This window comes from Amblyomma americanum, chromosome 1, assembly GCF_052857255.1.
Source record: "Amblyomma americanum isolate KBUSLIRL-KWMA chromosome 1, ASM5285725v1, whole genome shotgun sequence".
NCBI classification, from domain to species: domain Eukaryota; kingdom Metazoa; phylum Arthropoda; class Arachnida; order Ixodida; family Ixodidae; genus Amblyomma; species Amblyomma americanum.
The window spans coordinates 375,682,126-375,754,214 of NC_135497.1; the positions used below are offsets into that span (position 1 = coordinate 375,682,126).

The following is a 72,089-nucleotide window of genomic DNA, read 5'->3' on the forward strand; positions in this document are numbered from 1 at the left end:
TGTTCTTCCTTTCAAATTGGTTACACACCTGCGCTCTGTTTTTCTTCCGCCTGGCTGGCAAGGAACATGCGGCTCCAGGTGCGCGCACTGATTGTTTCCAAGTGGCAGGCCATCCGCTGACTTGTGCGAGTGTTGTTCCTGCTTGACTTGCTAGCGATAAACGGAAATATACCGTCGCAGTAACTTTGTTCGCGAACAATTGCATGGATTTGTGTATGCAGCTAGCGGGTTACCATTCGAACTTACGTTTACGTTAACACTTTTTACGACCTATTTTTCTTTCGGCCCACATGAGCGAGTCCGTGATTCTATGCATCCCGTTCCACCTTTGAAATAGGGGCTTATTCTTAGGCTTAGCCACTTTAAGCACCTATTGGAATGAAGTGATTAGAACGCGAAATTAAAGGTGAAGTAACCTCAAGCCATTGTTCGTGCTGAAGTTGAGAGTTGTGCACAAAGTGAAACCGATTCGCATTGGCCTTTGCGATTTCGTTAGGGCACGTGACCTACTAGTGAAAAAAAAAATGATATAATTGAGTTTCCTCCCCTTATTTTCCCGCGATAAAAGCTTTGAATTCTAGTTATCCGCGCCGAATAACTTTGTAACATTGCAAAAAGAGAAGCGTCCCGAGAATGTGAAGAAAACTGAGGTGGGATGCGTGAGGACGACTAAAATTGATGAGTGTTTCAGGGGCACAAAATTTGGAGCACTCCAAAAGCGCGTGCTTGTTCTTTCAGAGCCTTACATTGAGGGTGAATCACTAGCACGCGGCATATCATAGTGGGCGCCTTCGGTTGTTTGCTCTCACCAGCTCTCACACTTTCGACAGAGAGCAAGTTCTTCGCTAGCGCTTAGGGTGGGGATAACTATTTCTCGATTGCGAGACATCATTTTTCCCGAAGGCTTCTGGTATAGGCACGAACCTTCTAAATTTCTACCCGAAGTAGGAATTCTGCCTCGCAGCTGTATAGGATGATCTCGTGTCCTTGACAGCCGAAAATGCGACCTTTTTTTTTTGTATGGCGGCATTGCTAAACTGAGTCTGTGAAATAAAATGGCGTAGTTGTCATCACACTAAACAGGCAAATTGAACGCCGAGGCACCCTGGACGCATCATGCTCCATAGGCGAGTGTATGCGCAGTTGAATTCTTTTTTCGTGCTTCTCTGCTTCTGAGCACGCTGGAAAGTGATCCGGCAAAGTCCTCAGACTGCCTGATCACACTTCAGCGCGCTCAGAAGCACAGAGACATTACTTCGAGCGAGGGGAACAAACTACCTGCACGATTTGCAGGCATTAAGAACCCCATTCTTTCGCAATATAGTGATCTGTACAACGTGATATTCGTTCCTTGTTCTTGCTGTTCTATACTGCTATGATTCCTGATCGATTTACCATGTTGCCGTGTTATTTTATTACTTTGTTCTCTTCTTTTTGTTTTGCAACGAGACCTTTGCACTCGCCACTCGGCCGCCACACAATATATGGTTCTCCGCAAAACCAACTACCAGCCTATAAATTTTGCAATGAGACACCCCACCCTTAACATATTTAATGGGATGGCCCGGAATCAAAGTGATTGCCAAAACTAGGTAGAAAAGATTCTTCCCCATGACTTCGGACCTTTCTGGCTGGCTCTAGCGACAGCTTTAGAGACCAGTTAATTCTAGTCAAACATACTGAGTTGAAGTTAATATTTCAGAAAAGGAAGGCATTATGATATAGGCATTGAAACTACACCATAACTCCCGGAAAAGGACCCTGGACATTGGGTCTCTCATAACGCCAATTATCTTATAAAGTTTTATTCTCCTTCAACGATGACCGTCCTAGGTTGAAGTTGAAATTGTTATTGGCTACATGTTGCATTAACCTGATGGAGTCAGCCTGATTGGAACGTCTGAATGCTCGAAGCCGGGTTGGAGCCTAATGGCCAACAGGCCCCCAATCTCGTCATCCTGCAGCTTTCTGGCCGCTTTATTTAGGTACGAGAAAAAAAAAGATTTTGAGACAACAGAATCATTATCGTGAATATGCGGCACATTTCAACATCCTGCGCATTCCGTTCGATATCCTTCGCTGTTGTGCCTTAGGCCAGAGCTTTAAACACGCGCACTATGCCCCTGAATGATCACTCGCAGACGGAAATAGCTGTATTAGAGGAGTTTGTATAACCGGCAACAACCTTGGCTTTCGTTTTCACACAGTGCGTTAGGTTTATTTTTCTAGACCTCCATGCAAAATACCTCAATCCCCTGAGAATTGATGGGGGCTCCTTGCACATGTCGAGCGATATCGCCGCCGAAGGCTCCTGCCCGAGACATTCTCCATACAACAGATCAACTGAACATAGTGCAGTTGAACAACCTAACGGAACCCGGTTCCTGTGCTTCGCAGAATTGGAAGACAATCCTTCAAGCTTATTAAGCGCCGCTAGACCCTTTTTCTTTTTTTCCGGTATGTATTTACTTCAATATAAGAATTCAGTCTACATTCGGCACGTTTTTTGCTATCTAGGCGTCGATGTGGGAATTCGACTGCCAGGCATTCGGGCGTTATTGGCACCACGCAGAGAAAAACAAATACTGCGCTGTGCCAGCTGCCATTGTCTTTTCTTTTTCTTTCACCTTTTATGCATGCACACACTAATGCGATTCATAAGTTGTCTGGTAAGTATTCTGCATAATATTTTGCGCAATTAGGTGGGTGGATTAGTTAGAAAGTTAGGTGCGCGGATGAGATTAAGAAGTTTGCGGGGATACGGTGGCCACAGCTGGCACAAAGGACAGGGTTAATTGGAGAGACATGGGAGAGGCCTTCGCCCTGCTGTAGGCGTAGTCGGGCTGATGATGATGATGGTAATAATATTTTGATCATCTTCGCTGTTAACTGCTGGACAGAGATAGGGTGTTATTTCTGCATTACAGACAGCAGACAAGGTACTGTTAATAAATATCTTCTCTTGCAATCGCTAACTTGTGAGCGAAACAAAATGAGATTTTTGCATGCCTTTCTTAGGGTATATTTCTGTGTTGCCTGCGATAGCGGTAAACAGGGGGTGTGTGCGGGAGGGGTGAGGAAGAATTGAACTTGTAGAGTGTTTTTTTTTTTTCACGCTGGCATTTCTTTCCGTGCTGTTGTCACTTCATAGAGGGAGCTGCGGGCCTTTGTTGAGCTTGGAGTCCTCGCGCAGGTTGTACTCACAGCCTGCTCTATCGCTTCGATCCAGTTAAAAGATATCGTAATTCACAGTAATAGACTGATGACGGATGGAAATATGCGTCGACATGGGACACATATCGACAGTACACTGATGCAACTTCTAACTTTATTGACAGATAGCGGCATGCGTTCCTCGTTCTATGCCCATGTTTATTGTAAGCGCAGTCCATATTTCTGAAGATCACGAACCAAATAGGCCGCGAGAAAGCTCTAATATTTAATACGTAAAAAACAATAGGAAAACGCCATTTGTATGCAGGGAACGGGCTGGGCGATAAAAGTGAGGGGGTCGATAATGCAGCAACAGCGCACAGCAAGACAACGAACATGCGTTCAACGCCAGCGGTATGTTTCAACCGGCATTCACGATTCATTTCCGCAAGCGAGGGGCGAGGAGGAAAGCTGTCGCTCCAACCACAACTGCGTTGCTGTGGCGAATGCGTGACTGGCGCCCTCCCCCTCCACGCTTCCCTCTCGCGGCCGGCTCGCTGTCCGTCTGCGGCGGTGCCAGAGCCTCATCGAAGCTCATCGCGACCAACGTGCGGTTATGAACGGCGGCGTCGGTGCAGCGGCGGTGTTCGCGGCGCCCTGTGCCTCGGCAGAGGCGGCGGCCGCGACGAGCGCCTTGCGGCCCCCGATGCCGAGCGGGCGGCAGCCCAAATGCGCCCGGTGCCGCAACCACGGCCGCCGGCGCCTGGTGCGGGGACACAAGAAGCAGTGCCCTTTCCGGGACTGCACCTGCGAGAGGTGCGAGCTCATTGCGGAGCGCCAGCGGGTCATGGCCAAGCAGGTGGCCCTCAGAAGGTGATTGCCCCACTTTCGTGATTCGCGCACAGGGACTCCGAGGAGCGTGATGTGCAGGGTTTGTCTCATGCATGGGCTGCGAGGAGACGTTGCTTTCGCACCACTTGGAACGGAGGAGCAAGGTTGGACTTAATGGGAGAGAGATAAAGAAAAAAAAAGGCTTTTATTTATCCAGTAGAAGAATTTGCAGGAGCTGGGTGGTCGGTGCTCCTAGCGACAGCGGCAGCGGCAGCATGCAATTGCGGCTGTTTGTGTGTTGAATGCCATCTGGAAACCGTCATTTGCTCTGATTCGGTTCAGGGGAAACTATCGCGCCTCTTGCGAGGCAAAGAGCCGTCCTATTAGCACAACGCATTTATTGAGCGTTCGTCGTCAAAAGATGTGAAGCCCATTTTGACTTAGCCATGAAAAGACAACATTAAGGTAGTAATGTTTTCCCATGACTGCCTTCTTAAAGCTGCTCCTGTTTCAGTGCCCATTTTGCTGATAGCGCGTGCCGTTTCAAGCATTGCCGATATTCGCCTCAGGCCAAGAAACATAAATTTAAGTCGCATGTGTATTTGCGTACAAGGAGGGTGATGATGCATACAGTCGGTAGCACCCAATTCCGGCGGCTGAATTCCGCGTATCTTTTCATTTTGTTTGTACGCCGTTTCTTTCGTGCAACAAATGAAAATATATCTAATGGAGGAAATTTATTCCGAAAATATGTTTTTGCTAGAAGGTCCTAGTGTGAATGCTCTGACTGTTTCCATGACGTCACTGAGCTCATTATATACTATAGTTAATTTTTCACCGGTTCAGAGCATGTAACCCAGCTTTACCTTACTCATTGGTGGCGTCAGCGTGCACTCCATGCATATGAATAATTCAACAAGAATGCTGTTAAAACAAAACCTCAACCGCGCCGTGAGAGCAAGACACGAACGCTAGCCGGAAACAAGCTTTCAGTCGGCGTTCTTTCCCTTCGCTCATGGCGCGACTGAGGTGTCCTGCGGCAAAATGAGCCAGTTATGCGTTTTCCTTTCCTCAAAGCGGAGGGTCTAGGCTGCGAATAAGGCTAGTCTAAGAACTACACTGCCTAATTTTACTCGCGGTCTGAACACTGCCTTGGCTTTGAGGGAAGAAAAGGGTCATAAATGGCTCGTTTTGTGGGTGGGCACCTGAACCGCGCTGTGGGAAAAACTCTGCGCTGTCGCCGTGCTAGTCTTTCCTCCTTTGCACAGTGTAACGCGCGATGCTGCGTGGTGTGACACTGGCTCCGCTGTTTTGCCTCCTATGTTTGGCTTTTTGACTAAGCTATTACAGCTTTCGCTGTAAAACGACATATACAGTCTGTAAAACGTAAGGAACCCGAGAGGTTTGTTTCTAAGTCACGTGCCGTAGGCTTCTTGTAGTATACGTCTGAGTTCTAAGAAGCGGAGAGGTGAGGATGAGGGTCCCTCTCCCCTACAAGAGATCTGGAATGTTGAAGATGCACAAACCCAGGCTGTACATTATATGTAGCGCACGCTAATGCTGCTGTTCGCAGCACGTCTTTGTTTCCGCATAATGGAAGGAACGCGGGGGGCCTTTCACAGAACGTGCCTCGTAGCCGCAAAAGGCTGCGTCATGGGTCTAGCGATGAGCGCACAGGTTCCCCAATTTCGTGGATGCAGAGCCCAGGCAGCCGCCGAATCTATGGGGGACCGGCCGGTGACTGATGACGAAGACTTGGACCCACTGTTCGCTGACCCCACTGTCGGCCCTCCGAGCTCCAGGGATTCGCAGTGGAACCCCAGCGGCGTGCTTGCGCCGGACCCGCCTTCTCGGCTCGCGCGAGAACCACCGTCGGCGTTCGGCGCTGGAGGTGAGAACGTACTCTCAGTGTTAGCGTGACCATTAGTATCGTCCTCGGCTGAAGCGGTGCGACGGCTTTCGTCATGGTCAAGTGGCTGCAGTTGTACGCGCATAGCTTCATCGAGCTTAACTATATTATCGGTCCAAGCGGCCGTCCACGCTGTCTGGGCAGCTCTGGGGCCACTCCCAATCAATCAATCAATCAATCAATCAATCAATCAATCAATCAATCAATCAATCAATCAATCAATCAACGGTGTTGATGTTGAAAATAGTCCATTGCAAGTCCATTGCATTTGCAATGTAGCAAATGAATGATAATGGCGCGCACAACCGACAGTCAGAGCAAAGAACTGCTTCATTCATCTGCTAAGCATACGCCCGGAGTCAAGAACTTATACAACTGAATAATAGCGAAAACAATTAATATACAGTATATAAATTACACGATGCATCATTGATTTTCAAGCACTGAGGCATTAAATGTAAAAGAGTTGAATTTACTCGTCCAAGTCGCGTTCCAGAAACATGTGACGCCGCCAGTGCACCACTGGAGACAAACCACATGTACGTAAATATTTTTATCATCCTACTACTGTATGTGAAATGCAAAGACTTGGGTAATTAATTCACGTTCGCAAGGAATGAGCAGCCTGTGTAGACAAACTTGTAGTTCAGGCGAAGGTGGTCTGAAATGTTTATTTCGTACGACCTATGTACCTTGCCATTTCGTTACGTAGGAAAAAAATGTAAAATGAAGTGGCACCGGTTTATTTCTCAACACACGTTACATTGCCGTCGTCCTATAGGACAGAATGCTCGGGAAATAGCCTGACAAGTCTATAGGAAACCTGCAGTAGGCAACAAGCGCTTCTGGGGAGAACGAACTAGCAGTAGAAACAGTGGATGCGCTATGAATGCATTCCGCGCATATTGGACCTCCTAAATACTCTCTCATAGGGGTTGTAAGGTTGCTTCGTCAAGGTACACCTTTTAGTACGCGCAATGTAAAACAAATTCTGCACTTCAGGTGCAGGGTTTTCAAAGTTATTCTAGTCCTCTAGCGTTTGTCCAGAACAGCAGTTCACTCGTATGGCGACGCTACTGTGGCGCCCCTATAGCGCTTCATAAGGGCACTGACCAAGCCATGGTAGCACCAGGAGTGAGACTGGAGCACTGTGCCACCTATACCTGTTAGGATACTTCATATAGGGCATTCTACGTAACCTGAGCATTGGTTTAAACAAAAAATGACACCAATTTATCTGGTTCAGCTAAAGGTGATTTAGGTACGCTAGCCCGTTTACCCTTGTTTAGCTTTGCTTATCTTTTAATGCGAAGCATTTGCTAAAAGCAACCGATTTCTGCGTAACGAAATTCCTTGATCGGTCAGTTGGCAGATTACGTCATCAGGGTCACGTGAATCCGCAGGAACCAATCGGACAGCAACGTCAAATTTAAAATTCCGAAGGACACCCAAAATTTGGGACTTGTCAGAGAGCCATTTCAAATTTGAAATTCCGAACAACCCCCAAAATATGGCAGTTGGCGATCCTCCAAAAAATTTGGCCCTTGGCCCGCCCACAGAATTTGGCACTTGGATCACCCAAAAATTTTGGCACGTGGCAAACTCCCAAAATTTGACAGTTGGCCCACCTCCGAAATTTGGCAGTAGGCCAACCCCCAAATTTTCCATTTGGACCGCACCCAAAATTTGACAGTTGGCCAAACCCCAAATTTGGCGTCTTTCCCACCACCCAAAATTTGGTAGTTGGTTCACGTCACATGGGTTAAGTGGCATGGTCTATCTGACATGGGTTAAGGGCGTGGCAAAGGGTACACAATTTGATCGCCGGAATGACAGTGGAATTACAACGCAGACGGCAAAACCGAGCACCTAAATGCCATCGCATTTCCTTCGTTAAGGAATCGTCAGGAAGATCCCTAATTTGTTTAGCTTTTTGTAAGCTCCGAATTGCACCCAAATATTGTTGCAGTGGTTTCACGTGCGACGCACTATGGTGCAAGTAACCCGTGCCCCACTCGCGTTGCGGTTCTCCCCGCTCCTCGCCACTTTGCTGCTTCAGCACAGGCGGGGCAAAGATTTACACGTGGTACGTGCTCCGCAGAGTGACGCGATTTGATGGAACATCTCGTTGAGCTCTTCGCAGGAGCGCGGTTCTCGAATGGAACGAAAAATGGCCCGCACTTTTTTAGCTGCAGCGGCGAAGGTAATCACGTTTTCGAAATTCTAAAAACTGATATGGCTATTGCAAATGGCCAACTGCAAATGTCTAATTGCAATCAGGGGCCCATCGGTAACACTCCAAAGGTTAACTATTAGGGTTTAGTTAATCACTTAACTAGTTAACATGATTCGCCTGTTACTGACGTCCACCAACATTAGTATCAATATTGTCACGCGCCTTCGTAGAACATCGACGGAAGAAGAAGATCAACGGTCGGACGGATCGGTAGAGGTAGAAGAAGAGAAAGGGTAAAAGGACGCTTGTAGGCTTCGTCGCGGTCCTGCTTCGATCGATGCTTCTGCAAATAATCCCCCGTGTGTGCTAAGTACGTAACAATATGGCGCAAAAAGCGTCGCTTCACCTCAGAAAACCTATTCTTAAAAATAAATGGCGGGCTTCCCTGTAGCACCTGAGGTATTCATGTGCTGTAATAACTATGTGTCTTGGCGTCTCTCATCGAAGGTTGAAGGTTCAATGCATTAAGTTAAGCCTACGTCGCCTAGGCTTAATTCCAGACTTAAGGGGGCGGCAGTCATGTAGAAGGCGCAAATGGGGTTTCAGCTTTACACCCTAAGTGTCACTGACAATCTTAGGCGCAGAACTGGAGCACTTCGACAATGATACAATAATTTTGGAGTTAATTTTCCTTTACCCTTGCTGTAACTACGATAATATGTGAGTGACGAAAAAAAAAAAACGACCGGGGGATTGCGCTATCTCAAGAAACACAGACTGGTGGCTGCGCCGTACAATTCATTTCCTGCACATTTTTGATAACTCCTTCGCCCATTTGGACTAGTCGCTCAAGCAATGGTCTAAAATGTAAGTCTAGAAGTTAGCAGGGGCGATGAAGGATTGTTATTGACACTTTCTCCCCTGTTTTCTTGATACCAGCTTCACCGTTTTGATGCCCCTAAACACGGCGAACACCGTTCCTTCTCTGAATCAGTGATCAATTTGGCCTCGCACTGCCAACTGCCAGTCGTTACTGGTTAGCTTACTCGTTAGAGCCACATGCCTGATAAAGTAGTGCTCCTGGATTTGAGGCACGAACCATGATTGATTTTCTTCAACTACGAAGGCTTAACAGGCTGTATTGTTTTCCTTTCTAGATACGTGGCTGCGCTGAAGTGCATGTGAACGGTTTTGTTTGAAATCCCCTCAACCGCGGCGAATTCCCTTAAAGCGCGTGTCGGGAGGACTAATAGCGATCGATGTTTTCCAGTGTCACTCTTATCGCCTGCCGTGACATCTCGACATCAGCCTGCCAAGTTTCCGAGCCTATCGCTGTATTTAACATGAGTGACTGGAAGGAACGCACGAATACCGTTCTTTCTTGGGATACGCTGAGCGTTGACTCGGGACATATTTATCAGCTCAAGTGCTGCCTCCGGGTATAACGTTGAGTCCATGTTTCATAGATCTAACCTGTACTTAGTTGTTATCAATAAACATAATATATTTGGAGAAAAATGACTGCGCGACAGACTGCCTAAAAATCCGCACGTTCTAGGAACGCTGTGTCAGGACTTTGCGCTAAAGGGAGAGGGGGGAACATGCATAACAGGCATAAACCATTAAATCTGCTGAGGTGCAATGTTTGCAGAAATGATCCGGCAAAGAAGTTTCCTTCTTGGCAGCGTAGGAGCATCTGCTAAGATTCAGAGATAGGAACGGTCTGGCACTCATTACCGGTATGTTTGTCAACGAGAGCTCTGCGCGTCGCCATTCCACCGTTCTAGTGATGGGTCACTTGCGCTAACCTCACTTGCTCGCCACTGTATAACCATGTACATTATTATTTTCTTGGTGAAAGGCGGTGATGTTGAATGCAAACAGGCTATACTAGCAAAAAGCTCCCAGTGTTTTCGCCGGTCATTAGAATCTAACAAGTGAGAACTAGCAAGAAAAAAAAAGAAAGCAAATATGTTCGAGCCCTCTTTTGAGGAAATAGGTAAGAACAAAGGACGGGAACAGCGTTGATGCATCGCATGCCCCACGATGCCGAAATTTCTGACAGCGTTGCCTACACATAAACGTCTTATCTTTAAGTCGGGGTACCACATAGGCCAATCGTACGCCTAACAGTCGAAAAAACAACAACAACGAAAAATGTCCTTAAAGCGAGCAAAACCTGTTTACAAAAGGAACGCTGCCAAGTCTGTGCGACTAAACACATTGTCATTATGGCGAACGTGGAAAAAAAAAATCTGCTTCTAAAATATCGGCGAGTGGTCACGGCCTAAATTACACGCGTGCCTTTAGGGGGTACCAGTACGCTATGTTATGCGGAACTCGTGAACACGCGTGGAAGGAACGCTCCGGTTACTCCGAGCAGCTGCCGACACGTTCGCGCCTCTACTCGAAGTCCGAAACTGCCTTCTTGTGTTCCCTTCGCATCACACGACAGACATACCAGTCGCTGTCTTGAGCCTGGCACTTTGTATGTATTCATCTGCGCTGGAGGAACACTCCTCTTGCATTCGAGGAATGTCACGTCTGCGACGAAAGCGTAACGTGACACCGAGGCTACGAGGCATGCTGAACATTTACGCGTATTATTTTCACCCTCCGCGCGGTGGAGAACTGGAGAAGCAGATGGTATCGCTTTGCACCTACTGCCACTGAGAAGACGCGCTAACTCACCGAATCGGCCGTTGCATGAGTCATCTTTGTTTACCACGACAAACGAGTGTCTAGAATGGGGCGCCACTTTCGGGAAAATTCGCGACGTACGCATACGCACAGCTCACGCACACAAGAAAAGCAAAGGTTAAGAGCTAAATAGGCAAACAAAAAATGCCGGCCCTAAATCAACGAGGCGGGGGGTTCGATTCCTGGTGCACTCAAGGGTGCCTGGTTTTATCCTATTTATTACACCTGGGAGCCTGAACAGGCCGTATTTTGGCGAGACGCTGCTGGACGGCATGACACTCTGCATACTATTTAAGCTTGGGAAAGACTGCGCAATCTTTGAGAATAAGCGGCGCTGTGCGAGAGGTTGGCATGAAGCTTGATCGACTTCACTTGTAAATATTTCATGCTTGCACGGAGAGAGACGACAGTCATTGGATCTCCTGGACAATTTTTCGAAAAATGGTGAACAAGAATAGTGTACTTCGATAACTTTTCTGAATCGAAAAAACGTGTTCAATCCAGCGCTCCAGACTGAGATTCTATCACGCACCGTCATTGCGCTGACCCACTGGCTTACCTAAGGACCAGCAACGCTAAACCAGCAAGTTCGCCACGTCACAAGAGGCTGAAACATGAGAGCATCAATTTACCCCCGTGCAGCAGTCGATACTGAAGACGAAGCAAACTGAATGAAGTTCCTTGGGTCTGTCGTCGTGTTCCGACCTGCCACTATTGGCTACGACTGTTGGTCTGTCATTCTTTTGCGTTCTTCATTCTCATCACGAATACACGCCGACTCGCCCATATCTGCATTCAACTATCCTATTTGCCAAAATTATTTTTTATACGCCAACTTCTATTTGCAACTTGCGGTACTCGTGCGAAGCATGTGAGGAACACTGCCGAGCTTACAGCAGTGAGTGGAAGTTCAGAATTTAAATCGGCAGTTTTGTTTACCTCGAAAGAGACAGCAGCGGCAGAAAGCGGCGAAAATAACTGCTCCGGGCACCATGGCCTCTGTTTAAATGCGTTCGCCTCGAAACGTTCGTCACGACGAGTACAGGCGTTGTAAAGACCACACATCGGCGCTGCGGTACGCTCTAGTAGACTGCCACACCGGCAGAACACAAGCTGGAAGCCCGAAGCATCACGATAGATCCTCCAGAGCGAAGGTTCGTCAGTGAGGGTGGAGATGATGCGTCTTCTTCGGCGCTGCCGCCTGCTCCTCGGACTTGCATCGGAAGGCAGCCGGAAGTGTCTCATAAATCAACCGTCGCTAACTAGAGGCGTCAGGCCACGATGCAGCGGGGTCGCAGATTAGCGCCCGCGAAAATGATCGGCCGGCAAAGACAACAGCGAATACGTTCCTTGCCCTCACACCGATCTCTTTCGTTGTCTGTCGCTCGGACACTATATGGCAGTCAACCCGATGGCGGTCAGCGTGCGCCAAGAGCCCTCGGGATAGTGGCCTACGTGCTTAAGGACGTGACTGCAAGTTCGCACACAGCCTTTGAGTACGCGAGCGGGCGTCACGATCTGGACTGGCCTCGCAGGAGTGCCCTCCTCCCGGGCTTTTTCGTTGTTTCAGTCCTTAGCTTGCACACCGAGCCAAGGGCAACCACGTAATGTCGAGGAGATGCTCACTTGGCGTGATGACTGAACACTTACTCACGTCCACGTTTACTTTTCGAGCCTGAAGTAGGACAATTACATCGTCATGTAGACATGACAAGCTGTGCAGAACAGGTTAGGGCACTCTTTATTAAGCCTCTGAGAGTGTAATAACTGCTGAACTGAGAAGAATCTTCGCAATGCCAACCCAATTTGTAGGGTAAGGTATGCAGAGTTTAACGTCCCAAAGCGACACGTGGGCTATGAGGGAAGGTGCACTGGAGACACCCAGCTTAGTTTCCACCGCGTGGGGTACTTTACCGTGCACTAACATCGCGCAGCACACGGGCAATTTCGTACGTTCCCACAAGAAAACGCATTTAGAGACATCCATCTATACCATCGCCGCCGGTCACCTCATCAACCAGGCCTCGATTTATTTAACGTGAGGACCATTGGCGTTTACTTTTTGAAGTTTCTAAGTTAGTTGGCTGACAGATTAGCCGCTGTCAATGCCGCCTTCTCGTAATGGATTGGTTCACGCGCGGTATTAATATGCCACCACCTTACGTCTACGCTGAGTCAGCTGGTTATGTAAACTGAGACGAATCAATGGAGGCCAATTTGGACTGTGTTGTGAGATTCACAGCACCAAGGAAACATCTCTAAGTCATCAAGTGGAACAGATATATACTCATCGGGTTGTCAGCGCACTTAATCTGTTTGTTTAAATGTTTTTTTTTTATTTTTCGCTTTCCACTTTAAACGGTGTACTAAGTTTACTCACATCAACATTATTCGTTGCAAGGTTTCAACATGAATGAGCGTTGGATATTCGCACTCTGCAGCATAACAACCGAGGAAGAACTGAACTAAAGTATTGGCAGTATATTTACCAGAAATACTACGCACGCTTATTACTGCTTGTTTCACAACCTACCAACTGTCATGCCGGTTTACGCCACTGTCTGCGTCAATAAAAAGAAATCAATTAGCAAATGAATGAATGAATGAATTACCGATAACCTAAATTTTTTCTCAATGTCAGAAATCTGGGTGCCACACACACACACACACACACACACACACACACACACACACACACACACACACACACACACACACACGCACGCGCACGCGCACGCGCACGCACACGCACACGCACACGCACACGCACACGCACACACAGACACATTCCACGCGCATGGGGGCGTCTGCAGCTTGCAGACGTTGGTGAGTGGCGACACCACTGGTTCCTGAGCATCCGCAGACACATTCCGCAAGGGGATGATGGTGAACAGGGCATCATCACGGGCCCGAGCATCCGCGCTTAGCCGTGCGCGGCATCGCCGTGCCCGGGGAAAATAGGATCCTGGTGGTTGAGCTGATGCCGAGTGTTTGGACCTTTAAGGTCCCTCGGCGGAGCAACACACCACATTGGCCCCAGCTTTTTGTAGACGGCACCTCCGGCCTGACCCGACCGGGGGAAATCGGCAGTCGCCTTTTCCTATCCTTCCCTCGAATTTTCATTTTCCTATGATCTTTCATACAACTCTCCTATCTCTTACTCACTTCTTGGGTTTTCCTTTTTTTCCTGGCGGCGAGGGTTAACCTTGTGTGGCCAACCACCTTGAGTTGCGTCATATTGGGTTATAGTTGGGGTGTACAGCTGGCGAGGGTAGGACTTGCTTGCAAGTTCCTGCCTCGTCTTCTCGTTGGGCTTCGTGGTGGGTGGCTGGCACCGTGGCCGAACATAAAATAATATTCTATGGCTTCACCTCCTGCACATAATGATCGCACTCTAAAAAGGGTGCGGACCGATGACATCATTGCCCAATGCTTCAGGAAAACGAAAGTATCATTTCCTAAATATCATGTCCTTCATAGTGAGGGAAGAGAAAAAACCGCAAGAACTATGTCCCCGTTCCTAGTCTCAAAATGCCTGACTCATGCTATTGGCCCAGGATACAAACTGTCGAAAGTGCCCAATGGTGACATATTACTCGATCTAAAAGACATTGTTCAATACTCCAAGCTTTCTAACCAAGTGTTCATTGGGGACAACGTTGTGTCTATCACTGCACGCCGATCCCTGAACTCCGTCCGTGGTGTGATTTCTGAAACAGATTTTATCCACCTCACTGAGGAAGAGATGCTGGAAAGCCTCAGGGATCAAAATGTCATAAACGTACACCGTGCAATTATCAGGAAAAATGACAAAGAAATCCCGACGAAACTTATATTCCTGACATTCAAGTGCAGCACACTTTCAGAGTCCATAGAGGCAGGGTACTTGAAAATAAATGTACGCCATTACATCAAACATCCACGAAGGTGTTTCAATTGTCGAAGATATGGACATTGGTCACGGAGCTGTCGTGGCCACAAAACGTGCGCTAAATGCGCCTCAAAAGACCATGCTTCCGATAACTGTGAAGGAGCAGCAGTTTGCTGCGCGAACTGCGGAGGTGATCAGCCCGCATATTCAAGGTCATGTCCCTCATGGAAGAATGAGAAAGAGATAATTACAATGAAGACAAAGCAAAACAATGATTTCAAGGAAGCGAGACATCTCTTCCATCTGAAGAACAGTTTCACCTTTTCCGAAAAAAAAACAAACCTTTCTGATGTGGTGGCGGGGGCGGTGCGCCACACAGCCCTCCGGCATCTGTCAAGGCCACGTTCACCGAGCCCATGGCAGGGGCAGCGAAAGCTGCTCTGCCATCTCCAAAAAAGGATGTTCGAGCCGACGGGTCGGCCTCGCGCAGGACTTCCCCCCAACGGGGGAGTCCTAAAACACTCAAATATTCGCGGCTTCGTGGTCCTCCAGCAGCTGCTGCGGAACAGCTCTCTCGAGCGAAAAAAAGACAGGGCCCTGATAACGGGCCCAGAAAAGTAAATTTCTTCCGTTCTATTCCACCCAAAAACACAAACATGACTACTGTGGTTCAATGGAACTGTCGAGGACTGTTGAGGAATTAGTGACATAATACATGTTTCAGGGTCAATGATGCCCATTGCTTTGATTGTGCCTTCAGGAGACCAATCTTTGTCTGCAATAAGCGAATATCTTAAAACATTATAAAACTTATCGACGCGATCGCCAGCAGGCAAATAGACTCTCGGGAGGCGTCGCAATTGTCATTCAAAGCGGCGTCCCTGCTCAAGAAATCAAACTGAACACAAAACTTAAGGCAGTCGCGGCAAGCGTCGTCACCTACAGAAGAATAACATTATGTTCTGTATATCTTCCACCACACATAACATTAACAATCCAAGATTTAGAAGGCCTGATCAATGAACTGCTGGAGTCATATCTGGTAATTGGCGATTTTAACGCTCACTCCCCATTTTGGGGAAGCGAACGATGTGGCTCAAGGGGACAAATAATCGAAGAGAATGTCTGTCTTTTAAATACGGGAAAAGCCACATATTGGTGCCCAAGCTCAGCAGAAATGAGTTTCCTCGATTTAGCTTTCGCATCACCATCTTTTTTAACGATTTTAAATGGGATGTTTTAAATGACCCCCTGGGAAGTGATCACCTACCTATTATCATCAACCTCTCATCGTCTACTTCAGTCATCCCCACTAGACTACGGCGCTGGAAACTTCACCTCGCCGGCTGGTCACTTTTTACAGCAAGTGCCTCTCTAGAAAAATAATTTTGTCAAGACCTCAGCATAGGTGAAATTAATGAAAAGTTTACTACATGCATAATATCGGCCGCTACACTAGCCATACCACAAACAACAGGACTTGTACACAAGAAACACAAAGTATGGTGGACACAAGAATGCACATTGGCAAAAAAACAACAAAATAAAGCTTGGGGCCCTCTGCCTCGGTATCCCACTGCGGAGAACTTGCTTGCCTTTAAGAGGGCCAAGGGCAGAGCGCGATTCGTTCGAAAAAATGCCGAGAAGTCCTCGTGGCAGAAATATGTGTCCTCAATAAACAGCTCAATAACCTCAAAGAAAATCTGGGAAAAGGTTCGCAAATTCACTGGGGACTTTCACACTTCCTCTATTGACAACACCCGGGACACAAACGTCATTAGAAGAACAGGCCAACATACTGGGTGAGCATTTTACTGTAGTTTCAAGTTCGTCCAGTTACACAAACACGTTCCAGAAGCACAAAGCAATAGCAGATAAGCAAAATATTCCATCTGGAGCAGGCATGCATGAGGACTATAACCAGCCTATCACAATGCAAGAAGCAAAAAAGAGTATTGTCTTCTGGAAAAAAACAAAACAGCACCAGGCCTAGACAATGTACATTGCACTATGCTTGCCCATCTCTCTGATGCTGCTATAAAGGCACTGTTGAAATTCTTTAATAAAATATGGATAACTGGCAGAATACCTGACGAGTCATAGTGGAGTCATAGTACCTTTTTTTAAACCCGGAAAACCACCAACAAGTCCTAGCAGTTACAGACCGGTAGCCCTCACCAGTTGCATTGCTAGATCTTTCGAAAATATAGTAAACATTAGACTAACCTTCGTACTTGAATCCCGACAACTTTTCGGCATACATCAATGTGGATTTAAAAAAGCATGCTCGACCACTGATTAACTTGTCCGACTACAAAACACAATCCGGGAGGCGTTCATCCACAAGCAGCACTGTATCGGGGTGTTCTTCGACCAAGAGAAGGCCACCGATACCACGGGGAAGTTCGACATCCTCCATGACCTAGCAGAGCTAGGTATCCGCGGCAGGATGCTGAACTGCTTGAACGACTTCCTTGCAAACCACTCATTCCGAGTCCGCCTGGGAGCAGCTCTTTCCATGACTTTCATCTAAGAGAACGACGTTCCCCAGGGGTGCATTCTAAGCACAGCACTCTTCATGGTAAAAACAAATTCCTTAGCTAAAGTAATACCCAAGCCCATAATGCACTCGGTTTATGTAGATGACCTACAGATAGCTTACACTTCCTGCAGCATATCGACCTTTGAGATACAAATACAAATCACCCTACATAAGCTGGCTTCTTGGGCAGACAGAAATGGATTCAAATTTTCGCCCCAAAAACAGGAGCTGTTTTGTTTTCATTGAAACGGGGCCTACAGGCCGATCCTAATCTATCCTTGAACCAAACAGCACTACCAGTTAAACAAGAACATACAATTTTAGGCTTCATTTTCGACAATAAATATATATATATATATATATATATATATATATATATATATATATATATATATATATATATATATATATATATATATATATATATATATATATATATATATATATACCAAAATAATAGCGCTTGCGTTTACCAGGATGGCCACGAAGGGTTTTGAACGCGTAGCGCAAGCTAGTCGCGCGGGGACTTGGCGCGCTCGTGCGTCAAACACAGCGTTATAAATGTTTTGTCAATGTAGGCTGTGGAACCTATAGCCTAAAGACAGCGCCGTTTCGCCGATGCACATCCCCTACGCCGACGCGCGGAGCGTTTCAAAATGTTCCTCTCCAGGCGCAGGTCACGCTTTAGCCGTCTCATGGGGCGCGCCTGGGTGCCCAGGTGTTCTCGATGAAGACGTGCGGAAACGCCGGCATGTCCAGGACGCCCTCGCCTGCCTCGTCAACGCTCTCCAAGTGTCTGGTGCCGACGCGCCACCGCTCGTCTACCTGTACGCCCTGCTGCGAGAGGCGAACTTCAGCGTACACCGCGCCTTCTCCATGCTACTGGAAGGTAAAGGCCCGCCTCCTTTCCCAACTGTTTCTCAAGCACCCCACGGACTCCTGCCGCTCTCCTCTCTTTTGCACCGCAGTGTCCTCATTTTTGTTTGCAGATGCAATTCTTTAATGCAGAAATGCATTCTATAGGAGTTCGACGCAAGATTTTATTCCCGCTTTTTAAGTCCGCACCCCAGAGTTGGATAAAAGTCCAGGTACCACCTCATCTGGGTATCAGTGAAGTCTACCAACGTAGTTAAAAGCGTACACTGTACGCACGGCCACATATAGCGTGCGAGGAATACACAGCCGTGTTTATATTATCCAGCTGAGCTTGGAAAAATGGGCAGAATAAGAAGACGAAGAAGCAATAGACGAAGAAGATAGAATGCAGCGCCTTATGCGGGCAGTCGGTGAGGATGAATTTCTCCAGGTGCTGCACTGAACGTTTCGTTCGTTCGTTTTTATTTATTTATTTTTTGACGTTCTGTGCCAGTTACGCACCTCAGACTGATGCGGTGAGAGAACACCAGATAGAGACCACTGTGTGCGCCTTCGTAGTATCTGTGGTTGCAATCATTATTATTGTTTATTTTAAACGTTTATTTAGGAAATCAATATGTGCGCCAAGCAACATTCTGCGATTTAAGTTTCCGCTTAGCAATGCGCGCTCTGATTGCTACACCTGGCTGGAGATCACCAAAAGCTCTCGCGTAATTATGTTCTCGCAGCAGTTGGCAGCCTTTGCAGGCTCTCGTATGATAGCGCGCATCCCGCTCACGACTGCGAACGGCAGCGAAATGGATCGATCTGGTAGGGGAATAAAAAAGATGTCGGTGCTGCGGGGACCGACACATGGTCGCGCGTTTTAGTGTTGTTCGGCGAGGAACCGAGGGGGGCTATTTCACTTATGACTGCCCAGACATGAAGCGAACGATTCGACTTGCTCTTGCAAGCTCCCATAAAGGTAAAGGGCCGGCTAATAATCTTGCTTTTCTCTCAGAGTAATGACTCTTTGGGGGAAAACTGGTGTTGAATTATAAATAAGAAATTGACGTCTCTTTTTGAAAGCTGGTGACAACATCGACCAGCGAAAGCGCGCCCACTTTCGTATCCTCCATATTCCTTCTTTCATATTCCTGGGCGTAATCACTCCTTTGCTAGGATATTTGGACAGTCTGTTCCTGCGACTTTAGCGGTTGCCCGGTCTCGCTACTCTCAGCAAAAGAAAAAAAAGAGGGTGTGCGTGTAATAAGCGTTCTCTTAAGCGGAGATGTCAAAACAAGATTGCTCCCTGTGCGCTTGCTCTCCGCGTTCTGTTTGGCCGAATCACTTACGTTGTTTTCCTATGCAAGGTTCACATCTCCCACCATGTGTGACCGCGAGCGATGGGGGCAGTTATTTTCATGACTGCAGAGAATTTTCACTGCTTTCGTGGTACAAGGGAACAAGAAAAACTAGCACAGAAAAACCTGTAAAGGTACCGCCCGTTCTTATTCGGTTTACGTCTCGTGTAACAATTAGATGCGTGGCTCGAGAAAAAGGCTAAACTGAAAGAATCACAGAAAAAGACTGATTTCAATAAAAACCTCGCTGAACAAAAAAAAAAGCTCTTCTGGAACAAAAATGGTAAACTGTTCATGTGCCGTGGTCCTCGGCCTCGAGTTATTAGGGTGGTCACAATGGATGACCTCAACAAATTAAGATAGAGGAAGTCAACAGTTTTAGTCATTTGCTTACTCATCCCTCAAATTGACAACCTTTTTTCAAGGATGCAATTACTGCGATAAGCATTCTTTTAGAGAGAGCAGAGCCTTGCGTCACAGCAACCAGTTGTCCTTGTTCCGATTGAATGCACAAAGTTTAAAAAGTAGCACAATTCTGTTTGCATGCTCCTAGGTGAATTAGATAAATTTGATATTTTAGCTTCCTCTGAGACTTTGTTTAGAGATAATTACTATGCAGTGCACTTCTCAGGGTACATGTGCTCTTCACTGTCCGGGAAAAAAAAGAGGGTGGTGTAACCTTGTAGGGTCAATTGCAACTTAAGCCTTGATGTCATTCCTGATGTCTCTCTTATATATGAAGACTACGAGCCTCTCATTATCGAATGTGGCAACGTTATGCTTGTAGTCATTGAAAGGCCACCTTCGGGTGTTATATATGTTATTATGTTTCATTGAACGCAGGTTATTTTTCACAGATTGGTAAACCTCTCGTTGCTACATGTGATTTACAGGTAGCTGAAGGAAGCCAGGAAGTGCTGGCTTGCTGATGATATTTAAAGCGGAGTCTCTGTACTGAGACAAGTCTAAAGAGTAAGAGAAGTAAGGAATTGTTCTTCTTAGTTCGCATCGTCCCTGCGCCACTTCCTCGTTTCAAATATAAATCCGCTTGAAGTAATAAAACCCGAAAAGGCCGCGAATCAAATTTGAGAACAAGTAACGATAATCAGATCTCACGCAATAACATGAAAGCAAACTATACCGTCGATTTCGTCAGGAACCAAAATATTGTAATTATTCTCGTCGCATGTATATCGCCGCATTCTTGTTTCACTCAGCCGCGAACGGATTTTGAAGACGGCACAAAAGGGGACATGATGGCGCATGGAAACGACAGGACCGGCGCCTTCGAGCATCCTTTGTTCCACTCCCTCTTGCGTGCAGCGCCTTCAAAATCCGTTAAAAATATGAACCAGCTATAGCCAGAACCACAGTATGACTTTATCACTTAGTTGCGGTATTAACTCAGTGTTTCCACAGGGAAGAACTTTTTTGCCTAGACAGGCAAATACCCGCCTTAGCTCTTTGTGGCTCGGCGTCTACGATTGTGCAGGTGATTTTTAATTTTTTTTTTCTAAGCGCCTAGCGCTGTTTTCACGAAGTAATTGATGCCGGTTACATTTGAAATCCATACTGGACAGAAGAGCAGGGACATCTCGTGTCTGAAAAAAGAACCGCTTTTGCAAACAAGGAATAGAGATGGACGTCGCGAAGTTCTACGGCGCGCCGAGGACGTGCCGTCTGGTCCTCTCGCTTATTTCTTCTCTGACGAGGTGGAATATTTTAGTAAAGGACACTAGCTGAGTTTTAGTTCCGGAAGCAGCTTTGGATGATAAGGAAAACAATTTTTGGACATGAATATGTTCCATAGAAGAAAAAGCCCGGAATTCCGCTAGCGTGCAAGTGTGCGGCGTCCGTGAATTCCTACAGTGCTAGAGCCATTCATGTCTGTTTTCTGAAACATAAGGTTCTAAACATGCGCGTAAGTTTTCAGCTGTTTGTCAATAATAGGAAATAATGCGTGTCTGAAAGGGGTAGAATGAACGCTGCCAAGTGGTTTCTTCAAAGAACATTTTTATGAAGGGCCACCTGTCTCTTCAGACAGTGGACGGTTTACAAAAATGTTGTTTGACATTTAGTGGAGTATTTTATAGTGATGTGTCGGGTTTAACGCCCCGAACCTACACATGGGGCCTATGACGGACTCCATGGTGTATGGTTTCTGGTTAACTTCGACCACCTGAGGTTTGACTGACATCGCACAATGCACGGGCGTCCTTGCATTTCGCCTACATCGAAATGAGGCCGACCAGGAGGAGTATTAATACTCTCTTTAGACACACTGTTCAGAAAGTTGACAAATGGTTCACGAAGTTTGGGCGACCCCCATTGGCTCTTTTTGGTGCAGCTCGACTTGAGGTCCAGTCCCTGGCCATCCAGGAGGCACTGCAGAAGGACGCGGCGGGACCAGCAGTTCATCTGTGGCCGCAGGTGCCCTGCCACCCCAGTTCAGCTCCAGGCATGCTGGCAGTGCCCGGTTTGCCCTCACTTCTGGCGCCTGCGTTCTCGACGCCCCTGCCTCAAGCCTTGCCCGTCTCCATCGGGGCGCGGTCTAGCGCCGCCATCAGCCACGCCTCCGCCCTTGTCGGGGCCGTTTCCCCGGCCGAAAGACGCCCACCGAACCACGGGGTTCGTAGTCCCTGCTGCAGCGGTGGCGGCTCTTCGGACGAAGACCTATTGCTGGACGTGGAACGCGAGCGGGACCGGTCTTTCGGACTCAGCGGCTCACCCAACGCGTCACAAGAACGGAGCAGGCTGTGTGCCTCGCACAGATCTAAGCTTGATCCGAAGTCTGTCCTCAAGTGATGCTCCCGTTGTGACGAATGTGTATTCCTCGATGCGGTGTCGTAAGATATGGTGTGCGAATAAGTGCACTCTTCCGGCTCGTCCCAACGACGGTGGCAGAACCCGTGGAGGGCAACACGCGGAAAATGCCTCATTTGTGTAACCTATGCATGCATTCTCACGCTTTATTTCCCTGAACCATCTTAACTGCTTTCTCACAAGGAGGGATTGTGCAAGCCACTACACAACAGCTGTGTCAGACTAGGGAGTAGTTTCGACGTCGATCGTCACCACCATGAATGCATGCGTAATTACGCATGTTGAGTTGAAACCTTGGAGGCGATTATCTCGAAACGCACACGTATTAGGAGAATCCTAGCAAATGAAGTGGTTTGGGAACAAGACCGCCTCTAAGTTTAAAATATAAACATGCACACTAGCTGCATTGGTTAAGAAATTTATTAACTTGTTTAGTTAATAGGCTGATAACAACTATCCCCTCACTTTATGTCCACTTGGTCACATAACTTGCGTGCGAAAAACAGCGTTCGTGTACATGAGCGTCGTTTATGTAAAATAAGAACCCTGGAAATTCTAATTCTGAACGCCCTGTGTAATTGATTCGAATCGAACGCGGAGGGAAAAACATGATTTACGAGCGATTTTTCCAGCCAAGAATCCGCCATGCAGGGTGTTGAGGCCGTGTTCGAAGCTCTTGCGATTTCTCTTTTTTTTTTGTTGCGCGAGTACAGATTCCCCTGAACTTCGTGCTTTTGCTTATAGGTATACCATTAATGCGCACTCAAGTTGTGCGCATGCGCATTTTGGAAAGTGGTGTCGGCCGGCGTTGCGCTTCTTAGTGATAGAGAAAGCGTTCGTTCACGCTTCGAGCCATTTTACAACCCTAACAGCATAATCGCTCTAGAAACTCACGCGATAATAAATGCCATACCACAAGCCTCTATGCTCACTATACAGAACATTTAACACCAGCATCTATCAGCAAAGACAATCGCAAGATACGACGCCGTCTACTGGAAACCCACCTACATGACATTCTATTAGAATTCTCTAACCGCAATCCGAACATCACAAACACCCTGTGTTGGATACATGGTTATGATGGGTTCGAGGGAAATGAGTTGGTTCCTCAAGTGGGCCCGCGAAATTAACATCCGTGTGCCCTCGATCCCCCTGGCTAAATACAACGTCAGCGGAAGGCGCCGCAAAAGAGTAAATAGCTGAACACTACCAGAACATGAGGGAAACCGCGCAATTTTACCTCAGCCCACCCGTCACTCAACACGGAACAACCACACGTTCTTTGCAAAGCTCAAACTAACACTCTTCTTATCCGACTAATGCTCAGCATCTTCGGATGACGTGACACAGCTCACTCTCCTAACTGTATAGAGATCAGGGCAGACTCGGAACACATTCTATACTAATGTACGACTGCCATTACCTCTCCTAATTTTCCTTACCCTCCCTCTTCTTCCTGGAGTGTTTGGCTTTACTCTGGCTCTACAGATGAACGGGCCTCAGCGGAGAAAGCATTCTTTTTCACTCGGCCTTAGTGCAGGTTGCTTGGTTGGCCTGAAATAAAGATGGCACACACCCACTACGGGGGAGTGGTCTAGACACAGGCGGAGAATTGCTGAAAACAGGGCGTTTAGAGGAGGAAAGGAGTAGTGATAGGGTATAGGCTGACAGATTGGACGACACCACGACAGCGGTCGTGTTAACCGGGAGATCGAAGACGGGGCAATGGCTTATATCTGGCCTCAGTGTTGTTGTTGCCTCAGAAGAGATGGCACATATGGCCTCAATGGCTGGCCTCAAGTAAGTTTTTCCTCCTCGTCCTCTTCACCTATATGACGCGGAAGTGCGCGAGCGTGCAGCTTGATCTGGCTGTCCTATTGACTTCGCAAAAGTCAAAGACTGGGAGAAGAAAATGAGTAACAGGGTGGAAGAGAGGGGGAGGGGTTCCTAGCAGTGAGGGGACAGTGAAACTTGGTTACGTCTTAGTTTTGGGCTAACATATGACGCCATCTAATCTGGAAGTGAGCTTCGGCACGTGCTTGCCCGCTTATATCATAGTCATTGCTGCAGCATCATAACGTACCATGTGAAACTGAAGGCTGATTAGCACTTCACTTTCTGGAAATGTCTGTCGTTGCTGTATTTGTATGGCGAATGCTGTGCATTCGTTCGCGAATGCGAGCTCATGTACTTCTGCTGCAAGCAACATTCTGTAGTTTGCTAATAAATGCTTTAACGTACGTTGACTTGAGCAATGAATCCTTCGCTTTGCTTGCTTGGAAAAAAGCAGCGCCAGCTTGGCACCGCCTTCGGCAATGCCTTCGCCCAGCACTACCGCGCCCCAAAAGTGTGTCAGCGCGCCCCATCAGGTGAATTTTATCATAATAAAAGGGGGACGAGGAGGCATGCACATATCAACCAGGTTATTAAAATCTACCTTTGCTATTGCAGCAGACGAGAGCCGGCCATTGGCGGCGGCGGTCACGACAGCCTGGTTACTTTCGGCAAAGACTGTGTATATTGATTTCTATAGCATTTGTGATTTTTTCTTTAATTATTTCAAAATCACAATCGGACATTTGAGAGCTGGGAGGCAACCCTTCATTGCCTCAGTCCCCTGGACCAGAAATCGGTTGAGAGGGGCCGGATTATGATGGCGACAAATGGGTTCTTCTACTTAACCCACCCAGTATTTATGCCCTTAATAAGCTGAATACACTGGATAAGCTGGTGCAGCAACGACGCGATGATCGCCGGCTTAAGTTTAACCTTACACACACAGCGTGTGCACCCGGGGCATATGCTTCATCGCAGTCCATTCTACAGCCGCCCCCGCCAGTTCTCTTCCCCCCCCCCCCCCCCCCCCCCCCCCGGCGTTTTGTGCAGCTAAGCGACAACAAACCAACTGATCTACGTCGACCATCATCTATCCGCTCGGTATCGTCGTTTCGCGACTGAATTACAGAACAAGACGCCAATTTGCCGCATGGCTCCATCGTTATATACTTTTACGCAAGCATCCAGGCCTGCGAAACTACAACGGTTGCAAGCCTTCGCTGAACAAAACGTCCCGGTTTCGCCTCTCGGGACCTCCTTCCTCCTTCTGTGCGGAGATGCTTGAGGTTCAAGGGGCACTTTGCTCTGTGGTCGCTGTTCGCATGCTACCTACGGCCCGCATTGTCATTCGCACCGACGCTCTTCACGTGACACGCCTACTACGACGCGTCAGTCGCATCCCAGAAATCTCCCAAGACATCCATCGTCTAGCGACACGCATCCCACAGCAAATCCGTATTGAGTGGGTCCCACGGGATCTGCTGACGTCTCAAAGCCAGGCAGATTTAGCGACCCGCTTCGCGACCCCAGGCTTATCATTGCCTCGACTCCTTCATATGGAAAACGTCACCCTCCTTTCATAAAGAAAGGAACTCCTCCGGCGCCGCACACGTGCTCTCATCCCTCCGTCTGCGGTAACCCTCCCCCGCGGTCTTACCCATGCAGAGGAGGTTGCGCTTAGGAAGATCCGGGTCGGGGTTGCCCTCACACTTGCCGTCACTCGGAAGTGGCCTCAGTACCGAGATTTATTTCCTCGGCCTGGGTGTCCGACATGTAAACACGAGGACATTGAAGCTGATATTCATCACTTACTATGGGACTGCCCAGCTCTCAAGCCTACAAGGATACGGCACCTGAAGGTTGCGGGTCTTTCACCAAGCAACCCTGCTTCATATATTGCCTGGACGCAGGGACCGTACCATCGTTCTCTACTGGACTTCATCAAATCAGCTAACCTTTTTCCAATAATTTAATCACTACTACATACTTCATCACACCTTCACCTATCACTGATGCCCTGAGGCAATAAATCTCGCTTAAAAAAAAAGAAATGTCTTTCATCCTCCTCTTCACGCATGGGCAATGATGAAACAAAACAATAAGTGTACGCCACGTGGAGGTGATGGGGATTGAAACCGAGGCCTTTCACGTGCAAAGCGAACGTTCTACTGCTGAATAAACCCTCTTATTTTTATTGACTACACAGGAAACAAACAAAGAAAACAATGTTCGAATCGCAACAGTCAGCCGATTACGGGTAACTTGGTGTTATTAGCGCTGCTCGAAATTTGTAATTTTCTGACACGTTTTATGCAACGTATACGTAACGAAATTTTCCTAACTTTTATTAGTTTGCGCTCGGATTCGCCAAAATAATTGCGAACATCTCCCACATCACCTCCACCACGCCGAACAGCCATTCGGCGTTCCCACGTGCTAGGTAACACTATTGGCATTAACATATTGTTAGAAGCAGGGGTTCATTGAGTCCAGAACCGGCGACTGAAATCAGCTGGGCCCATGCACTTGCCCAGTTTAGCGCGAGACACCTCGAACTGATTCTATTTATCTTCTGCGTGGTCGGCATCGCCTTTTTATGGGCGTTACAAAATCATATGGAGCACTGCCCGCCAGTTTTCACAGGTAAAAATCCAATTCTCTGAGAATTAGAGAGAAATCATTTTGTAAAGCACTGTGTAGCACGCTTCAAAGGAAAACCCTGTCCCAACAATCTAAAAGCACATGTTCAATATCATTTGGCTTTCAGCTGAGAAGATGGTTTACACCTCACGATACAAAGGTGTCCGTTTCTGCAATCCATATTATTACTATGTCCGGAAGTTCCATAAAAGCCGCTCGTGGTGACTGCGTGCACGTATATAGCGTGCGTAACCTGATCGGAGGCTGCAGATCCGGCCTCATTCATTCATTCATTCATTCATTCATTCATTCATTCATTCATTCATTCATTCATTCATTCATTCATTCATTCATTCATTCGTTCGTTTGTTCGTTCGTTCGTTCGTTCGTTCGTTCATCCATTAATGTGGGCCTTGTGGGGCCCATATGTTGGGTGAAACACGCGCGCGAATTCGGCAGCGTTCGGGTGCAGACACGTGTGCCCGGGTGCAACACCACTGCAGGCATGTATGACAAGTTGTCCACCAGGAGCGAGGTGAATACGCGTGTGACCGCAGCAGTGGCTGCATAACGGTGAAGCGATCGGCCCACCAGTGGTGTTCAGGGCGGGAGCGCTGGCCGTGCAAAGCGTGTTTGTGATTGAGGTGGCGCGGCCCAACCGCCGAGGCGTTGCTGGACCGTGTTTGGTGAGCGGCGTCCAGTACCAGCGGACCCCCTTACCGCTCGGTATAAAGGGGGGAAATCGCGGTTTCCTTCATGTTCTGTTACACCGAAGGCATATGAGGCCTGCCCAGTATCAGAAGGCTTGGATCCCCAAGAAGTTGCGAGTGTGAGCGACGTTACCAGTTGGGACACACTTCTTTAGTTTCGGACAGACCAGGAGTTTCTCCAGGAATTGGAACTAGGAAGGGTGTCTAAATTTCTGCAGGGGACGGCGTATTGAGGGTGGAGCAGAGGCGGTAGTCATTTTTACTTTTTTATTTGCGTCATTAATGCGTCGCGTAGGACTAGCAGCGTTTATGACTGCAGCACTCCTGACAAAGAGGACAAAAATTCCCCGTTTTGTGCAAAAAAAAAATTGTTACGAATTAAGGGGGCGCCTTCACAAAAACAAGGGGGTCTGTACACCCCGCACCATAGGGGGTGTGTAGGGAAATCACTGGATCATCAGGGAACCGACCCTTCTCCCACTCCACTGACTGAACGGTACCATATATACTGTTCCAAGGCTTAGTCTGTTCTGCGATGCTCTACAAGACGCTGTCAGTGCAGCTGCAGTGGTCAGACAGTGAATTTCAGACAGTAGCGGCCCGTCAGCAAGCTTTTGCTTGGAAAGGCTGTTCTCACAGGTGACTAAAGTAAGCAGCTCTTGTTGATTTCAGGCATGAAGTCTACAGCGCGTATCTTGATAGGAGGCTTGATAGGAGGCTTGACTCCATGTTAGTGCTTGGAAAGCACTGACATAGAGTGTTTTCAGACCCAACCAACCTGCTTAGTAAAGCTCTGGTGTGTCATGCAAATTCTGCACTCTTCGAGGATAAGCGCGTGCAATAGTTACACGGAGTTTTTGCCATGTTCAGGCGTCGAGGTTGGGAACAGGAAGACGGGTTTATGAAGCCATGCTGTAAACGGATTTGTTTTTCGTGGCGATGTCACTGACACTATTGTGCATGTTTTCCGAGTAAGGCCTTACGCAATTTTGCAGTCACCATTACAAACAATGCAGAAGGCCTTTTTCTTTTCTTGTTTGTTTCTTCGAAGAGGTAAGCAGGGTCCAATTTTTGTGCGGGAGTTTTTCGGAGCAAAACTTAAATTCTAGCTGTTAGAAGGAAAAAGGGGTTTTCCTTTGCACATAACTTTGTACAGCACAGCTCCAGGTCACAAACAGGTTAAAGCGAATCGTAAACTGCTTGTTCCCCCCGGGATGTAAACTGCTTTTGCTTGCGGAAAATTATCACTTAAAACTTTCTTTGTGCAAACGGGCTTGTTTTTACCATGGAGGTCGTTTTGTTGAACTTAGAAACAACCAGAGACAATAGAACACGTTTTCGAAAATTTTTTTGAGGACTAACTGAAAAAAAAAAACAATTGTCAATGAAAAGGGGATAGATCATTGCGCAGTTAGGTTGTTGGACTCCCACTATGGCTGCGTTTCATTGACTCGGACACTCACCACATTCTTTTACCCTCGCACGCAGGCTGCGGGCGCGCTCCTACTTTCGACACCAACTGCAATCTGTCGGCGCGCGCGGCCAGGTGGACTGCGGGTCGCGCCGGCGCCACGCATAGAACACGTGTTTACGTCTTCTTCGCTTCCGTCGCTGATGCGCTCCGTCACCTAACGTATATGTGTTTGTGCTCTGCTTCATTACTCACATTTTCTCTCTACCAAACCGTACGGTGCTTATATGATGCGCATTTTACTCGTTAAAGTTACATACAAGGGTAGTCGACCAGGTAGGGTGCGGACTGGAAACCGATGCTTACAAGCAGATTTCTGCGCTGGCGTGTCGTTTATTGCCGTATTTTACGTCAACTATCGTCTATGATAATTATATGCATCAGAATGCAGGTTTATTGGTTTGACTCGGCGGTGCGGTGATGTGCAAGCTGCAACCGGATCGGTCAGCTGCAGACTGGAGGTTGCCCTGGCGAAGCGCGAGTTTTCGATCACCAGTATGCCTCTGGCATCCATGCGCAGAGCTTGCCATTGTTCCCATTAAGCATATTTCGTGTAGGTGAATGCAAGCACGACCGCTGCCTATTTAAGTTGCTTTTTCCGTGCGCATGTCAGAGGGATCGGCGGAGCAAAGGGCTGCCCGTAGTATCTTTCTGGTGTTCGTATCTGCTGGAATCACAGCAAAATACGCACAATTTTATTACAATCTATAACAGTTGGCCAAACGGATACGCGACGCTGTCACACGCGCCGAGAGCTTCCGAATAAAATAAACGCGACTTCGGGCTGCAGAATTACTGAAACCTGGCTTCGCTGCGAATATTGATTCAAGCTTGATAAATTAAGGGAAAATATGGTTTTATCCGCCAGATAGCATAAACAATGACAAAATTTGTTTTCTGATAGAACTGAAACTCAGTTGAACTAAGGTGAGTGGAAGCTTCTAGCCACCATATTTGAGTTCACAACGATAATTTGTTGATGTAGCTGGCGCACCACTACGAAGGCGACAACAGAGCCCTATTTGTGGGGGGTGCTTTATGGCCGGCACGAAAGATAAGAGCGCATTGAAATTGAAACTGCAGGCTAGCCATGCACCTAATGCTTGATATACTGACCAAACGAGCTTTCTCTGCGATCGAGCGCCAAGGCGCTTAGCACGAGCGCATGCTAAGTGCCGGCACAATAAACGTGAATGTCAAACTGAATGTAATTATTAACGCATCAGTTTCATTCATTTGATAACGCAAAGAATTCCTGCAACACAATCGCGCTGTGGAAGTATGCTCGGCAATGTTTATTAGCGCCCGAAGGGCAGTAAATTTATTAGCGCCCGAAGGGCTGCGGAGCTGCCGCAGCCCCGCGGTCCCTAAAGAAACGTCCGCACCGCGGCGCGCCGGTCGGCGGAAAATTGTAACGGGAAGTTGATGCTAGACTTCTGTGAGCGACTCAACTTAGTTATTGTAAATGGAGAAACTAAGTGTGAGGGATCAATCACGTAGGAATCACGTAACAGGCAAACGACCATTGACTACTGCCTAATGTCGCAGGGGATCTAGCATGATCGCAATAATGGAAATGGGCGAAGAGGGGAAGTACAGCCTGGGAAGTGATCATAATCGTATTAGTCTACAGTTGGGCGCCCTGATCAAAAGAAAAAATCCAGGGAAGTCAAAAAGAGTACACAAAATTAAATGATGAACAAATAGCGCTAATGGCGGCTGGCATAGATGATGCAATGGAGAAACGCCCCATGGAAAAGTGGGATAATAATCAGTTAGAACTACTCATTAGTACAAAAATAAAACAAGTAAAAGGTGTAAACCGTTGGAAAGGAAATAGGATTTTGGTTTATGGTTTAGGGGGGTTTTAACATCCCAAAGCGACTCAGGCTATGAGAGACGCCGTAGTGAAAGGCTCCGGAAAGTTCGACCACCTGGGGTTCTTTAGCGTGCATTGACATCGCACAGTACACGGGCCTCTAGAATTTCGCCTTCATCGAAATTCGACTGCCGCGGCCGGGATCGAAACCGCGTCCTGCGGGCCAGCAGCCGAGCGCCATAACCACTTGGCCACCGCGGAGGCTGCGGAGAGGAAAGAGGAAGCTACGAAGTTGGTGGAATAAGGAAATTAGGGAGGCCATCGAACAACGACGGCTGGCTTCAAGGGAACACAGAGAAGCAAAGAGGGCGCAGTTACATGAAGAGGAAATAGGCTAAAAATGGGAATCTTATCGACAAAAGAAACAGCAAGTGCAGCTCCTCGTCCAGGCAAAAATAACGCAGTCCTCTGATCGCTGGCTGCTTGGAGTTCGCAATGCAACTAAAGGGAGGGGGGGGGGGGGGGACAAGAAAATTCTGGAACCATGTAAGCTGGCTGGGTAAAACGAACCAACGAAAGCAGGAACAGATTCAAGATGCTGAGGGAAAATGTATAGAGGGAGACGATGCTGTGAAGTAAATTGCATCAGTTGATATAGCTGAGTCATTTAGGAGCGATGATAGGGTAATCTCTCCAAAGGAGGGAGCAACATACGAAAGCACAATTGAAAACAGCTTAGAACTGGCCAGTCTTAACTGGAAAAAGGCGGAAGCAAATATTACAAAATGCAGATCCGCAAGGATAGGCGAAATTTCAACCAAGCTCATTAATGAACTTGACCCAAGAGGCAAGGAAACGCTGGTAAAAGCATTGGAGGCAGTCATAACAAATAAGCAAATTCCGCACAGCTGGAAAAAGAGTAAAATGAATTGGGTTTTTAAAGGGGAAGGCGATAAGAGTAAGATAAAAATCCTTCCGACCGATTACGATAACATTAGTTATGCACAGGCTGGCGGCGCAGGCGGTGAAATTGAAAAAGCAGTCATGGGTATAAAGTAATAGAATACTCGGAGAACTTCAGAATGAGTTCAGAAGGGGCAGGCGTTTAAATGATAGCCTGTTCGTGCTTACCCAATGCAAAGAAATAGCTAAGGCGGAAAACAGACTTCTGTATTTAGCCTTCCTGGTATTTACCCTTCCTGGACATAAGCGGTGCATACGACAACGTTAACAGGGAACGCCTGGGGAACATATTAAAAGATGAAGGTATCGGTCACGAGGTAATTGATTTTATGCAGGAAATTTATCGCGAAAATAAAGTTGAAATAATGTGGGAAGGAATTAAGAATATTACAAGTGTCAATGTCCACAAAGGACTTAGGCAAGGTTGGCCTCTATCACCGCTGCTGTTCATATATATGCTTTATATGATTAATAGGGAAACAAGGCTACAAGGAAGCAATCTCGGTTATAATCTGTCGTAAAGATTAGGCGGAAAGGTTGTTGAGCAACGACTACCGGGTTTAATGTATGGGGACGATATTTTACTGTTAGCAGATAGCCAGGAAGATTTGAAAACTCTGACTAATTGCTGTGGATATGAAGGAGACACCCTAGGTTTCAGGTTTAGCGCAACCATGTCAGGTGTGATGATTTTAAACGATACAGCTGATCAGGTGCTTACAATAAAAAGCGATGAAATACCCCGACTGGCTGAATACAATTATCTCGGGGTATGGTTAAAGGAAGGGCAGATGTAGACAGAAAAGCACGAACAGTCTCTCATAGCAAAAGGGCGAAGAAATGCCGGGATAATGAAACATTGGGCATAGTGGGGCTACAGCAGGCATGAAGTATGGAGAGGTATTAGGAAAGGAATAATGATGCTGGGGCTTACTTTCGGGAACGCCGTTATGTGCTTAAGGGCAGAAGTTCGGTCGAGATCAAAAGTAAATCAGACAGCCGTTGGAAGATTAGCACTAGGTGCCCACGGGAAAACCACAAACGGGGCAGTACAGGGGGATATGGGCTGGGCATCGTTCGAAGCACGGGAAGCTCAGAGTAAAATACTATACGAAGAACGCCTGAGGAAATTGGACGATAACAGGTGGGCAGCTAAGGTATTTAAATACCTATACAGAAAGAGCATTGACTCACATTGGGGGAAAAGAACTAGGAAGCTAACCAGTAAGTATGCCGGACACGAGGACGGAGAAAGAAATAGCAATAAAAGACAGATGAAACATGCGTAAGGTAAAAATGGGATACATTTACTTGAAAAGAAGTATAGTGTAGAACTATATCGATACTGGAGAAGGCAGATCACCAAGGAAGCGTTTTATGATAAATATAGAGGCAGTGCCCTACTCTTTGAAGCTAGTTGAGGGTGTCTTAGAACGCGCAGCTACAAAAGGAAATTTAACGAAGAAGATGACACATGTGCTGTGTGTGGTAAATCTGTAGAAACAATAGAACACCTCATACTCAAATGTGATGGTATTAATCCCGATGTCGATGGAGGCACAGTCACACTAACCGAGGCCCTAGGGTTTAGAGATAAAATGGTCATGTTAATAAATCTGCGGTGGAAATTAGCAAAAAGCGATTGGAAGATTGGTGGCTCATAAGCAGAGAGGTGACATAGGTATAATAGTGCAGGAGGACATATTTAAAGACAATGGCGAGTTTTAATAACTTATAGCACAGTTAAACAAAAATAAAGGAGAAAAGCTGAGCATGGTGAACTGCCTTCAACCCATTTCAAAGGGGACGCCCCTTCCTTCCTTTCTTCCGTCCGACCGTCCGTCCACCCACCCACCCACCCACCCACTCACCTACCCACCCATCCATCCATCCACCCATCCATCCATCCATCCATCCATCCATCCATCCATCCATCCATCCATCCATCCATCCATCCATCCATCCATCCATCCATCCATCCATCCATCCATCCATCCATCCGTCCGTCCGTCCGTCCGTCCGTCCGTCCGTCCGTCCGTCCGTCCGTCCGTCCGTCCGTCCATCCATCCATCCATCCATCCATCCATCCATCCATCCATCCATCCATCCATCCATCCATCCATCCATCCATCCATCCATCCATCCATCCATCCAAAGCATAGAGTTCCTTAGTGTACCCTATAGGGAAAGCTGGCGGTGCTTCACTTCACCCACCATAGACGCTGGAGGCATGCTTGGAAGACAGCAAACTGGATTGACATCTAGCGGCTTGTTGACTGTGCTATGGATTCGATTTTTTTTGGTTGTTCAGTTTCGTTTTCATGGTTGTAGTTTTTACTGTTGTTTTGTGCACTTTGTGGTTGTGTAGCGCAGCTACGCAGGCAGGTCATTTGAGATCCGAAGCATCCGAAAGCGCTTGACTCGAAGTGAGCTGAGCAGTGTCTGATACCTGCTAGGCCTGAATTCTGTTTGCCCCCTCATTGGGAGCCATTTATGCAGTAAGCTAAGTTCTGCTTAGCGGAAACCTCTGCTACCTGCATTGAAATGTGAAAGAAGGGAACAGGTTTTTTGTGTGTGAACTGACAGCGCAACAGTCGGCTGCTGTGACTACTCGGCACATTTCTCGTAGGAGTCTCGGAGAAAAATTAAAAGCGCAATGTACTTCGACCAGCGCAACTTATAGTAATGTACTCGCCGAGGATTGCGTTTGATTCTTTTCAAAGACTGATGTTGGCCGTGCATTGCATGCAGGAACGATTCCAACTTCATGAATTAATTCACGCAAATACCCGCATGTTCCACTTTTCGGCATCAACACGGCCGTCAGCTACTTGTGGTAGGAGGGGTTTCGCTTCCTAATTCATGTTTTTCTTGACAAAATCTATAACAGCAGTGCCAGGACACGCCGAGAGCTGGCACTTGGTGCGCGCATACTAGTTTCTCATGGGAAAGCCGGGGCTCGGGCACTTTTCTCACGGCGCGAACATAGCCTATACACGTACATATGGCGCGTGCCGCAATAGCAGACTACACCAATGAAACGTTTCTATTTTTCAGAGTACGGGAACAGAAGCTTCTAAAGCGTAGTATTTTAAGTGTTAATCAATTTTTTGAAAGAATATAGGCGGTGAAAAGTGTGTTTCTTAAACGCAAAAATTATTTTCCACGGCAGTTACATTTGGAGGCATGAAGAGAAAGCCCTCTCTAGCCATAATCAAATTCGGTTATCGTTTGCTTTTCTGCTCATTTATTGCAATGCACAATAAGCATATTTTAATACAGGACGTAGTGATTGCAAAACAAGGCTGCCTTGCAACATACATTTTTCCAAAATTTGTATTTCTGCAGTCGTAGTCATGTTTTAGGGCCAAGCCAAGTGCGCCTTGCTGTCTTCCCGGCATTCCCACGGTGGATGAAGTCCTCTTTCGTGGCACTTTGAGGCACTCGCATAAACGGTGGCGCTAGCTTTCCCTCTAGGTATATTTAAGTAACATTTAGAAACTATCGGGAGAAAGGCTATCCTCTATACCCAATTTTTCCTCTTAACCTGGCGCAGTTCGTCGGCAACGCGCCGACTGCCTTCCTCCTCTCTGGCCTGTGCGATCGGCGGGGCCCGCGCCATGTTTTCAGTGTGCTAGTTCAATTGGCGCTTGACGCATATTTCTCCCGTTTTTGCTCTTTCCAGGACTTAGCGATACGACAACGAACTCAAGATCCACTGGAAACCATTGCGTCGTCTTCGGATGCAGAAACTACCGAAAGCGAAAAAATTGCAAATGGCAGCATGCGTAACTCATGGCCAGCCGCACTGCGTTTACAGGCTTTTTCAGCTGCATCCCGTTCCTGCGGACGAACAGCACCGACGGCTTTGAGTTGCAAGCATTAACAGGAAAGACTTCTCGCGTCGGCTCGGTACACTTAAAACGGACCTCAACGCCAATTTTTCAACCTATGTACAAAGGAAAGGGGAGTAACTGTTTCAATTATGTTTGAACTATTTGTGTTTTTCAGCAAAAATTATACCTTGGAATCAACTTTCACGCAGGTGAAAAGTGGATGGCGATGCATGTGCCGACAAAAAGACGAAAGCCGAGTACCACAGGCCGGTCGACGAAAGCTGCCTTGTTCTACATTGATAACGCAGTAGTCTAATCTGGGCTCGATTTTTTGCGTGTTAAACTCGCCAACGCCGCACGGAAAGCCTCAGTAAATGCGCCTGTCGTGTCTGCGCGCAACTTTTCAAAGTGACTGTTTTTTCTCCGAAAGCATTCGATTCTATATTGCGGTCTTGCCTAACTACCGATAAAGGAACGAAACGAGCGTATGAACAATGCGACCAGCGATGGATCGCCCGCAATAGATCCAGCAGCGGTTATGATTGGTGTGAAATAGAAAAGCAAGTTACGAAGAGTAAGTATAATTAGCTGGGCGCATGCTCTGAGGGTGGGAATGCGATGAGTCTGCGCAAGCTTCCGCGCACACACATTCGATCAGAAATGGAAGACCCGGTGCAGTGCGAATGGCCATCTCTAAAAGCGCTGCAGGCCTCTCGTGCTTTTTCTTCGCGCTGTTTACAACTGGAATATAACAATCTAGTAAGCCATTCGAGGCAAATGCTTTTATAACGAGCCGTCACTAACCTCCAATGCTAATCACAGGCACAGCCATGCGCACTGTTGCGATTCGACGAGCTTCTGCAGAGCTTCGTTGCTATACCCGAAGCTCCGCGCATGTCGTTTCGGCGAGCTTGACGCAACCTCAAGCAATAAGTTTTGGCGTCATGCGAACTGCAGCACCTAAATTAAAGCCCACTATAAAAGAAAACAGTTGCCGCTGACCCACACGCCAATGTACAACTGCGCGATCCCAGATTCCAACATGGCGACGATAGATCATAGATGGTGCTGCGTAAGCAAGATGGCAGCGCCCCGCTCTCTATAGAAAGGCTCTGGACTCTACCCGCTTTTGCTGAAAGGCTCAAACTAAAAGCGGCGGTTTCCGATTAAATGCCACGGTTAGAGCCTGTCGTGGCGCAGGGGTTCACTCGAACCCGGGCTCCATTGGGTAGCGTGTCACAGATGGGTTGAAGAAATATGGAACTTGAAGCTTGGGAAAACGAAGAAACAAATGGGTTTAGGGTCGTCGTACGATCGTTTTTAAGCGGCTTCCGCCAGGCCCGCTTGGGGAGGGGGCGAGCGGATCCGCCTCGTCCGGCGAACGGATGGAAAGTTGGTCAACTTCAACTTTCGGGCGGGCGAGCGGGTTCGTCCGGCGACCGGATTGCAGCTATTGGCTGCTTTTTCCGTGACGTCAGTGACGTCTCGAGCCCCTGCGCCTCGGTTCTGCCGTGCTGGGGCAAGATGGCCGTCCGTCGACTGAACTGGGGAGCGGGGCCTGGGCAGTGGCAGCGATGTCGCGAAGCGTATTATATTGTACACATCTTGATATTACCAGTGTTCAGAGCGACTGCAAACTTCGCCGCGCTCAGCAGTGGCGAACGACAGTTCCACTAGTTGAATTCTGTAATCATCTACGCTGACGGAGTTGACAGAGCGCCTCTTCAAACCGACGCAAGACCTGTGCAGTGGCGGTGTCACGAAGTGTTTATTTCGAGCTGTTTGTGGCTGTTGAAAGCGTTTGTAATTCCTGCTGCGCGTCTTCAAACCGACGCAAGACCTGTGCAGTGGCGGTGTCACGAAGTGTTTATTTGGAGCGGTTTGTGGTTGTTGAAAGCGTTTTGTAATTTCTGCTGCGAGTTATTTTCCTTTGCGTGCGCAAGTTTCACAGCATAGCGACAAGTGTATGCGTAGTGAAAGTTATTATGGTCGGTGTGAGTGCTTTCTCGTCAAGTCAGCGATATGTTCACCTGCGAAAAACTCGCGTCGCATGCCGTTTTCCGAATGCTGAAATGAACTTCGAGCTGTGCAGCTGGTCGCGTCCGTTGCGATGGCTGCAGTGATCGCGACCAAGGTGAGCCCACGACGTTGTTTCTGCTACATAGCAAACTGCTGTGTGTGCGACTTGACACGATCTTGGGTGCACGGCCGTCGTAGTGTTTTCTGCTGCGACAACAGCAGCGTCGCCAGTCTTGTGCGTCTTGGTGCACCATGCAGTAAGTACGTTTTATGATCATGAGTGCGTGGGTTGCGACAGTGTGCCATCGGCATTATGTAGCCTGTGTGAAAAAAATCGGCGCGCAGTGCAAATGTCAGTTCGGGGGCACCGTCATTTTGTATGCGTGTGTGTGTGCCACAAATCAAAGGTACCAAAGTGGATTAAGCGGTCTCTATGCTTTTGTTGGAGGCCTGTTTGCCAACTCGATTTTGTCAGTGCCGAGCAGTTGTTCAGAAGCAGCGCTTAATGCTATCAGTTGCATTAGTTTACTTGATGGGGCATTATCGAAGCCTTCAGCAAGAGGTGCAATCCATGCATATTTGCATGTTTATCTGCTGCCTTCATTTGTTTGTGACTGCCTATGAACGCGATTATTTGCCTGCTGAGTGACAGCACTGGTTGGCTTGCAAGAACTTATGTGTTGGCAATATATAGTATTTAAAGCGGACAACTGGGCTAGTTGGTGATCTTTAGATTCAATGCACATTTTTAGCGCTAGCTACCATGTGCATTGAATGTATAGTATGCTTCCGAGATTTTCTTAGCCATCCTCGCATTTTCCACCGGCCGAAATTTATTTGCCCATAAGTAAATTCATAATTGTACATTCCTCGCTTATCAGATAAGTTGCCTGCAACACTTATCCGATCACATCTGTTTCATGGTCATGGCAGTACTATTCCTGCACATGTTCTCAAACCACAGTTACAAGGCTTTTGAATTACTTGAAATGTGCTATACACTGTTGCATGGTTGTTGGCTCTGCAATACCAAGGCTCACTCATTCCTGCGAGCCCTGCAGTATTGATGCAACTGTGGATCAGTCGAGGCTGACACCAGATATAAATTGAACCCATTTATTTTTTGCTTGGATTGGCTGAAATGGTTGTGGCCATTAGCAATCGCAGATTCTCCGCTTTGCACTGGAACCAAGTTCTGCTTCTGCGTAACGTGCACGCCTGAAACCAGAGCATTGCATTTTTCCTCTCGCAGTGCGCTGCGTTTAAACTTAGTTTTGTGGGCGGCGGGGAGTCATCTCTGAGGTTATAAATGTTGTAAAGTAAGCAAGCGGTTCTGTTCTTTTCTTTTTCAGCAGATTTATTTACTGTGTGAAATGAGTAGTGTGTAGCAGGTAGCGAGTGGCTGAGCCATGGTCATGATTTTGATACCAGAAAGAGAAGTGCTTTGGCAACCAGAAAGCATGTGAGCAGGAGCAATCAGTGTGCCTGGCAGTTCATGGGTTTAAGGTAAGAACAGTATGAAGAACCCAGTGCAACAAATGTATATGATTTAGTCTGTGTTTGGCTTGTCCACTCAAATAAAAACATTTGTAACACTCTTTGCGCTGCATATTATTGTCTTTTTAGCAGAGTTGAGATTTTGTTCATACTACTGTGCAGATTAAAATGAGAAAAGAAAATTCAGGGGGGCACTTTGTTGACCTAAAGTGCGGTGAGGTGAAAATCTTTAGTGCTGTGTTGCTGCTTGTGTCACTGATGTGTGGTTAAGATGTTGATTAAGTACACAATTGTTTGTGAATTTTAAATGCTGAGACACTAGAAGGCGTTTCAGGGGCATACGTCTGCTTTGACGCCTTTCCACAAACACTCTCCAGCGTCCTTACGTAAGACATATATTAGTGTCGGAAGAGAAAAAAAAGGAGAACTACATATGCGCTGGCAGGAAGTAGTGTGGTCATTTGCTGGCCCGACCGTGGATCGCAAGGATGGTGGTTCCAATCCCCCCGTGCACGATTTTTTTTCCGCTGTTGATGTAAACGATGCGATATGACTAGATACCGCGCATGAGCTGAGACCAGACAAGGTCATGGCTGCAAGTATGAGCCATTAAAGGCTTCCGCCTCAATACGTACAACAGTGGGCTGTATGCATTTTTACTCTATCCACTGTGTGATCAGCGACTTTCTGTCGTAGTGAGGCGTACATTCATTCAAAAAGTATAGTCCCCAGAAAAGATGATCCTAATTCCTGTTCATATTCATGAGTTTTGTACTATCGAGGCATGACTGTATAGATGAAGTTATGGCTAATTATTTAGTTTTCATGATGTCAGCAGCAATAAATTTTTGTGTGCCCTAACTATGTTACACAAGAAGTAAAGTCATCTTTGCAAACTTTGAAAGCTGATGGAAGAATGTGTTTTGTGGCATAGGAGTCTGGTGGTTGAAGAAAAATATCTGCCTTCACCTGACAGCACATTTAATGAGCACATTGCAAAATGATCCTTGTGGAGGTGGTGAAACTACATTAGGAACACAGATGATGGGAAAGAACACGACCACTGCACAAGGTGGCAGTTCTAGCTCCGTTGGTAGCCGGTCACCCAGCAGTGTAAACATATATTTATTGTACGCTGTACAGACAGTTTCCTGTCTCAGCACAGTTTGCCCTCTAGATGCGTCCTACCATTGATCACCCAGCACCTGTCGCCCTTTTTCTGCCATTGATGTGTGCTGTAATCATAAATTATATTATCTACCATTACTCTGCTAAATTGTTTTGCCTCATTAAGTTGTTTCATCAGAATTGGCACGCATTTAGAAAGCATCCCTGCAATAGCCAACATGCTCTCGTTCTTCGTGACATGCACTTGCACCTTGAATGCAACTTCCCTCTTGATATTTTCTGGGTTTTGAAAAAGCATGTGATAGAATCCCTCATGTGTGTAGGCTGACTCAGTCATGCTTTAACTTGCATCTATTCACTCTGAACTGGATCCATTTGTTGCCAGTCAGGCGTCGATAATTTGCCCGTAGTAATTTTTACTCATCCTGATTTTTTCCTGCAATCTCGGGCATCGCGCAATGCCTTGCCTTTGGCCCTCTGCTTTTTTATTACATATATTACAACCTCCCTCAGGACGCTCGTTAAATACACTGAGGCTCCGCCTCTTTCACCACATGATTCACAGATGGGAAGAGTCGCCGCACATCGCACGCTGATTCCCGTGGGAATGGGCGAGCAAGATACGGAGGTCCGCTGCTACTTGGTCCGAAGCAGTCAGTCACGGTAGTTTCGCGAATGCGCTTTTGCCCGCTTCCTTTCGTCTTGTCCATCGCGGGTCGCGTCTCGCGGGTCGACACAAGTGGAGCGTACGTGGGAAATGTTCCACGGGTAGTTTCCCCGAGACATCTTTTTTCTTTTCATGGGGTTAACGAGGGGACAAACAACGTGCTCCCAGCAGGGTTGTAACAAGTCCTTAACAGAGATGTTTAGTTTGAATGCCTCAGCCCGAGTCGGGCTGCCAGTACCATATACTGACGGCAGTCGTGTATTTTGGTTTCTGTTCACGGTTTTGCTATTGTCAAAAGCGTTCCGCATTGGTTTTCTATGGTAGCTGTCTTTTCTTATTGCGTACACTTCAGCTGTAATTAATTAATATTCGTTTTGTTTCTTCTAGTGCGTGCATATCTAACATAAGCTGCGCGCGGGCTTGTGTGTTTAACCCTCGAAGGGCTTTAACTAGACAGCGGCAGTCCACATTGGGCTAACAGCTGCTGCTTCATTGTCTACGTTTCGTGGGCATTATAATCTCGTGCGTGTACTCGCGCGAGGCAGGTAGAGAGAGAGAGAGAGAGAGAGAGAGAGAGAGAGAGAGAGAGAGAGAGAGAGAGAGAGAGAGAGAGAGAGAGAGAGAGAGAGAGAGAGAGAGAGGCGGGCCGGGGCTCCTGTCCGACTTTCTAGCTTCCGATCAGGTGTTGCACAGTAGACGGAATACTTGCAAACGAACGGCCTACTGCAGTATCTGCGAAGGTGTACTATTTATCGCCGATGGTAGCAGAGCGGGGGTGTAGCTCAGTGGTAGAGCGTTCGCTTGGCATGTGGAAGGCCCCGGGTTCGATCCCCGGAACCTCCACGAGACCGGCGTGTCTTTTTTTTTCCCGTCTTACGATGGGTCACGAGTAAACAGAAAGAATACACACTCCACTCAACCCGTTTCAGTTTAGTGTCCGGGTTGCCTGTGGCCAAATGAGGAAAAATACTCCGAGTCTTGCATTTTCCTCGCTCGCCTTCCCCTTGAATTATCACACTCATCATTTCATAAATTTACCGGCCCTTTTTCTACCTCAATTTGTTGCTCTCTTCGACCTCATGGAGGAAGGATCCATGTTAGACCCACTGTGACCCTAAAACACAGCCGCCCGCTAGCGTACTCACTCCAACTTAGAGCAGCTTGACGCAAGTTTTTTTTTTTCTCATGGTATATAATGCCGCGAATATTTGCAGTGTTTGTTCGTTTTTCAAATCTGCCGCTACACCACTTTATCGCTTTATCTGCGACGCAAGACGCGACTAGATTTATCTCGATTGATCGCAGCCAGGCAGACCTGATTCTACGTTGTTCCAGAATGTTCTAGTAACTTTGCATGCTTTATCTCGAAAGTTCGCTATCAGCTTTAAATTGAGCACGGCCGACAGCGGCCGGCATTTTGTTCGACGACCGCCGAGCACGCTTGTCGCTTCGCCGCCGCCGAGGGATTCAGTCCATTTTGGGCGCAAGTCAGCCCAATAAACAGTTTTCATTTAGAAGACTCTTTTGTCCGTCTTCATCGCTGCTTCGACTGCCGTCACCACTACGTGACATCTGGTGGAGGTGCTGGGTAGCCTTCCATGTTACGGACCCCCCTTCAAGTTGTGAAGCCAGCCCTCAGCGCTTCGCACCCGAGGACGAGCCAGCAGCTCAGCGAGTTAGCCGACGTCTCCAGGGAGAGGAGCCTGAGTTCGGGAAACTGCCGGACCGCACCAGAAAGCGAAAAGACGCTGCTACGAGCACCGCAACTTCTCCGAAGATGTCGACACCGATCATACTGCAGCAGCCGCGGGTGCCGCCAACTTTCAATGGATCCCTAGGCGAAGATCCGGAAGAATGGTTGGACCAATTTGAGCGCTTGGCGTCATTGAACAATAGGGATGATGCGGCAAAAATTGGACACGTGTTTTTCTGATTAGATGGCTCCGCACGCACGTGGTACGAAAACTACGAGTCGTCCCTTACGACATGGGAGCTATTCAAGAGAGAACTATTGAAGGTATTCACAGATGTCGTGAGGAAAGAAAGAGCCGAACGACTCCTCGAGTCCAGGATCCAGCTTCCGAATGAGCCCGTCCGCGGTTATGTCGAGGAGATGAAGCCGCGCCAACCACGAGATGACCGTGGAAAAGAAAGTTCAGTTTTTTGGCAGCCTCGTCCGCCAGCCGCCAAAAACAGTCGAGGAATTCATGCAAGAAGCCTGCACGATTGAGAAGACCCTCGACGTCCGAGCTCGGCAGTACAATCGCCCTTCCTCTGCCTGTGCAATCCGTTCGGACACACCGGCCACCACCAGCGACAGCTTGCGGGAAGCTATCCGCGAAATCGTCAGAGAGGAGCTACGCCGATTACTGCCATCCTCCCCACAGCCACAAGCAGCGACTCTGATGGATGTGGTACGGGAAGAAGTGCAACAGACACTTGGCACCCCGACGGCCATAGAACCCCAGGCCATGACCTACGCTGCTGCAGTAAGGACTGCTCAGCCCCAACGACAACCCCCACGTCCTCCCCGAGATGAGCCACTTGTTCCACAACGCCGCCTCCCAGCCCCCGCCCGCCCAGCCTATGACAGACGCTCAAGCCCCAGGAAATGCGACGCCTGGAGGACTTCCGACAACCGGCCGTTGCGCTTCCATTGCGGTGAGGCCGGCCATATTCTTCGTCACTGCCCGTACCGACGTATTGGTCTTCGAGGATTTGCCGTTAACGCCCCACGACCACGCTTCGGACAACGTCCGCAGGAAATCGACGAGTACCTGAGTCGAGAAGAGTACACGCCGAACCGCTTTTCGCGCTCACCATCGCCGTCAACCTCGCGCTTTGCGTCACCACGCCGCAGCTACGCAGCCGCGGCACGAGGAAGGTCTCCCAGCCCCCGTAGGGGAAACTAAAGGCAGCAACCTCTGGGGGTGAGGTTGCTCACGAGCGAAACGCCGAAGATCCTCCACCGACCACGCCCCATGAAGACGCTGCACCCGCGACACCGCATGAAGAACCTACTCTTGCTGCACCGACGCCGCACAAAATGACAACCCCGACCACTATGCAAACTGCCTTGAAAACGACACCGCCACCCAGAAGAGCTTCGACCACACGCCCCACTCGCGACTCGCATACGCGATGAAGCGGTGACCCGACGCCAAGAGCGACATGCAATGCAAGAGCCAGGACCTCCGACTTAGAAGTGACTGTCGACGGCCGGAAAGTTACCGCTCTAGTCGACACAGGAGCCGATTACTCGATGATGGATGAAAGATTCGCTGCGCAGCTGAGAAAAGTCACAACGGCTTGGGACGGCCCACAAATTCGCACTGCCACCTCATTACGCCATCAGGACGATGCACAGCGCGAGTGACTGTCAAACGACATACCTATCCTGCGACCTTTGTTGTGCTACCGCAATGCTCCCGCGAAGAGATCTTGGGTATGTATTTCCTTAATGAGCTTCAGGCGATCATCGACCTGCGATCCAAGCTGATCCCGCTTTCGACGGACGAAGCCATAGCTTCGATGAAAACTCGGGAAAATCACGTTGCCCTGAGTATCCTGGAGGAAGAAGTGAGCGCCCCACCTCGTTCAAGCGTTATCGTGACCGTAGGCACCACGAAAGCCATTAACGCTGAAGCCATCATCGAGGGCAACATGCAGTTGCTTCTAGACCAAGGAATCAGCATCGCAAGAGGCATCGCACATTTCCGCAATGGCCAGGCCGAAGTACTGCTGACTAACTTCAGCGAAGAATACCGACACATTAACAGAGGAACGATGATTGCTTTCATCGACGAAATATCCGACGTACGAGACTTCTTCGCCCTCTGCGACCCCTCCGCAGAAGATTCGCCCGACCAAGAGAACTTGCCCACTTTCGACATCAACCCAGCCCTGCACCGGAATAAACAAGACCAGATCCGCAATCTGCTTCAAAGCTACAGTGAGTGTTTTTCGACATCGCCGAAGGTGCGACAAATGCAAATTGCCAAGCATCGCATAACGGACCAACACGTCCGACCTCCCCGTCAAAACCCCTACCGTGTGTCGCCGCGAGAACGACAAGCCATCCGGGATCAAGTCGAAGAAATGCTTCGCGACGACGTCATCCAGCCTTCGAACAGCCCATGGGCGGCACCGGTTGTTCTAGTGAGAAAGAAAGACGGCGCACTTCGATTCTGCGTGGATTACCGCCGCTTGAACAACATAACAAAGAAGGTCGTCTACCTCCTCCCCCGCATCGACGACACACCGGACCGCCTCCGCAACGCCAAATATTTCTCATCGATGGACCTCAAGAGCGGCGATTGGCAAATTGAAGTCGATGAAAAAGATCGCGAGAAGACAGCATTCATCACTCCGGATGGGCTGTTTGAGTTCAAGGTGATGCCATTTGGCCTCTGTTCCGCACCAGCGACGTTTCAGCGAGTAATGGATACAGTGCTGGCAGGCCTGAAGTGGCAAATTTGTCTGGTATATTTAGATGACGCCGTTGTCTTCGCCTCGAACTATGAAGAGCACCTCAAAAGACTTCGAACAGTACTAGACGCCATCAAGTCGTCTGGCCTAACCTTGAAGGCAGAGAAGTGCCACTTTGCCTGCGAAGAGCTACTATTTCTAGGCCACATCGTTAGCAAGAAGAGAGTACGCCCGGACCCGCAGAAACAGCTGCTGTTGAACAGTTTCCACCGCCGGCTGATAAGAAAGCAGTGCGCAGATTTCTCGGACTGTGCGCATATTACCGACGATTTGTGAAAAACGTTTCGCGCATCACCGAGCCCCTGACCCAACTGACGAAAATAGACGTGCCGTTTAAATGGGAAGCGCCGCAAGCAGAAGCCTTCAAGGAACTTCAGCGTCGTTTACAGTCCCCACCAATCCTCGCTCATTTTGATGAAAACGCCGATACTGAAGTTCATACCGACGCAAGGAGCGTGGGCCTAGGTGCCGTTCTCGTTCAAAAAAGCGACGGGCTGGAGAAGGTCATCGCATACGCTAGCCTTTGCCTTTCCAAGGCCAAGGCTAAATATTCGGCAACTGAGAAGGAGTGCCTTGCCATCATCTGGGCCACGTCAAAATTCCGCTCCTACCTGTACGGACGACCATTCAAGGTGGTCAGCGATCACCACGCGCCGTGCTGGCTCACCAATTTCAAGGACCCCTCTGGCCGACTCGCTCGATGGAGGCTGCATCTCCAGAAGTTTGACGTCACCGTCGTTTACAAGCCCGGACGCAAGCACTCTGACGCCGATTGCCGCTCACGAGCCCCAGTAGATACACCGCCGCCGGACGACGATGAGGACGCCTTCCTGGGACCCATCAGTCCCAGCTCTTTTGCTCACCAGCAACGCTTAGACCACGACCTAAAATGCCTCATCAAGCACCTGGAAGGCAAGGTTTCTTCACCCCCCGCTTCATTCAAGCGAGGAATGTCTTCCTTCTGTGTGCAGAATGAGGTCCTTGTGAAGAAGAACTTTGCAGCGAGCAAAACAGCCTACCTCCTCGATGTATCTGCTTGTCTCCGCGAAGAAATTCTACAGGCTTCACACGACGAGCCGACAGCTGGACATCTCGGGTTTACTCGCACCCTCCGCCGCATTCAAGACAAGTATTACTGGCCCCGACTGTCTGCCGATGTCGCACACTATGTGAAATCCTGCCGAGATTGTCAGCGACGAAAGACCCCTCCCACACGACCAGCAGGATTTCTGAACCCCATTGAACCTCCCTCAAGGCCCTTTCAGCTGATAGGCATGGACTTGCTTGGCCCTTTTCCAACATCAACATCTGGAAATAAGTGGATCATCATAGCGACCGACTACATGCCCCGCTACGCCGAGGCGAAAGCCCTTCCGAACGGGACAGCAGCAGAAGTCGCCAAATTTTTCGTGGAATGCATTCTTCTTCGACACGGCGCCCCCGATGTGCTCATCACGGACAGAGGAACAGCATTCACGGCGGAAATAACGCAAGCCATCCTGCGTCACAGCCGAACCATCCACCGGAGGACAACTGCATACCATCCGCAGACCAACGGACTGACCGAGCGCCTGAGCAAAACCATCGCCGATATGCTCGCCATGTATGTCGATGCCGAACACAAAACCTGGGATCTCATCCTGCCTTACGTCGTCTTCGCCTACAACACCGCAGTGTAGGAGACCAGCCAGGTGACGCCTTTTAGGCTCGTCCATGGCAGGGAGGCCACGACCACGCTAGACGCCATGCTGCCCAACGTTACAGAAGAAGAGAACGTCGACGTTGCCGCCTGCCTTCAACGCGCAGAAGAAGCTCGAAGGCTCGCCCGATTACGGATCAAAGATCAGCAGCGGTCCGACGCCAGACGCTACAACTTACGAAGACGCAACGCAGAATACAAGCCAGGAGACCAAGTCTGGGTGTGGTCGCCCATTCGCCGCCGTGGATTGAGTGAAAAGGTTTTGCGCCGCTATTTCGGCCTGTACAAGGTTCTTCGTCGGCTAGGTGAATTGGATTATGAAGTCATCCATGACGCAATGACTGCATCCCAGCGACGCCGCGTACGACCAGAAGTTGTCCATGTAGTCCGTCTGAAGCTGTATTATGTGCGCTAAAGGCCGCTGCATTTCCATGCTCTATTTTTGCAAGATCCGTTTTTTTTTCTCTTACTAGTCGCATTATTTGTTTTAATGCATCGGGTCGATGATTCTTTGAGAGGGGAGTAATGCCGCGAATATTTGCAGTGTTTGTTCGTTTTTCAAATCTGCCGCCGCACCACTTTATCGCTTTGTTTGCGACGCAAGACACGACTAGATTTATCTCGATTGATCGCAGCCAGGCAGAGCTGATTGTACGTTGTTCCGGAATGTTCTAGTAACTTTGCACGCTTTATCTCGAAAGTTCGCTATCAGCTTTATTTGAGCCCGGCCGACAGCGGCGGGCATTCTGTTCGACGACCGCTGAGCACGCTTGTCGCTTCGCCGCGGCCGAGTGATTCAGTCCATTTTGGGTGCAAGTCAGCCCAATAAACAGTTTTCATTTAGAAGACCCTTTTGTCCGTTTTCACCGCTGCTTCGACTGCCGTCACCACTACGTGACAATATGTCTACATTAATGAGTAATAAATGTATCATAGAAGTCCTAAACGGGCTATTTGGACGAGAAAATTTGAAAGCGATCGCGCGAAGCCTTTACAGTTTGATAAAAGCTTACATATGAAACGGCGGCGAACCTGCCCGGCAGGGACTCCGGAACCGGGGAAGCATGGGGGATGGTGAGGGGGGGGGCAGGGCCTCCCACTTTCCGACCGTTTACGCTGAAATCAAAGTTTTGACAAGAGCTATATAGTTAAATTTTTAAACTGGTGGTTATGTACGCAGTCCAGCGCTTTCCAAAAGGTCGATGATCAACTGGACGTACAACGGTGGCCCGATGGTCGGTTCAGAAACCACAAATTAAGGTACCCCACTAAACATTCCAGTAATCAAACTCTTCATTGAATCACAACTAGAGGTGTGCGCCGGGGCATCGGCGCTCCGGCATCGACTGCCCTAGCTGCGCCGTCGCCGCCGCCGCAGCTGACGTTTTCACTCGGCGTGCCCTCTAAATATGAATATATTTTTCCCCGCAAGTATAGCTGCATTTGAGATTTGGTTTTTCCTTGTTTTATTCTTTTCCCTGTCTGAGGCTTATAATCATGTCAACGAGTCATCACGTCAAGTGTGTTGCAATGAATCAACACAAAAAAAACAAAGGCAACCTTCCTCTCCTTGTGTCTACGTATACGCATCGTCAGAAGAGAGCGTAACGTGACATTGCGAAACTTCTTCAAAAGCGCAACATGGAGCAACAAGAAGAAACAATGGCTTCGGAACTTCGGAATCATGACTTGAGGGCCGCGGGCACTGTGGCTGCGGGTGGAATCAGCGACATGTTCCAAAACGGCATCAACGCATCGTAACATATCTAAGCTACAAAAATGTTCACTTGCTGCAAAAAAGAAGTATTTTATTTCTTTTTATTCCGGGAAAAGGCCCCCATAAGAACAGTTACCTTAAAAAAATGGCGATTAATATTCAGAACAAGTGATTTCATAAACTGTCCAGACGGAAATGTTTGTGTTAAAACATTTACCGATTGGTTGAATAGTAAAGGGCTGAACCAAGCAAATGTTGGTCCTAGGAGAGGTGTGTTTAGTTTTACGTAAATAATAATGTATAACCACAATCTCATTTAGAACAAGTGCAAGTTCGATTAACATATTGTTACGACGAAGTGGCAGTGGAAGACGAAGCGGCCTCCCGTGTAAAAGGACGAACGAAGAAGAGGAGGTTAATGAAGCTCCCTGTTCGTGTTGGTGCTCCCTGCTAGGAAATCTTTATCCCAAGCCCCAACACTTGTAATTAAATGTAAATAGTATTTTCCCGTAACATCCTTGGTGGAGGTGCGGCAAGACGGAACTACGTAGCGGACGATACCTACCACAGCCGACAATGACGGAAGCATCCCCCCAAGATTCGGCAGCATCGGTGTCCGCCGTTGTCCTCACTCACCCTCTGGATCCTGGACCCTTCTCTGGCGACGATGACGCCGACGTCGAGACTTGGCTTCGCAGGTATGAACGGTGCAGCGCTAACAACCGCTGGGACCAAACTTTCATGCTTGCGAACATAGTTTTTTACCTTAAGGGCACGACGTTAAGGTGGTATGATACCAACGAAGAGACGCTGACCAGTTGGACTGACTGCAAGCAGAAGCTTATCGACCTTTTCGGCAAACCACTCGGCCGGCAGCTTGCCGCTAAAAGAGATATTGCCAGTTGCGCCCAGTCATCCACGGAGTCCTACGTCTCTTATATTCAAGATGTGTTGTCTCTGTGCTACACAGTGGATACAAAGATGAGCGAGGCTCACAAAGTCTGACATGTGCTCAAGGGCATCGCAGACGACGCCTTCAATCTGCTTATCTACAAAAACTGCGACAAGATCGCCGACATCATAAAAGAATGCCGCCGCTTCGAGGACGCCAAAAGCCGACGGATCACCCAACATATCGCACGCCTGCCCAACACGGCTGCGTCTTCCTCCTGCCAAGATCTTTGTTCTCTGAACCAGCCGACCTCCCCTCAGAACGTGACCCGTATTGTGCGCCGTGAGCTTGAAGCAATTGATCCGGCTCCCTTAGCGACTCATGTGGCCGACAAGCCGTTGACTCTTCCTCTTATTCAAGCCGTCGTGCGACAGGAAATTGCTAACTTGGGTTTCAACTCAGTCGCCGCTATTCACCCCCCCCCCCCCAAGTACCCGAAATCCCTCCTTTTTATCCTGTCTGGCCTGTTTACGCCACTCCTCGACCACGAACTCCCTCCGAGTGGCGTACGCCTGACGACAGGCCCATACGTTTCAATTGTTCCCGTGTAGGCCACATCGCCCGTCATTCCTGCAGTCGATGGTACTCCTCCCGGCGGACCCGTTCCTCGACTCCCCCTTATCGCCCCGACGTTGCCCGCTCAAGCTCTTTCTCGTGATCCTTGGACCCATCAAGCACCACCACCGACGTCTCGCCGCCCCGCTTCAGCCGCTCACCATCCCCATAGCGCCGCCAGTCCCGTTCGCCGCAACGACCACGCGCTGCTTCTCCTTGCCCCTACGGACGATCACAGGCGGAAAACTAGCTTCTGAAGCGTCTAGAGGGGATGCTGCAGTGACGACCCGGCCTCAAAATTCTCGTTTAGTTCTTCGTGCACCGTGGAATTTATTGACCATACAAGTCGATGGAGTTGCCGTCTCTGCTCTGGTTGACACAGGCGCCCACATTCCTGTGATGAGTTCCGACCTACGTCGCCGCCTCCGCAAAGTACTGAGGCCTGTTCCTACAGCCGTTGTTCGAGTTGCCGATGGCACAACGTCCCCAGTCCTCGGCCTGTGTGCTGCTCGTGTGAGGATTTATGATCGCCAAACCACCGTGCTCTTTACCGTTCTCAACCACTGCCCTCATGAAATCATACTCGGCCTTGATTTCTTTAGTGAGCACGCAGCCCTTATTGACTGTGCTACAAGTGTTGTTGAGCTGGACCTACCGTTCCTCTTAGAACCACCTGCCCCAATTGTGCACCGTCTGTGTACTGCCGAGTTCACCCGCTTACCACCTGCAGCTGCACACTTAAGTTTTGTTTAAATCTGTTCCACCTCTTCCCAAAGGCCAGTATGTCATCACTCCTGACCTTGATTTGCCCGTCACAAAGAATGCTGCCCTTGCACACACAGTTGTCACAGTATCGGCAAAAAGCGCATGTCTACCTGTTCTCAACTTCAGAACGCGCGTCCAGACGCTTCCTCAAGGCATGTGCCTCGCCACGCTGTCCCCGACCGACGAGTACGTGATCTCCGCAGTCACAAACTGTGTATCGCCCTCTTGGGACGGCCATTTCACAGCTCTTTCGAGTCCTGACCATTATGTCAATGTGATCGCTTCCGATCTCTCCGCAGACGAAGTGCAGGCGCTTGCCCATTTACTGGCATCCTTTCAGGACATATTTGATTTCAATAACCGCCTTTTAGCGCGTACGACTATTGTGCAGCATCGTGTCAACACCGGTGACGCCGCTCCTCTGCACCGCCGGCCTTACAGGGCGTCCAGTTCCGAACGCCAAGTGATACAAAAGGAAGTCGAAAAGATGCTCGCTAAGGACATCATCGAACCGTCCTCCAGTCCTTCGGCCTCTCCCGTCGTCCTTGTTGAAAAGAAGGACGGCAGTTGGCGTTTCTGCGTTGATTACCGTCACCGCGGAACTGCATCACAAGAAGAGACGTGTACCCACTCCCAAGGATCGATGACGCTCTCGACTGCCCCCACGGATCTCAGTACTTTTCTTCCATTGATCTTCGTTCCGGTTATTGGCAAATCGTTGTTGATGAGCAGGACCGCTAAAAACAGCTTTTGTCACACCTGACGGTTTATACCAGTTCAAAGTCATGCCGTTCCAACTTTGTAATGCACCAGCTACCTTCGAAATGATGATGGACTCGCTCCTTCGCGGATTTAAGTGGACTACGTGTATGTGCTACCTCTACGATGTTGTTTTCTTCTCGTCCACCGTTGCCTCGCACCTTGAACGTCTCAGCAGTATCCTGACTGTATTTCGTACGGCTGGGCTACAGGCAAACTCGTCCAAATGCCGATTCGGCCGCCGGCAACTCACCATTCTTGGGCATCTCGTCGACGCCTCTGGCGTACGTCCTGATCCCGCTAAAATTGAAGCGGTGCAACACTTTCCTCGTCCACAGTCCCAAAAGAACGTGCGCAGTTTTCTTTGGCTGTGTTCCTACTTTTGCCGTTTTATTCAAGATTTTGCCTTTATCGCTCGTCCCCTCACTGACCTACTGAAGACCGACACCGAGTTTACCTGGGACCCTGATCAACAAAATGCGTTTTCCACGCTTGTCCGCCTGCTGACGTCATCACCGATTCTAGAACATTTTGATCCCGCGGCCCCTACTGCGCTCCAGACAGACGCCTGCGGCTACGGGATCGGAGCAGTGCTCGCACAACGCTCCCGCGGCCCAGACCGCGTCGTTGCGTATGCTAGCCGCCTGCTCTCCCCTGCCGACCCAAATTACTCGATTACCGAACGCGAGTGCCTCGCCCTGGTTTGGGCTGTAGCTAAATTCCGGCCATACTTGTTTGGGCTTGCTTTTCTGTTGTCACGAACCACCATGCCCTTTGCTGGCTGTCCTCGCTGAAAGACCCCTCCGGGCGTCTTGGCCGCTGGGTGCTATGTCTTCAAGAGTATTCGTACGTTGTTGTGTAGAAGTCTGGACGTCTTCATCAAGACGCTGACTGCCTGTCTCAGTACCCTGTCGAGCCACCTGAAATCAGTGACACTGACGATATCCCTTCCCTGTTTGGCATTTCTGATCTACACAACATCGCCGAGGAGCAGCGCAAGGACCCATATTTGCAAATAATCATCGAGGGCCTCAGCTCTGGAAGCTCGAAGCGCTCCCTGCAGCTCTTCGATACCAACAATGGCTCCCTTTATCGCCGCAACTTCCGCCCTGACGGGCCCTCCCACCTTCTAGTCATTCCCCAGCAGCTGCGCTCTTCTGTAATCGCAGAACTCTGACCTGCCTGCAGCTGGACACCTTGGTGTGGCAAGAATCTACGACCGGATACGGCGCCGCTTCTTTTGGCCTGGCTTATACCGTACAGTCCAGCGTTACGTCACCACTTGCGACCTCTGTCAACGCAGGAAGAAGCCTTCGGCAGCACCTCCTGGTCTTCTGCACCCTATAGACGTGCCCGTGGAGCCGTTCCACCGTGTAGGGCTCGACCTCCTTGGACCATTCCCGACCTCGGAATCCGGAAATAGGTGTGTCGCAGTAGCCACCGACTATGCCACTCGGTACGCTATCACCCGTGCATTGCCTACGAGCTACGTGACCGATGTCGCTGACTACCTTTTGCCCAATCTCATTCTGCAACATGGTCCCCTCATCAATTACTCACGGACCGCGGACGCTATTTCAAATCTCGAGCTGTTGACGACATCCTGCGCTCATGTTCAACCAAGTACAAGATTGCCACAGCATACCACCCGCAGACGAACGGGCAAACCAAGCGTTTGAACCGGACATTAACAGGCATGTTGTCTATGTATGTCTACACCAACCACAAAGACTGGGATCTCGCCTTGCCCTATGTGACGTTCGCTTACAACACCTTCCGGCATGGCACAACTGGTTACTCTCCGTTCTATCTCTTATATGGGAGACACGCCGTCCTGCCTTTGGACACACTTGTCCCATCCGCTGACCGCCCCGTCACCGCATACGTCCGTGACGCCATTCTTCAAGCTGCAGACGCTCGCCAAATCGCCCGTAGTCGGCTCTAAGCGTACCAGCAAGCACAGAAGTCTCTGTACGATAATCGCCATCGCCACGTCACCTACGAAACGGGGTCGCTCGTTCTATACTGTGGTCTCCTTCCTGCCGCGTCGGTCTCTCTGAGAAACTTTTGTCCCCCTACCGTGGCCCTTATCGTGTGGTGCGTCAGGTCACCGACGTCACGATGAAGTTGCTCCTCATACGCCTGCATCCTCATCAAGTAGACCACCCACCGATAGTGTTCACGTCATGCGCCTCAAGCCCTACCACGTCGCTTCTCGACCACCGGCCTTACGCCGAGACGGCGCTCGTGCCGCCGGAAGTCATGTTACGACGAAGTGGATAAACGAAGGATAAACGAAGGATAAACGAAGAAGAGGAGGTTAATGCAGCTCCATGTTCGTGTTGGTGCTCCCTGCTAGGAACTCTTTATTCTAACCCCAACACTTGTAAATAAATGTAAATAGTATTTCTCCGTAACAATATCGAGTGTCACCTGCGTCAGTGCCGGCCGGCTTGACAATTCTGAACGAATTCACTGGCGTCTGCGTAATAGAAAAATACCTGTATAACCGAAGGATAGCAAAAAAGAAAATTGCGACTACGACGCAGAAAACAGCAAGGTTGCGCATGTGCGTGAGCAAGAAATATATACAACATACGCGCTTGTGATATGTGCCTAATTTTTTTAACTATGGCACCTAAAACACAAGATTTACAGAACATTTTGCATTTCTCTCACCCTTCATCCCCTCTGTATTCTGTGTTCTGAGCCCTTAGTACGAAAAGCCCTAAAATTGCAACCAGTTTAGCAAAGAAGGCTGTAGCAAAACAGCTTTTTAAATTCGTGCTTTCGCTTTCACGCCGCCGCCGCCGTCGAAAAATGGCCTTGCGCCACCGCCGATGAATACCAGGCGCCGCGCCGCCGACTAGAAACGACCGCCACGCCGCCGCCGTTCGAAACCGACACGGCGCACACCTCTAACGACAACTACTTAAACAGAAGCACAAAAATTGGTGGACTATTCCCCTACAAATGGAGAGGGAACAACCACACATCAATGGATAAGAAATATTGCCCTCTTACCACCGCACTACCCTACAAAATGATGCCGCAAAACTTTGCAGTGTTTGTTCCTTCTTCAAATCTGCCGCCACGCCACTTTATCGCTTTGTTTGCGATGAAAGACGCGACGCAAGATGCAAGAGCCGCCATACTTGGGTTGTGGGGACCTGCCCTGCAGCCCCCTGAGTTTGCTTTCCCGCGAGGCACCGTGCAGCAGCAGTCTCACCCCGAGGATGAACGCGTTCCCTATTAACTGGCAAGAGAGGGCGCCAGCGTCGCTGCGCGGGAGACTGCTGAAGCCCGCACGCAGGAGATGGGGTCTCTTCGGCTGGGATAATCAGCCTGAGCGGACGCGTCGCTCGGGGCTCCGCTCTTCGCCGGCGTGGCGAAGAAGCGACGGGGAGACAGGCTCCCGTACTCGTCCCGTCCGGCCTACGGAGTTAATATCCCTTGCCCTAGCGCGGGCGAACATTCGCTCGGAACCTTGCTGGTCAGTCGGACGACCTCGATTCATTAGCGTACCTTGTTGCTAGCTGGCGTTATTGTTTCTGTAGCAATAAATGCCTGTTTGTGTCAGCCAATGTGTCGTTCCTTTGTTCCCCCAGAGCAAGGCCCGCCGTGGTCGGCGAGCGCTCGGTAGCGTACGCGATCACGGGGTGGGGTCCGGGCGGCTTTGAACCGTGTCAGCCGCGATTGAGTGGGGAGAAAGCACTTATCTCCCCATGTCAAACCCCACAGGGTACAGCCACAAGTCAGTTTTTACTGCCGTGCAAAATTTTTTTAATGGAATCAAGGCGGCTACCTTGTTAATTTTTAAAATTTTTTTCAATATTATTTTTATTCTTACAATTACCATTATCATTGAACTACTCGGCTATAAACATCAGTCTCAATCTCCTGCGTGTGTTCTACATTTCCCGTTTCACTTCGTTGTTCCTTTTTGTTTACTTCTTCCGTTCTTACCATTCATTTTAATTTCGTCCAGGAATTATTTACCTCAAAAAATATCTGTGCTCCCCCCCCCCCCTAATTCTAGGCCAATCCCCCTATATGGGCATGTGCCATAGTATGTGGACAACAACAACAGCTCCAGCTCTTTTGCCAAGCAGCAACACTCGTACCCCGACCTGAAACTCCTTATCGAGCACTTGGAAGGCAAAGTTTCTTCACCTCCCCCCCCCCCCCCCCCCGCCTCGTTCAAGCCAGGGCTCTCTTCCTTCTGTGTACAGTGTGATGACCCCCATAATGCGCAGGTCCACACGGGACGGAGAGGCAAAGAGACACCGTATGGCTCAGTTTAAACAAACAGGTATATTCAATAATTACACAAGATTAAGATTATACATCAGAGGCTGGGGCGTCCGAGCTTACGTGCCGACGACTTCATGGGGGCGATGGAGTGGCTCCGGAGTTGGGCTCGAGCGGTTGCTGGCAGAGGCTGCACGCCGACGGGCTTCGGCGCTGAAGGCCCTCTTGGCGAACGATGTCGTCCTGAGCGTGCTTGCAGTAGAATTTCAATAGTCGTCCGTTTCTTCGAGGATGGTTCACAAACCCTTCCTCTGGTGTCGTTCGGCTTGGAAGATGAACAGGAGGCGAGCTTGTAGATGATGACAGCAGAGCATAATTTTACAACATACAAACTTTGCACTACTTTACTCATCGACCGGGCAGGTTAGTGCCTAAGTAGCATCACATTACATGCTAAGCATGGAGCCCCAGCTCAGACTGGACTGCATCCGTTTACATGCGCTTTTAAGCACTTGATTAACAAAGGACTAAGGGCGGTCATTTTCAGTGGCCCGCCCAAAGCATCAATTCTGCAATGAAAAATAACATGCGAGATGGGGACCACCCCTTGGGTTGGGCTTAGCCTCGAACCCAGAGTCTGTTAACAATACAAACTAAATAAACAACAAAAACGCCACCACTCTCTCTCAAGTGAGAGTATACACAGGCTCTCTCTTCGGAGCTAATTCACTAGCGCCTGTCTTTCCACATTCTTGGCGAGTACTGCCTGTCTGTCTGACAGGTGTCCGTCACGGCCCTTCTGGGAAGCTGTGGGTGCCTTCCCGGCGATAGCCCACGACAAAGGGGGGGGGGGGGAGGGAAAGAATGTTGTCTTCGCGGTAGCGCATAGCGTCGGCTGTGGTACGGCGCGCTCTGGCCCGCTGACAGCTCCCTTGTCCTGGAATGTGCCCGGAAATTGGGGAGGATAAAGCCTGTTTCCCCGGGGCGGCGGCGGGTCCGGTTATTCTGGTCGTCACTCAAAGAGCATGGCTGGGTAATTGATGATGCCGCTGTCACGGCGGCGGGTCCCTTCGTTCTGGTCGTCACTCAAGGAATGTCACACTCGCCCACCCTCCAGAAGAATGTTCTCCGAACATTTGAGTCCCTGCAGCTCCCCTTGTCTTTCTGAATCGCCTCGCACAGTGTGTCCGACAAAACACTTTTCGCTGCACTCAACACCACTGCACAACACCATATGCCTCCGCTGTCATAACTGGCGTCTCCAGGGGCAGCACTGATCTTCTTTTACAGATAAACATGAAACTCAGCACCCAAGCCTCTCCTTTCTAGTCCAAACTGGACGAAATAAATTTACCACAGTTACAAAGGAGCTCCCACTTCTAGCACGATCACGGCACAGACAAAAATATAGATAACGAAAGGAAGTAGGGCAGGTTCTGCATGCGCTCCGCATGCTCTCCTGTGAAGGTGTTACTTAATGACAGAAAGGTTTAACTACCAACTCCGATAACTTAACACATAAGCACATAGCAATGTTATGAGCTGCGGCATTACACAATTCTAACCAGTTCACAACTCCGCTCTGTTTACGCCATTAGTCCGACTTAGCTTTCCGATTTCGCAGCGGATATCGGCCTTCATGAGTCATACTAAGTAAGTCTGTGCCCCTTTGTCTGCTTTGGGACTCGCGAGGGCTCGTGGCAGGAGCCTCTCCTGGCGTTATCCGCGCGGCAACCTCGCGCGCTTCTTCTTCTAGCAATGCATGAAGTAAATCCGGTGGCATTCCGGCCGTCACCTCGGGCGCCTGCCGAACAAATGCAGGAGAGGGCGTTTCTTGCGAACTATCTGCGCGCTCCGCTTCACTTCTGTCCCCATCAAAATCCGCGCTTTCCCTTTCCTCATTTCGTGAATACTGAACCGGTGCCGACTTGAGGCGATTTGCGTGTATCCTTATCAAACGCCGGTTCACGTCTCGGACTCTGAAGTTTACCGGAGAAAGCTTCTCGACAACCTCGCACGGTCCTCTCCACTTCGTCTGGAACTTACGAGCTAGCCCAATCTGCCTTTGGCAGTTTTCAATGTACACGCTGTCCCCCACATCAAACGGCGCGTCTCTAGCACTGCGATCGTGCACCTCCTTCCTGCGCTTCGCCGCTTTCTTTAAGGACTCCTTTGCGATGTCCCTCGCCACTTGCAAGCGCGATTCTAGCTCAACCTTATAGTCGTCCAGTGAAGCGTATGGGACACGACGGGGGCCCTCTGGCACTTCACTAGGCTGGTCCGGGTCTCGGCCGTAGAGAAGAAAGAATGGCGATTCGCCCGTGCTCTCGTGTGCTGCGGAATTGTAGGCAAACATTGCATACGGGAGCCACAAGTCCCAGTCCCGCTGGTCGCGCGAAACAAAATGCGACAGGAACCCGGCCACGGTTTGGTTCAGTCGCTCCACCGCGCCGTTGCAAGCCGGATGGTACGGTGTTGTCTGCTTCTTAGCGATCTTAAGCAGCTCGCAAACTCTCCTCATTAGCTGCGACACGAAGTTCGTTCCCCGATCTGTCAAGAGTTGCCTCGGGGGTCCATGTCGGAGCACGATCTGTTCGACAAATGCTCTTGCAACCGTGTCTGCCTTCTGATCTGGGAGTGCTACCGCTTCCGCGTATTTTGAAAGGTGATCGACAAATACTAAAATGTACTTGTTTCCGGAAGTGGTCGTGGGCAATGGGCCCATTATGTCCATACCTGTCCGCTCGAAGGGAGCCGAAACCTCAGGGAACGGCTGAATTGAAGCTGGTCTTCGTCCCTTGGGTGTTTTTCTTTCGAGACAGGAATGACACTTCGCACAGTAGTCTCTAACATCCTGTCGCATGCCACTCCAAAAGTACAAACGCTCCACACGCCTGCGTGTCTTCGCTACGCCAAAATGACCGGCGCATGGCGCATCGTGAAACGCGCGAAGAACCCTTTCTGTCCACGACCGAGGTATGACGACTCTCTCCCAAGCGGTTTTCTCTGGTCTCCCTTTCCTGGTTGGCCTCGTGCGCCGACACAGGGTGCCGTCTTTGCCAATGAAATAACCTAGCTGTTCGGGGTGAGACGGTGCGTCCTCTAAGCTTTCGATTATTCGCTTCAGGTCCGGATCTTTGCACTGCTCTGTGCGTAATTCGGCGGGGTCGACTACGGGGACAAACTCATCTATAGCTGCCACGGCAGCTGTGCGGCTGAGTGCATCAGCATTCAGATGCGTCTTTCCTGACTTGTGCTCAACTTCAAAGCAGTATTCCTGCAGGTGTAGATTCCATCTAGCGAGTCGCGAGCTAGGGTCCCTGACACTCATCACCCATTTCAGAGGATGGCAGTCTGTGACTAGCTTGAATTTGCGGCCGTAAAGGTAGCATCTGAAGTGCTTTACTGCCCAGACAACGGCGAGGCACTCCCTTTCCGTAGCTCCGTACTTTTGCTCTGTGGGGCTCAGCTGTCGGCTAGCAAAAGCAACGGGATGTTCTTTGCCCTCGATAACCTGAGATAGCACGGCACCCACTGCGAACTTTGACGCATATGTGGCCATAACGAAGGGCAAATTAAAATCCGGGTGGCGCAACAGCGGTGCACTCATTAGCTTCCTTTTCAGGGCCTCAAAAGCATTCTCCGCGTTTTCGTCCCAGCGAAAGGCGACATTTTTGGCTGTTAAGGCGGTGAGCGGCTTAGCGAGCTTGGCGAACTCCTCTATGTGCCTTCGGTAGTAACCGATCAGGCCGAGAAACTGCCGGACCTGGCGGACGCTAGTCGGGGATGGAAAATCCGAGACACACCTTAGTTTCTCAGGGTCCGGTCGCACGCCGTCAGCTGAAACAACGTGCCCGAGGTATTTCACCTCGTTTTTGAGGAATTGGCACTTAGAGGGCTTCAGCTTGAGACCCGCTCCTCTTAGTCGCACCAAAACCTGCTCAATATCGCGCAAATGGTTCTCAAAACTGTCACTGTATATGATAATGTCATCCATATACACGAAGCACAGCCTCCCCAGAAGACCTGCCAGGATAACATCAGCGGTTCTCTGCCAGACAGCAGGGCTGTTGGCCAGACCCATCGGCATTCTTTTCCATTCATAGTGCCCTGAGGGCGTGTTGAATGCCGTTTTCTCGGCATCTGCCGGATCCATTGCTATCTGCCAGAATCCCGCCGCCATGTCCACTACCGTGAAGTACCTGGCAGAGCCCAGCTGAGAAAGCGTCTCCTGTATATTGGGGATGGGGTATGGATCGATGCGAGTTACGGCATTTAGTTTGCGGTAGTCCACTACCAATCGATACGAGCCATCTGGCTTTTCCACCAATAGTGCTGGTGCTCCCCAGGGTGACTGAGTGTTCGACAATGCCGCGATCAATCAGGTCCTGCACCTGCCGCTCCATCTCCTCACGTTGGGAGTAAGGAATCCTGTACGCACGCTGGTAAACGGGCGATGAAGTGCCGGTTTCTATCCTGTGCTTTATAACGCCACAGCAGCCCAAATCCAGGTTGAACGCGGCGAATACCTCCGAGTAGTCGTTCAGCAAACCAGCCAGAGCCTCCCTCTCCCTGGATTTTACGTGAGAAAGATCGAACGACACCTTTGGAGCAGCCGAAGGACTAGCATGCTCTACAGTTGCGAGTACCGTATCGGTGGGCTCACGTTGCTCTATCGCAGAGGTGAAGAAAGCCAATGTTTTGTTCTTGGGAAGGCTCAGTGGCTGCTGGCTACAGTTAACCACACGTAGGGGCACTCTGTGGGCGTCATTAACTGTCACGAGGCACGCGGCTGCCTTCAGGCCATTGCTGAGAGAGTCGACCGGCTCAAGCACTCCCACGGCGCCGCTCTCTACATCTGAAGGCACAAACGCGTACAAAATGTGCTCCGACCAAGAAAGGACGACCGCCTCCTCAACCAGCCGGACGGCAACCCGCGAATATACCTTCTCCAATGATCCCACTGTTTGACGGGTGTCAATATCGGTAATGCGAATCTCAGCCCCTCTCCTGTTCAAAAACGGAACTTTTGAGCCGCCCGCATTAACCTCTTCCTCAGAGAATGAGACTACTACCTTCCCTTTTCTCAAAAAATCGTGCCCTAATATACCTGACACTCCGTTTGGCAGAGACACCGTGTCCGGGCATACGTAGCAGGGGTGCTCCAATGCAATTCCGCCGAGAGAGAAGTGTAACCGGTAGAGTCCACTTATGCCAAGAGGATCCCCCGTTATGCCTACAAATTTGGTTGCCATACCACCAGACGCTTCCAACACCTCGCGGTCCCCCTTCCTTCGAAGCGTGTTAAAACTGCTCTCCTTAAGCAATGTCACCTTTGACCCCGTATCTATCAACAATTCCATACAACAACCATTTAACTTGCAACGCACAACAGGGCATGCCTCGTCGGCCACACAAACTACCACCACCTCATCATCTACTGCTCCCTCCCCACGCTCCTCAGGCTGGGGAGGACTAACTAGTTTTTTGACTCGGTATCTGGAGCCCCGCTGTAGGCTTGCTTAGGGCGTGTCTCGCCTGCTTCTCTGTGTGGCTCCCCACGGCGCACGTTTTGGCAGAACCTGGCGATGTGTCCGCGACCCTGGCAAGCGAAGCATACGATTTCTTCAAAATCTCGCATACCGCGCCTGTAGCTTTGTGGCGGTCTCCGGTTTCCAGCGAATGGGCGCTGTTGAGCGCGCGCTTCAACCTGGCGTTCTACCTGCTGAGTTAGCAGCTGTTCCAAGCGATCTAACCGCTCTGTCAAGAGAGCAACCTCAGGGTTGAGCACCGATCGCTCTATGACGCGTACTCTCGCTGCGGCTGTCGTTAACGCCTCATTTCGTTCCTCATCCAATGCGGCCTCCACGGCTTGGTCGAAATTGCTCGGCTTGCGCGAGAGCACGAACCGGCGCACGGGGTCTTGCAGACCAGCCACGAACAAAGCTGTTATTTCCTCTTTAAGTATATCCGCGTATTTCTTCCTTAGCTGGTCTCCTTCCTCCTCCCTGCTTAACGTATCGCGTGCTAGGCGCTGAAGCCGCGACGCAAATGTTCGCACGTCCTCCCCTACCATCTGTCCGGCGTCACGGAACCTCTGTACCCGCACGTGACGTGGTTCAGTGTCGAAATGCTCAAACGCGAGCTTCTTAAATTCCGCAAATGATTTTGTGGATTTTACTTTTTCGTCTCGCCAGGCAAAATCATGAGCAGCTCCTGCCATCTTACACCTCGCCATTCCCAGCATTTGAGCATCGGACCATCCCCCCATTTTCCCAATCTCTTCTAGCATGGAAAAGAAATCGCAGATTGGAACCCCTGTCTTATCTCCCGTAAACGTCGGAATGACGCTTCCTAATGCCAGCATGCTTGCTCCGAGCGACGGCTGTGGAGTGGGAGCTCCCTCAGATACAGTCATTTTTTTTTCAAGCCCTCCAGTGCCTCAAGCCTCTCAAATGGGGGTAAAAGTCCCACAATCAGTCCCGTGATTCCCTTTTGATTACAATTTTGAAGTCATGAATGTCACAGCATTCAGAGGACATTTGCTTTTGAGACCCCACTTCTGACACCAGTGTGATGACCCCCATAATGCGCAGGTCCACACGGGACGGAGAGGCAAAGAGACACCGTATGGCTCAGTTTAAACAAACAGGTATATTCAATAATTACACAAGATTAAGATTATACATCAGAGGCTGGGGCGTCCGAGCTTACGTGCCGACGACTTCATGGGGGCGATGGAGTGGCTCCGGAGTTGGGCTCGAGCGGTTGCTGGCAGAGGCTGCACGCCGACGGGCTTCGGCGCTGAAGGCCCTCTTGGCGAACGATGTCGTCCTGAGCGTGCTTGCAGTAGAATTTCAATAGTCGTCCGTTTCTTCGAGGATGGTTCACAAACCCTTCCTCTGGTGTCGTTCGGCTTGGAAGATGAACAGGAGGCGAGCTTGTAGATGATGACAGCAGAGCATAATTTTACAACATACAAACTTTGCACTACTTTACTCATCGACCGGGCAGGTTAGTGCCTAAGTAGCATCACATTACATGCTAAGCATGGAGCCCCAGCTCAGACTGGACTGCATCCGTTTACATGCGCTTTTAAGCACTTGATTAACAAAGGACTAAGGGCGGTCATTTTCAGTGGCCCGCCCAAAGCATCAATTCTGCAATGAAAAATAACATGCGAGATGGGGACCACCCCTTGGGTTGGGCTTAGCCTCGAACCCAGAGTCTGTTAACAATACAAACTAAATAAACAACAAAAACGCCACCACTCTCTCTCAAGTGAGAGTATACACAGGCTCTCTCTTCGGAGCTAATTCACTAGCGCCTGTCTTTCCACATTCTTGGCGAGTACTGCCTGTCTGTCTGACAGGTGTCCGTCACGGCCCTTCTGGGAAGCTGTGGGTGCCTTCCCGGCGATAGCCCACGACAAAGGGGGGGGGGGGAGGGAAAGAATGTTGTCTTCGCGGTAGCGCATAGCGTCGGCTGTGGTACGGCGCGCTCTGGCCCGCTGACAGCTCCCTTGTCCTGGAATGTGCCCGGAAATTGGGGAGGATAAAGCCTGTTTCCCCGGGGCGGCGGCGGGTCCGGTTATTCTGGTCGTCACTCAAAGAGCATGGCTGGGTAATTGATGATGCCGCTGTCACGGCGGCGGGTCCCTTCGTTCTGGTCGTCACTCAAGGAATGTCACAACAGAATTATGTCCTCATGAAGAACTTCGCAGCGAAGAAAACAGCCTACCTCCTTGTTGTACCTGCTTGTCTCCGCGAAGTTCTACGGGCTTCACACGACGAGCCGACAGCTGGACATCTCGGGTTTACTCGCACCCTCCGCCGCATTCAAGACAAGTATTACTGGCCCCGACTGTCTGCCGATGTCGCACACTATGTGAAATCCTGCCGAGATTGTCAGCGACGAAAGACCCCTCCCACACGACCAGCAGGATTTCTGAACCCCATTGAACCTCCCTCAAGGCCCTTTCATCTGATCGGCATGGACTTGCTTGGCCCTTTTCCAACATCAACATCTGGAAATAAGTGGATCATCATAGCGACCGACTACCTGCCCCGCTACGCCGAGGCGAAAGCCCTACCGAACGGGACAGCAGCAGAAGTCGCCAAATTTTTCGTGGAATGCATTCTTCTTCGACACGGCGCCCCCGATGTGCTCATCACGGACGGAGGAACAGCATTCACGGCGGAAATAACGCAAGCCATCCTGCGTCACAGCCAAACCATCCACCGGAGGACAACTGCATACCATCCACAGACCAACGGACTGACCGAGCGCCTGAGCAAAACCATCGCCGATATGCTCGCCATGTATGTCGATGCCGAACACAAAACCTGGGATGTCATTCTGCCTTACGTCGTCTTCGCCTACGACACCGCAGTGTAGGAGACCACCCAGGTGACGCCTTTTAGTCTCGTCCATGGCAGGGAGGCCACGACCACGCTAGACGCCATGCTGCCCAACGTTACAGAAGAAGAGAACGTCGACGTTGCCGCCTACCTTCAACGCGCAGAAAAAGCTCGAAGGCTTGCCCAATTACGGATCAAAGATCAGCAGCGGTCCGACGCCAGACGCTACAAGTTACGAAGACGCAACGCAGAATACAAGCCAGGAGACCAAGTCTGGGTGTGGTCGCCCATTCGCCGCCGTGGATTGAGTGAAAAGGTTTTGCGCCGCTATTTCGGCCTGTACAAGGTTCTTCGTCGGCTAGGTGAATTGGATTATGAAGTCATCCATGACGCAATGACTGCATCCCAGCGACGCCGCGTACGACCAGAAGTTGTCCATGTAGTCCGTCTGAAGCTGTATTATGTGCGCTAAAGGCCGCTGCATTTCCATGCTCTATTTTTGCAAGATCCGTTTTTTTTCTCTTACTAGTCGCATTATTTGTTTTAATGCATCGGGTCGATGATTCTTTGAGAGGGGAGTAATGCCGCGAATATTTGCAGTGTTTGTTCGTTTTTCAAATCTGCCGCCGCACCACTTTATCGCTTTGTTTGCGACGCAAGACACGACTAGATTTATCTCGATTGATCGCAGCCAGGCAGAGCTGATTGTACGTTGTTCCGGAATGTTCTAGTAACTTTGCACGCTTTATCTCGAAAGTTCGCTATCAGCTTTATTTGAGCCCGGCCGACAGCGGCGGGCATTCTGTTCGACGACCGCTGAGCACGCTTGTCGCTTCGCCGCCGCGGAGTGATTCTGTCCATTGTGGGCGCAAGTCAGCCCATTAAATAGCTTTCTTTTAGAACTTTCGTCTGTCTTTATCTCTCCTTTGACTGCTGTCACCATGGGCTACGTGAAAATAATACACAATAATAATACTACCTCTTAAGATCCAACAAAACTGACCGCAACATTTGCAAATGCGGAAAACCTGCACAAAACATCCGTGACTAACTTATAGACTGTCGCCTAACAAGAAAGGAGAGACTACACCGGACACGCAAATGTACAAACACCACAAAATACATACACCTAGTGTTTGTAATATTGAAATAAGAGGTTACATACTAAGCCCTTGAAAAACTAGCCGACGCGTTGGCTGAGTGGTTATGGCGCTCGGCTGCTGGCCCGAAAGACGCGGGCTCGATCCCGGCCGCGGCGGTTGAATTTCGATGGAGGCGAAATTCTAGAGGCCCGTGTGCTGTGCGCTGTCAGTGCGCGTTAAAGAACCCCAGGTGGTCGAAGTTTCCGGAGCCCTTCACTACGGCGTCTCCCATACCTCAGTCGCTTTGGGACGCTAAACCCCCATAAATCAAACCAAACCTTGAAGAACTCGTAAAGAAGATAAACGAGATCACTGAACAATGCCAAACTCCCCAAATCCTGGCAGCCAGCCCTCGGTAACGTAACCTTCGGTGCTGAATGAAAACGATATGAGTCAGGTACAATAGGGTATCCTGAAGTACAACGCTTTCTTCTGTTCTCTTTTTTTTTGTTAAAGGCTCTCCGTTCTTTTTATTTTACGATCCGTCTTGTTTGATCTTTTTTTTAACTCCTATTGCCTATTAGCTGCTTATTATTTGATCTATAATATTTATGACACCAACCATTTAGTCACACACATATGCCGGTTTATAGACAAGCTAAAAATTGGCTGTTTCACTGAAGGCTAATAAAATTTTAAAATATAGGCTTTAGAAACGTCGCGATGGTTTCTGCAGCACAATATTACCTGTGTTGGAGGACATCATAACACAGGTGAATAATGCCAGCTGTAGACGGTTATAACTAATTCCTGGTAATATAACTTTTAGCTATTATAGCTAGGGATTCGGTTGTAATAGGCATTGCTAGCCAGTTGTTTGTAAAAGCGATATCATTTTTCCAAAATTTCGAAAACACGATTAGCCTGGACGTTGTGGTCGAAGAAAAAGGCACAGAAAAAAAATTCCTTTTCTACGCGAGAAGCGCGCTCTGCCAGGTCTGCGCCTACACCCTGTATTTCAGCGTTCCAGTAAACGGTGGGCCAAAGCCAACAGACTCGTGTCAACCATGCTCCACGGTAATTGCATCCGCTGTTGATGAGTGTGCTGATGCGGCGGCTGTCTCGGGCTGTCTGTCCCTCCAGGAATTTTTTCCCAACGTCCCTTCTGCCGGCAGGTGCGCAATGTGCTGCGGGTGCCATGGCGCCGAACCTCAGGAGCTGATCCTTCCGTGTAATCTTTGTTGCTCCGCGCTCGTCTCGCTTTCTGAAACCAGCCCTGCTGCAAGGTCAGCGTAGTAAAAATGAACGCTTCGTATAGCGTAAGAAACCGCCTACACGGGCGCCGTGCGCCATACGCCGTATGTGAACAGCTCACTGCGATTTGAAAACAACATTGGCCTGTGTTAACTTTTTTCGTTTTTTTTTCAAACAGCATTGCTTTAAAAACATGGCTTACCTGTTGTCCAGCGCGCGAAAAGTGTTTTGGTGCAACAGTGCAGACGACTGGCGGTCTGGCCTGGCCATAGCCATGACATTCTATGGCTTCGAAAAGCTCGTCGATGAAAAAAAAAAGCACCGGAAACGTTTCCCAATACGTTACATATTCATATATAATTTACAAGAGGGGCGTATTTAGCGCCAATAACTTAATAACACTTCTGTTGGGCCTAGTTGGCGCATGATAATACCACAGATGATCAATGTGCGCAAAGAATGAGACAATCCACGCACACCTGTCCGTGTGTTTCTCTCGTGTACGTGGATTGTCTAATGTTTTGATTACATCGATCATCAGTAGCACCAAGAAGTTTGTACGCTTGAATAAGAACATTTATTTTTACACTTTCGTCTTCTGGCTTTTGAAGAAAATACCAAGAGGCTTGCATGGTCATGACGTACTTCCCGAGGCCAGTTTCAGCCGAGCCTCCTCTCGTTACGTTTTCATTCAAAGCGAAAGCTTCACTATGCTAGGTAAAGCCGCTCTTCGCGTGTCGCTAAATTTGACCTTCCGAAAGCCAGAGGTGCTGCTTTCGCGCGGTTGAGGTGTCCATCGAGATGTAGAGGTCTGAGAGCTACTGCGTTCTTTCTTTATTTCAAAACAAATGCTTTCGCATTCCTCCACGTAAGCAGACCGAAGTGTCCTCGATTGCGTTTCGCCTCCATCGAAACGTGGCCGCAGCGGTCGGGTTCGTACTCGGGTACCCCGTCTAAGTAGACGAGTGCCTTAACCACTGAGCCACCTCGGGGGGGGGGGGGGGGGGGGGTAACTATCCAGTGTGCGGAACGCACTCAACGTTAAAAACACCAAGCCGCGTCTACTTGCCCATTACACCACAGCTTTCGCTGTCTAGCCAGGTTCAACACTAGTTAAACCGCACCGAATTTTTTGAAGTGAAAAGCTTCACTACGCTAGGTAAAGCAGTCATCGAGTAGGCCACAGAACGACCTTGAACGCCGCGGTGGCTCAGTGGTTAGGGCGCTCGACTACTGATCCGGAGTTCCCGGGTTCGAACCCGACCGCGGCGGCTGCGTTTTTATGGAGGAAAAACGCTAAGGCGCCCGTGTGCTGTGCGATGTCAGTGCACGTTAAAGATTCCCAGGTGGTCGAAATTATTCCGGAGCCCTCCACTACGGCACCTATTCTTCCATTCTTCTTTCACTCCCTCCTTTATCCCTTCCCTTACGGCGCGGTTCAGGTGTCCAAAGATATATGAGACAGATACTGCGCCATTTCCTTTCCCCAAAAACCAATTATTAATTATTAACGACCTTCAGCCCAACCACGTTTATCTCTTGCTTACGGCGCGACTCGGATTTCCGCCGATACATGCAAGACAGTTACTGCACTATTTCCTTTCCTCAAAACCATATTTCAAACCAATGAAATTTTCTTCGAAAGCAATGTAAAGGCGCATAACTGGCCCCCTAGGACAGTGCACACCTCATTCGCGCTTTAACCAATTCTCTTCGAAAGCAAAAAACGTTAGAGGTCACTGCGGCAACGGGCATTGGAGGAATGCGAAAGCATTGATGCCTCCTCGACACACTTTGCCCCTCTTTGCCTTATCGACTGATTGATTAGTTATTGATTGGTTGATTGCCTCTATTGGTTGCGAGGTTCGACGTTAATTCATCAATTTCTGTAATCATTTTCCTTAATCACATTTACTCTGATTATACACTCTTTTCACTTCAATTGCCCATTTTGAGTTTTGAAATTTGGCGCCATGGCCCTTTCCCGCCCACCTACTTGTTTTCAAAACCACTCGCTATGCTGACGACCATTCTCTACATTTGTGACATTTTATACTCTAATTAACTAACGATCCAATTGACATCACATTTTCTGTGGCTCATCCTCACTACGTCCGATATCGATTACAACCATTTGTTTGATGCAATCTTTTTTGAGAACGGCATAACGACTGCGGGCACATTTTGGTTACACGCGTTGGTGGCACGACATCGTCGACATAGCCTAAAAATGCTTCCGCATAAATACCTGGCCCCCTAGAACAGTGTGCACCTCAGTCGCGCTTTAACCTACGTGGCGGTAGTGACAGATGTGCTCTGCATGCGTTGGCATTCACAACGTTGTAGCAGAAACGCGGCACAAACTATCGACAGTTGGCGTTCATTTTGTTATCGCCGTTGGCAACGTTCTAGACTTCGCTAACACAATACGAGGCGACATGCTGGAGAAGACTCCAAACAGGGACCTTCTACAACCTTCATGTCCTACATAAGATGTATCAAGAGCAGTATAGGGATACATGTCCGTGGTGCGGGGCAACCCCCACGTTATATCATATCACATGGGAATGTCCACACAATGTAGCGTTCCGAAATAATAAAGACCCAAATGCGGAGCAGTGGGAGGACCGGCTAACCAGCAGCCAGCTTAAGGCTAACCAGCAGCCACTAGGTCCCTTTGGACCTAGTGAGCCACGCATGCCGGATGGCCAGGGACAGTGGTGCCTTGGACTAGGGGCGCCAACCACGCTCACCCTGGAAGACATCGGCAGTCTCCGGGCACGCAACCAAACCTCTCAATTGGAACAATAAAGTTTACTCTCTCTCTAGACTCCGATGATTTGGAGGAATGTAAAGGCGCATAACTGGCTCCCTTGGGCAGTGAACGCATGAGTCGCGCTTTCAGGTACGTCGAGCGCAACGATAAGCCATACGATAAACGAAATAACAAGCGCAACGATAAACAGCCCAAACATACAGGCATCTGAAGAAGCCGCCATTGCTTTGGCAATATCACACGGCAACGCAACAGAAAAAAACCTCAATATACTGACGGACTCCAAAAAAAGAATAAAACTACACAAGAGGCAGAATCGACAGCATCGCCAATCATATTCTACACACGACGAGAAGACGCATAAACACTAAACATAGTGTGGGTTCCGAGACATGAGGGGATGGGGCAACGTGGCAGCAGGCGAGTTAGCTCGAGGGTACCGAGCAGACTCAAGACATTTCACCCCGGGCACTTTTGATCCTGTTAACCCCACGTACTCAGACATACTCGATCATTACAGGGGTCAGCGGAAACGTTACCCAGCCCCACACAAAAGGCTTACCAAAGAGGGGGCGGTAGACTGTCGTAGACTACAAACCGGTACCTACCCGCACCTGCACAAACTACACAAGATTTTCCCTACACAATATGTAGACGAATGTCCGTGGTGCCTGGGTAAACCTACACTAGAGCATGTCTTTTCTTTCGCTCTTTGCTCGGTTATCCTTTACCCCTCCTACTTCCCGCACGCGGCAGCAAGCGTAGCTCGGTTTGAGCCAGTAGACAGGCCCGTGCACTTTGCTTTTCCTTCTTCCTTTCAGCAACATCAGTCGGTCAGTCAGCCTAGAATAAAACACCGGAGTGTGACGCAGTGGGAGCACTTGCTGACCAGCCAGGACGACGAAGCGCTACGATTTCTCGTACGCCAAGCCACGATGGCAGGGGGTCAAGTGCGGCATCCTGGGCCAAGGATCGACCACGGCGCTCAGTGACCCGTAATGCGAAGAATACTAAATTTTTCCGCAAAGTTCTGAAGCGAAAAGCTTCACTACGCCAGCTTTTCGAGCCGTCAGCGGGGCCGCAAGTTTGACCTTGAATATAGCTAGAGGTCATGGTGGCCGCAAGTTTCACCTTGAATGTAGGTAGAGGTCACACTATGAACATAAATGGTGGTAGTCAGGTTCAACACATGACGTCAGCTACAGCAGCGACACCAGCGGCTGTTAAACCGTCTCAACTTCGACCTTGAGCCTTGACCTATGACCTTGGCCTCCGGTCAAGCGGGAAAGCGTCTGCCAGCATCGCATGCGCAGGTCATGAAAGTGGGTTCTGCATATATTTACATTTATTTATATAGAACACCGGTGCACTTTGATGCGTTCAGCGGAACACTAGGTGTGATCGATGCAACGCCTGCCGTGGAGACCGATATTCAAACCGCGCTTGTAAGGGAATGAAAATGAAATGAAAATTGGTTTTAAGGAAAGGAAATTACGCCTGCCTCAGATATCTCGGTGGACACCTGAACCGTGCCCGTAAGGGAAGGAAAATGAAATAAAGGTGGTTTTAAGAAAAGAAAATGATGCGTCTAACATATCTCGGTGGACACCCGAACCGCGCTCGTAAGGGAAAGAAAATGAAATAAAGTTGGTTTAAGGAAAGGAAACGACGCCTGTCTCACATATATTGGTGGACACCCGAACCGCGCCGTAAGAGAAGGAAAGCGAAATGAAAGTTGGTTTTAAGGAAAGCAAATTACGCCTGTGTCACATATCTCGGTGGATACCTCAACTGAGCCGTAAGCAAAGTAAAATGAAAGTTGGAAACCGGCAGTCGCTCGACCACAAACGCAGGCAGGGAGATGCAGCTTTTTCGCTTTCGACCAGGATTAACCAGAGCTAAACCGCCAGCAATTTTTTTCCATCCATCCATCAGGTACGTCGTGGTGTTGAGAGAGAGAGAGAGATAGGCTTTATGCATTAGCGCTGACAAAAAATTACAGGATTGCACTTTAGTCTGCTTATGAGCGGAAATGCGAAAACCTTTCCTTGTCGTGTCCTCTTTCTCCCGGCATTTCTTTTTTTTCTGCAATTTTGTTTCTTTTTGATTTTTACGCGACAACGTATACAGCTCGTTCGGTCGAAAGCCGTCTGCATCGTAGTAGCAGTAGTTGGCACGGCACGTCGGAAATATTGCTTCCCTTACGGTGCAGTTCGGTGTTCACCGAGATACGAGACAGGCGTTATTTTCCTTGATCTGTGCGTCGGGCGTCGGGCCGAACGGGCGATGACATTCCGTGGATCCCTTGGCAACGCTGTCGCATTCCACTCTTAAAAATGAAGCTTAACGATGCATTTGCTTTTATTTCTGCTTTTTATTTCATTGCATATATGCTGCTTAATGAACTATTGCATATATGTTTCATTTACAATAACACGTTTACAAGTTCCCGCAGACAACTCGTGTCTACAGTAAAGGAGGACTGCAGCAACAGGCCGCAACGTTCAATGGTTGCCGAATATAAGTGCCATCTGCCAAGCGGGGCGCAGGAGCGCACCGAACGTTCAATTCATTAAACCACACTTACTATTCCTTTGTTTCTTTCTTTGGTGTCGCCC

The 72,089-nt window shown here is 49.2% G+C and overlaps 1 protein-coding gene and 1 non-coding gene across 2 annotated transcripts; both read left to right on the forward strand.

The window, feature by feature from the left end:
• The first annotated feature begins 3,734 nt into the window (after positions 1 to 3,734).
• On the forward strand, positions 3,735 to 28,777 carry LOC144101290 (uncharacterized). Its single transcript, XM_077634391.1, has 4 exons — positions 3,735 to 4,026; positions 5,685 to 5,875; positions 17,853 to 18,071; positions 21,749 to 28,777. Exons 1-4 carry the CDS (start codon positions 3,770 to 3,772, stop codon positions 22,204 to 22,206), a joined length of 1,125 nt encoding a protein of 374 aa, XP_077490517.1. The 5' UTR covers positions 3,735 to 3,769; the 3' UTR covers positions 22,207 to 28,777.
• A 12,807-nt stretch (positions 28,778 to 41,584) lies between these two features.
• On the forward strand, positions 41,585 to 41,656 carry TRNAA-GGC (transfer RNA alanine (anticodon GGC)). Its single transcript has one exon. It is a non-coding gene; the product is annotated as a tRNA-Ala (tRNA).
• Positions 41,657 to 72,089: the final 30,433 nt, after the last annotated feature.

What these genes read in the sequence shown, in the direction of transcription:
- LOC144101290 (XM_077634391.1), top strand. Translation starts at nt 3,770, where the DNA reads ATGAACGGCGGCGTCGGTGCAGCGGCGGTGTTCGCGGCGCCCTGTGCC. An exon ending in AAGCAGGTGGCCCTCAGAAG is followed by an intron (nt 4,027 to 5,684) that starts GTGATTGCCCCA and finishes TCGTGGATGCAG; the next exon opens with AGCCCAGGCAGCCGCCGAAT. An exon ending in CTTCTCCATGCTACTGGAAG is followed by an intron (nt 18,072 to 21,748) that starts GTAAAGGCCCGC and finishes TTTTTGGTGCAG; the next exon opens with CTCGACTTGAGGTCCAGTCC.